Raw genomic sequence first — 71721 nt, forward strand, 5'->3', positions numbered from 1 at the left:
AATCATTCTTGCAGTGATAAGAAATACAGGGTTTACTTGAAAAGCAAATTTAAGTAGCCATATTTAAGTCCACACATGATAGATGAAGATAAGGTCCTAAGAGGTGAAGTTATTTGCCAAGGCAAAAGACGAAATAGAAGGTGTTTTATCTATTCTGAGATTGCAATGAAAAGAAGCAAACAATCCCAAACTACACAGCTATTTTAAAAACATACCCAAATCTTATGTTAATAAATAACGGGGGAAACAGAACTGTGAAACTGAGGCATTAGAAGCCTCACAACTGGAGGAGGCAATTAGATGTGTTATGTTTGTTCAGGACAACAGGGACCTTGGGCTACAGGATGTAATGAACGATGGAGGAATGGCAGTATGGAGGAGAGGAGTTTGACCTCAGAACTTCACTGGAACAAACAGTATCCAAGACTTTCTTGAGTTCCAACTGGCTGGTGCAACTCTCGTATTCTCACTATGCATCAGGGTACAATCTAAACAGAAGATGCATTGTAAGTTCAAGGCTGTGCAGTGAGGCATGCAGAGATGAGAAGCCAAAGGTCTTATTTACTGAAGGAAGCAACCTCCAGAGTGCATGTGTTCCCCAAAGTAGAAAGAAGGATATATTAGAATTCTATTGATTTCTAAAAATCAATTTTCATTGTAATATTAAAATTTTCATTTTAAGAACATTCACATTGCTGACCAGTTGTTGCCTCAATTCATTGCCAGCACTGCTTAATTTTGCAAAAATTGTAAGTCTTCTCATTAAACAATAACAACTCATTAGCCCCTTTCTTCTTGCATGTTCGCTATACAGTCTGCCTCCAGAAGTTTTAAGGTGGTCTTCCCACCTCAAAAGATCTGGGTTTGGGGTGGGTCTTCCCACCTCAAATATCTGGGTTTGGGGTGGTTCTTCCCACTTCAAATGAAGTACCCAGCTTCTTGGGTTTTAGTTAATTCCAGGTGTAGTCAAGTTGACAGCCAAGAATAGCATTCACAGATAAGCAGACAGATAGATAGCATATCCCAGTTATTGTGAATAAAATTGCTATGTACGTTTGTGTACAACTATTCTAGTCTTTACTTTCATTTCCTTTGGTTATAAACTAAATAGAATTGCTAGGTCATGTGGTAGTGACATACACACAAGCACACACACACACACACACACACACACACACACACACACACCCCTTTTGGTGACTCTTCATACTCTTCCCATAGTCTTGTGATATCCTACATTCTCATGAGCCCAATTTTTCCACATTCTCACCAACCCTGGTAATTTCTTTTCTTTTAAACAATAGTTTCCAGTGTGGGTTTCATGCAGTATCTTGTGGTAGCAAATCATTCTAAGACATCTATATTTATATTTTCTGGTAGACACATTCCAGTGCATTGCATTGGATGTTTTAAGTAAACAAATAAACATATGTGAGGTACTCTCTGGCTTCTCATAAGGGGAACTACCAGAGAGCATGGACGATGAATGTGAAGGGACTTGCCTTATTGAGCCATCTTGTGGTTCTGCATCCACAGACTTCCTCTTTCAGTCTGTCTGGAGGTGGAAAACACCAGTTAGATTGATTGTTAAAAAATTCTGAAAAGTCTTGGTAAATTTTTCAAACTCTGTGCCAGAAAGAGCTTGGCAAATCCAAAAGCTTCATGTAGATATTAACAATTAGTATGTCTTTTTCTGGTGTTATGTATGAAAAATTGTCTTGTTTACATTTTACATTTTGCTTTTAAAATTTATTTTGAGACGGGTCTCATTCTATAGCCCAGGCTGGCCTGGAACTCTGTCTCCTAACAGGTTAATCATATCTGGCAATCCTGCCACCTCCTCATCCATAGTGTGTCTGAGGAACCCTGTCCTACACAGCAAGAAGACTCCTGCAGTATTTGGTGCCCAGTGTATTTTCTCATTGAATGTGGAGTCCCATCGGGGCATTTCCCTATAACACTGTCTCTCAACAACTAAAACCTTCTCTACAGTTAAAGGATTAGTTCAATCCTAATTGGCACAATTGTCCCTGTGTATTTACATAACAAAAGAATCTGGGATCCTATGAAAACATAAAACATGTCCTTTGCTAATTTTTTTTTTTTTGTGTGTGTGTGTGTGTGTGTGTGTGTGTGTGTGAATTCTAGAGTAAGACCATTGACTTCTAAACAAACAAACAAAAACCAAAGCCCTCTGTCAAGCATTAATAGCCTCATGGTGAACATACTGACAAGAAGACCATCTACAGCAAAGTGATGTCATCCCTTTCCCAGTGTCCCACAGTGAAGACCACCTTTTGGATAATTTAATGTCCATTTTGGGTTTCTTACAAAAAAGGAACTAGAGTCTGCTGATAAGAATATCCTGTACCACATATAAAATATGTTATGAGGAAACATGCTTTTTAAAGATTATGAAATCTTTTCAAAAATGAAAGATTGCAAAATCATCTACTTCCTAGTTTTCACTATAAATTAAGGTACCTAAGGTTACAAACTCTATTAGGTATGTCGGAACCCATTGGAAATAAAAAGATGAAAGGAAACAATTACATATGAAAATAAATAAAATAATATGTATCTTTTAAAGGAAAAACATGTCAGGCATATGTTTGCATTAAGGAGAAAAAATAGTTTTTTTTCTTGAAAGAAATAAAATTGTAAAATTTCAGAACAAAAAAGAAAAGGAGTAAGTTGTAAACTAAACAGAGATAGAAAGTTGCAGTGTGAAACAATTTCATGTATGGTTAAATTGTGATGATTAGATGAATTTGTTTACAGAGTTTTCAGTAGACGAGGCTCATGCTGAACAGATCAGTGCTAGAATTTCATTTTCTTTCTATGTTCTCTGTTGTTGGTTGTTTTTCACTCTTTGGCTCTTTTGAGGGGCAGTCACCCAGCTCCCAAATAAACCACACAGGGGTTTATTTTTACTTATAAATAAATACCTGACCTTAGCTTGGCTTGTTTCTTGCCAGCTTTTCTTAAATTATCCCATCTTCTTTTTTGCCTCTGGCCTTTTATCTTTATCCTATATACCTTTCTTTACTTCTTACTCTGTTGCTTGCTGTGTGGCTGAGTGGTTGGCCCCTGGAGTCCTCCTCCTTCTCACACTCCTTGACCTTCTCTTTCCAGATTTCTCCTATTTATTCTCTCTGCCTGCCAACCCCACCTAGCCTTTCTCCTGCCTTGCTATTGACCATTCAGCTCTTTTAGGTATTTTAGACAAGCAAAGTAACACAGCTTCACAGAGTAAAACAAATGCAACATAAAAGAATTCAACACATCTTTGCATCATTAAATAAATGTTCCACAGCATAAACAAATGTAACACATCTTAAAATACTATTCTGCAACAGTTCTCCTGAATTGTTGGTCAAAGACATCACTCAGAAGGAGCTTTGCCTTATCTGTTAAATAGTTTGCCTAGAATCTTCGGATTCATTTGATCTTCTTTAAGGAGAAATCTTAAATTGGGTATGCTTATCTAATATGCTGAATTGCTGGGTGAGCCTTTTCAAACACAGAAAAGTTTCTCCTTAACTCTTACCGAGTCCTTCTCCACGCTGTGCTGTCCTGCTGCTTTCCTGAGAGCATCAAATGCAGCTAGGATGCAAATATCAAGAGAGTCATAAAAAACACTGGCACATGAGCAGTTCTAATGACCGCATTACCAGACTAGATAATTTTCAGACCTCTAATGGAAAACTCGTGGGCTCATAAAACTGCTCATCCAGGGTCAAGCATAACAGCACTGTGTGACTGAATGAATGAATCAGAATGGTACTTATTTTTTATGACTTTTATCATTGTTCTAGAATTTGGAAACTCCTGTTGACTATTCTTGCCACAGCCATAGGATATCTGCAAAAATCCAATAAGAAGGTAGTCTCTAAATGGCAAGATGGAATCAAGGAAGTCCTGGGCTTGGTTTCTTAGCACAAGAAGCTTGCTAAGGTTCCAGTGGGAGATTCCTTAGTACCAAGTATACATACACACACACATATATATATGTGTGTGTGTAATATATATTCATATATGTAATATACATACATATGTGTGCATATATATAAACCATATATATATAATGGATATTATCAAAACTTTGAGTAAAAATAATATTTAAAAATGTGCCTAGGTGCTATTATTGTTACTAGATCATCAGTTCAAATTTAAAGATTTTACAAAAATAATCAACCCTCCTGTGATCATGTTGAATAAAACCAGTGCTAACCATAAAGCTTATTTTTCTATAGAAAATTTTTAGTTTGCCCTTATACAATTTTACTCCCATATATTTCTTAAGACTTTGTCATCCATCTGTAAACTGGATTAAATCCTCTATTTTCTACCTTGTGGCTGATGTATACATGGCTTGCTTATATATGAAGGCTTTCAGCACTGATGGCTTTTAAATTAGGTCACCCAGAGAAGACCTCTGGCTGTAAAAATCACAGTGTCATCACCAAAGCATGCTGCCAAAGGACCTATGGGAAAGTCCCAAGGCAGGTGAAGGGGGTCAGTGGTGCACATCACAGATACAGGATATGACGGGGAGTCAGTCTCCATGATTAGCATTACAGAAAATTGAAGTGACTGTCCTTATTGTCCAAAGCCTGTGGGGATGTGGGAAAGGCTCCAACCAAGATTTGTAAGGGTAAATAGTGTGACTCTGGAAAAACCCAAAGTGGTCACCAAATCGTTAATAACCCTAAAAAACACATTCTCAATTTCAGGACACAGATTTTAGCAGATTAACACCAATTAAATTAAATATGATTTACCATGGAAAAATTGTCAAGCAGAGAAAGAAATCACAAAAAGGGGAGCCCATAGGAACACTGAATCTTAGTTTGAACCCTCATGAGACAACAATACCATAAAGTTGCACCACAGAAGATAACGGTTGATTATGTAACAATAACTGCTTAAATTTGTAAAATACAAGTCTTCAAAATGAAAACTCTGCAAGTGATGATGAAACTGACCAAAAGTATTGGACAGCTGTTACTCACAACCACAATTATGGATCAGGAATTCAGCTTATCACCTAAAGGTAGACTCAACACAGCTGAGGAATCTTTGATGGAGCTGGAGAAGCCACTCAGGTTGCAGCATAGAGAAACAAGATTGAAATTAAGAATAAAAATAAGACGGGTGATATTATGCAATAGAAAACAAGGACTAAGAAGATGGTATGAGACAGTCTCAAGCAAATATGTAGCAGTCAAGGACAGAGAAGAAGCAACATTTGAAAATATAGTGATTGGCATTTGGAGGTGCTGTTTAAAGACAGTGGTGTACAGATGTGAAAAGCACCATGCACCTAAAGAGAACAATAGAAAGAAATTTTAACCTTGACATACTGATTTTAAACCACAAGATTTAAGAAAAAAGAAGAGAGACCAAAGTAGCCACTCATCACCAGCAGAGCCCAGCCAAGAGGAGCTCCCACAACTTAGTGGACATAGTGTGGTGTGAGTCTGTGCTCTGCTTTGGAGGGGAAAGTGGCAGCTAGTAGCAGAGCATGCACAAGCCTGAACTTGCAAAGAATGCATGAGTGCAGAGATTGTCTGCTAAATGTTAAGGGATTTGGCCTAACTACACACACACACACACACACACACACACACACACACACACACACACACACACACTTCAGTAAGAAGTCATGAACAAGGAGGTAACAAATGAAGAACAGTAAACCTTAAGAAAGAACAAGAGAGCTGGGGGCTGGAGAGAAGACTCAGCTGTGAGGACCCAAGTTGAGTTCATAAGCACCCATGTTAGGTGGCTTAGAACTGCCTGTAACTCCAGCCATATGGCTTTGATTATTTCTTGTTATTGCATATTTTTGAAACATTTTATTTGTAGTTATAAGCCTTACACAAAATACCATATAGTCGATTTTTATGCCAATACCAAGCTGTTTTTATTACTGTAGCTCTATAGTAGAGCTTGATGTTAGGGATGGTGATGCCTCCAGAGGTGGCTTTTTTATAGTCTTATAGCTATAGTCTTATAGCTATCCTGGGTTTTCTGTTTTTCCAAATGAAGTTGAGTATTATCCTTTCTAGGTCTGTGAGGAATTGTGTTGGGATTTTGATGGAGATTGCATTGAATCTGTAGATTGCTTTTGGTGAGACTGCCATTTTTACTATGTTAATCCTACCTATCCCAGAGCCTGGGAAATCTTTCCATTTTCTGATAACTTCTTCAATTTCTTTCTTCAGGGACTTAAAGTTCTTGTCATACAGATCTTTCACTTGCTCAGTTAAAGTTACCCCAAGGTATTTTATATTATTTGTGGCTATTGTAAAGGATGATGTTTCTCACATGTGGACCAATGGAATCAAATTGAAGACCCTGACATTAACCCACACACCTATGAACACCTGATTTTTGACAAAGAAGCCAAAACTGTCCAATGGGAAAAAAAGCATCTTCAACAAATGATGCTGGCATAACTGGATATCAATATGTAGAAGATTGCAAATAGATCCATATCTATGGCCATGCACAAAACTCAAGTCCAAGTGGACTTAATATAAAACAAGTTACACTGAATCTGATAGAAGAGAAAGTAGGAAGTAGTCTCGAATGTATTGGCACAGGAGACCACTTCCTAAATATAACACCAGTAGCACAGACACTGAGAACAACAATTAATAAATGGAACCTCCTGAAACTGAGAAGCCTCTGTAAGGCAAAGGACACAGTAAATAAGACAAAATGACAGCCTACAGAATGGGAAAAGATTTTCACCAAACCCACATCTGACAGAGGGCTGATCTCCAAAATATATAAAGAACTCCAGAAACTAGACATCAAAAAAATAAACAATTCAATTAAAAAATGGGCTATAGAGCTAAACAGAGAATTCTCAAAGAAAGAATTTCAAATGGCTGAAAGACATTTAAGGAACTGCTCAGCATCCTTAGTCATCAGGGAGATGCAAATCAAAATGACACTGAGATACCATCTTACACCTGTCAGAATGGCTAAGATCAAAAGCACTGCAGACAGCTTATGTTGGAGAGGATGTGGAGCAAGGGGAACAATCCTCCACTGTTGGTGGAGTGTGAACTTGTACAGCCACTTTGGAAATCAGTGTGGTGGTTTCTCAGAAAATTGGGAATCAATCTTCCTCAAGACCCAGCTATACCACTCTTGGGCATATACCCAAGGAATGCACAATCATACCACAGAGACACATGCTCAACTATGTTCATAGCAGCATTATTTGTAATAGCCAGAACCTAGAAACAACCTAGATGCCCCTCAACTGAAGAATAGATTAAGAAAATGTGGTACATATACACAATGGAGTACTACTCATCAGAGAAAAACAATGACATCACGAAATTTGCAATTGGATGGAACTAGAAAATACCATCCTGAGTGAGGTAACCCAGACTCAGAAGGACAAACATGGTATGTACCCACTCATAAGTAGATACTAGAAGTAAAGCAAAGGATAACCAGACAACAACCCACAACTCCAGAGAAACTAGCTGACAAGGAAGATCTAAAGAGGGATGCATGGCTCACCAAACAAAGGAGAAATAGATGAGGTCTCCATGAGTGAACTGGGAGTGAGGGGTGGGCAATGGAGAGTAGGGGATGTGGGATGAGAACATAAGGAAATGGGATAGTTGAACTGGAACAAGGATGGAGTGGGAAAGCAATGAGAGAGATGCCATGATGGAGGGAGATATAATGGGGATAGAGAGAAACCCAGTGCTAGGGCAGTTGCCAGGAATCCCCAAGGATGATCTCAACTGGGACTACTAGAAATAGTGGAGGGCGTGCCTGAACTGAACTGGCTTGCCCCAGTGATCAGATTGGTGAATACCCTAACTGTTATCACAGAACTTTTCTCCAATGACTGATGGAGGCAGATGCAGAGATCCATAGCCAAACACCAACCAGGAAGAGCTGCAGGAGTCCAGTAGGAGAGAGAGAGAGAGGAGGGATTCTATGAGCAAGTGCATCAGGATCATGATGGGGAAACCTGCAGAGACAACCAAATCAAACTAGTAGGAACTCATGAAAGTTGGATCAATGGCTGTAGAGCCTGCATGGGACTGGGCTAGGCCCTCTACATGGAGAGATAATTGTGTAGCTTGATTTGCTTGGGGGGCCCCAGTGGTAGAATCAGAATTCATCCCTGGTGCATGAGTGGGCTTTGTGGAGCCCACTACCTATGATGGGACACCTCATGCAGCCTTGAGGCAGGGGGAAGGGCATGGACTTGCCTCTACTGGATGTGCCTCCCCAATAGAAGGCCTTGCCTTCTTGTGGGGGGAGTGGGGGGTAGGATGAGGGGAGGCTGGGGGGGCAGAAGGAGGGAACGGGGGATCGGTGATTGGTGTGTAAAATGAATGAAAAAATTTTCTTAATAAAAAAATAAATAAGAATAAATAAAATGTGCTGAGAAATCTGAAAAAAAAATACCATACAGTCATTAACTGTCTAGTTTAAGCTGATAACAGTTAAACTTCAAATGTGTTCTAAGATTCTACACTTTTGAACTTCTCTGTATGACACTGGGTGCTACTGATGTTACAATTTACGTATTTTTATATTGTGCTTCCATGAACATTTCTACAGTTATAGTTTCAATATTTTAGTCTTTTAAGTTTTACGCTAAAATTAAAGCTGACTTGCCTGTCACTATTCTGTTATGATAGTCATCTGTATTTTTCTGTGAATTGACCTTACCAGCAACTTTTATTCTCTCATACTCTTTCATGTTTAATTATTTTCATTTCACTTTGAAGGACTCTCTTTAGTATATCTTGTGTGACAAGTCCTCCCAGCTATTTTTTTTTTTTTTGGTTAGGGAAATCTTTATTTGTGCTTCCTTTTTAACTTTTAAGAATATTTAAAAGAATATATAAAACAATATTTAAAAGAATAAATAGTTTTTTGAAAATTCAATACACTTATACACTGCATTTTGTCCTTTGACAATGTCATAAATGTATATAATATTTTGATTGTTATCCAACTTTTTAACCTCAAGACTTCTTATTCTTTTAAAAACTTTTGAAGACTCTAAATTGCTTTAATTTCTTAGATTGTCTGTATTGATGTTTATCATAACTAAAATAAAGTCAGAAATAGTTAAGTGGTTACAAATAATAAAGAAACTTTATGTTTTTGCTATACACACTTTATGAAGTTACTGTTTCAAACAGCAACATTTATGGGAAAGAGTAGAGTTGGTTTTTAGCTTTCCCCCTTTTTTTCTGGATTAAAGATGGCTGTCTTCCAAACAGTCACTAGTCTACAGAAAGTTATTGCTGGTAAGGGCTTGATGCTGAGAGCCAATTATTGTGAAATAATTAAGCTATGTAGTATAGTGAAGAACCCAGAGCCTGGAGGCACATTGCTGAATGTAGTTTTGGTTTCACCATACACAAGCCTTATCACCATAATCAATAGTTCTAAATTCATTTTTTTTCTCTTAATTCCTTGCAGTTAGCATCAACACCTAGGTGCTGTAAGAGTAATTTCCTTTTATCTATATGAAAAATCACAATATGTTCCTAATATTTAAATGAAGAAAATGGATAATTAATCAAGATAGATGAGGAAAAGTCACAAAAATTTTGAGTAAGCCACTTCCCAAGGCACTTCTTACAATGATTCATTGAGGAAAACCCCTCAATTTTCATGTTCTCAAGGACTGTATTAGGTTTAGCAGTGCAAGGGCCAAGAACATAAGGTTCTGTCCATCATGGGACTCCACCATCATCTGAAGAGAGACCTGAATCAGCAGGGTCATCCCAGGAGTATTTGACAGTTCTCATTGGTCCAGGTGGGTAGGGCCAGCCCTCGCTGAGAACAAATGGAAAGGGAGCCAGCAGTGGCTGGGTGGCTGGGTGTGATGTGGATGTCATATATTTCTGGAGACATGAATATCTGTATCCCAAGAGAAAAGAAACCCCAAAAAGAAGACATTAAGAGGTAAGCAAAGATTTTTATTCTCTTTACGCATTTGGTCAATACTCTGATAACTGTAGAAATAGATTTTTGAGTTGAGGGAGGGAATTGTAATAGCTACATGAGAGTAACTAAAAACAGTGCCCCGAACTAACCGAGGTTTTTCATAGAACAGATCATCAATTTTGTCATTTTCACTTTTACTACCTTTGTGTCTGTTCTTTCCTAATCCTTGATCCATTAGGTGCTAAGAAAAGAAATATCCTCAGCTGTGCATCAAATGTTGTGAAGCATTGTTTAAAATCATGGTTATTCATTGTTTGTTGTATATTTTAACTGGCATTACTGACACAATCAGGCATTCCTTCCACGTCCAGTTGTGCTGATTAAACCTGTAAAAGAGGACATTTATATTCGTTCAATTGTCATTGTTTATCTTGTCCAGGGACTTGAAGGCCTTTTCCACTGGAGTTGGTGTCATGAAACTACTTTACCTTCTCATCTCTGCTGTCCTCTTTATCTCTCAAGTCATGGCAGGTAAGCCCTACTTAGCATCTTCTTCTCTGAGTTCCCATGAGTTCAACTTCCCTAAGGATGCTTCTAGGGAGCAATAACCAGTGTAAGGCAGAAAGGTGTTAAAGGGAAAATCTTACCAAATCATGTTTTCACACTAACCTTGAACTGTGAAGAAATGCTGAAACCTAGGAAGAAGAGAGGAGGGGACTTTTCTCAGCCATTCTACTGACTCTCTTATTGTCCCTCTACTGATGTGGCCTTGAACAAGCAATCTTTACCATTAGCCATGATCTGGAGACATCATGTTTAAGGTCTGGCTGTAAAGCCAGGAAGACAAATCTTAGAGCTTTTTAGAAAAAGACACCCACACCATTGGAGCCTCAGCATTTTGAAGGAAACTTAGACAATTGTGTTCCCTACCTTGAGAAAAGAGTACCAGGTGTGGGATGAAGGGGAGAGAGATTAACTTTCAACCTAGTGTCTGTACCTTACATCGTGGTGTGGGGCTGTGGGTCACAGAGGAGCTTAAAGGGCTTCAGAGAACTCTGATTCCTTGATTTGGGAGGTCATTGAGAATTTGTCTCCTACAGCAAGTTAGGTGTCATCCACACCCCTTAGTCTTCCTGCTCCCATATACTTTCATCTTATTATTAGCCCTTTATATAAGCACATAAAAACAAATATTTACTTCCTGTGTCTTCTTGTTAAAGAGTCATTGTGATTTATAGGGTACTAATTCAGAAGACCAACAGACAGTGAGCTCAGAGGTTGGGAACAGATTGGAGCAGTCCTCTCCTTGGTCCATGGTCCTTCTGTCCCTTTATATGGCAGTAGTTTATTAACAATGACCCACTGGGAATAAGTAATAATGTTGTGTCACTCAAAACAGTGATCCTGACTCAAATTCCTTGCTGAGCTAATTTTCATAAAGTAGATGGTAAACTATGAGGGGCTCTCCTGTGGAGGAACAAGGAGAGTGCTCAGCAGTTTCCATGAAGAGACACCTGTCTGCAGCATGTGGGTAGATGTGAGTTGTGCCCAGGAAGAGAAGGAGAACATTACAAAGTTTCTGAGTTACACTGGACTGATGATGACACAGGATCCCATGATAGACACATGTGAAGTGTCTCTGCTACATAGTTCTAGTCACTTCCCTTTCAGTGTATGGATAGAATGGTACCAAACTGGTCCATGGAAATAGGGCTGAGGCCAGGTTAGGATGACATGAGATGGGTAGATCTTGCATTCAGCCCTGGTGTTGGCTTTCACATAGGATGGTCATAGCCCAGAAAGCTACTCTGAGGAAGCTGGTGAGAGTCACCTCTGGGACATCGGCTGTGTGAGTTCTGGAGTTGGTAGCCTCTGCTGATGGTTCATAATAGACAAGCCAGACCACAGGGAACACTGTAGCTGCTGCACTCGGTATGAGCTTTTCTTTTCCTCCAGGTGAGAGGCAGGCAAGAAGCCAGATCCAACTTTGAGTAAGGTGCAAGCTATTTTTCTGGTTAGGAAATATCCACCTCAGATTGTATCTATCCTTCTGAGTTCTTTGCTCGAAAAATTAGTTTAGATCTGCAGTCTCATTTTCCTACGACACGTATTACCAAGCATGGTTTAATAAACCTGGAAATTGAGTATAGGTTTTGGAGTGTTGTTGATACCTCAAAAAGTTTGGGGCATATCATATATCTTCATACATTTTAATATCTGTGTCAATACAGTCCTTTTTGGAAATAAGCTATTGTATTATATTCTTAATGTTATCCTGTCCTGAGAAGAGGAAAGCATAAAGTTTTAATACATTGCTTCAAAATAGCATTTTGAGCAGTTCCATGGAAGAGCTCCAGTGGTAAATATACAAATTCCATGATATTCTGGCCTTATAGGGATATTTGAAGACTCTTACCCTTCAAATTATAACACAAATACTTGCATTTATAACCAGTTCCTAAAGGCTGTAAACTGGAAGGAGAGACTGAGTGGAAAAATTCAGTACAGAAGGAAGACACCTTCATCAACAGTGAGTCCATGGGTTTCTGATCCTACTGGATGGTATCAATTCCGGCACAGGGAGCTTGAGAATTTCTACCTAAAACAACTTATTTTCCTTCTACAGATTATGATCACCATTACTGTGACTCTCACATAAGTGTGTGCCTGAGGAGGAAAACAAATTGTACTCGAATGCCAGGGTTGTGCCCTGGCAGGAGCTTCTGCTGTGTGAGAACCATGACCTGAGGAATGTACATTTCCTGTCCTTCCTGAAATATATCAGAACACCAAGACCTCATGTGTCATTCTCTTCATTTATTTACTAATTTTTAAAGAACCATTGATCACTTTCTCTGTATCAGAATGGTGTTAGTGGTTTGGAGTTATAATCCAAGATCAACTTTAGTAAGAAACTTATAGGTGTAGAAACTGTATACATCGGTAGATCAAAGTTATCTACCTGGTAAGTCATGCCAGACCAGAGTCTTGAGTGTTAAGGACTATTCAGGCAAAGTTGAAGTGATCTAAATAATTTCTGTTGTGAAGGAAAAATATGTGTGGCTTTCATGCCATAATTATGATCCCCACCATAATTTGAGGAACTTTGGGTACTAAAACATGAGAGACAAAACTTGCAAAGGAATAGTTGACATTTGGAGAACTTCGGATGTTAAGCTAAATGCATTTATCTTTTTATACTATAAAGTAACACTGAAGAATTTTTAGTGATGTGGAGAAAGATTGGAAGACAGAGGGTAGAAGCATACAAGTTAGTTGGTATATTACACAACTTCAGTGGAACTATTTGGGGGTTCAGGGTGTGGATGAAGACAGCGCCAATGGCTTGTAGCTGGGCTTAGTAAAGAGCCAAACATGGTGGAACATGACAGTAATCCCAGTACTTGGGAGGTGGACACAGAGGATGAGGGGGTTTAAGATCATCCTCAAATGAATAGTTTGAAGTTAACCCAGGCCACATGAGACCGTTTTAGAAAAATAAAAGGAAAATAAAAGATACACAGGAAATGGCAGCAGGGGGGGTTGGTCCCTAGAGATGTGGAATCTTGGGGGAAGACTTTAACTTTTGACTTGTTGAATAATGGACACTTCCAGGGAATTGCAGATCTGGAGTTTTAGAGTGTGATTTAGGCAGGAGGTGGTTATTCAAGAGACACTGGGACTCATCTTGGGTAGCAGATGAATAGTACTAATCTGTGAGAACACAATGGTAGCAGAGAGTATTGGGTAGGAAGAGAGATTGTTGTCCTCTTGAACACCAACACTCAAGGTAGACCCAGGTTAGACATGGAAAAGGCACTGCAGTGCATTGGAGATGAGAGCACACATTCCAGGTGTGGAACAAACTAAAAGCACGATGAAAGTCATCTAGGGGATAGAGGTGCAGCCTGTGGGGGCTTTGCTTGTAGCCATCCTGATAAACTGCCCTAGTATATAGATTTTGACAGCATCACAAGATTGCCACCTATCCATGAGATTGAAAACATCTTGGTTATATATTCAATTCTCATGTCTCCTACTCTAGCCATGCCCAACTTGAATCTAGATCACTGAGTACTGCATTTGACCTCTGCTACTCCATCTTCTTTGTGGCATCAGTGGGCTTTTAGAGGGTGGAATGTTTTCTTACTGTCCCCAGATTGTGAAGAGTGGGCACTCCAGAGCTGTTCACAAGCACTGCTCATAATCGTTGATGAGTGCTTAATGCTCTGGCAAAGGGCAAGTTTCTGAATCTCCTTAGGTCATCAGGCAGAGCATAGCTCTGAGTTATAGAAAATAATTTTTACTAAGGGGGAGATGGCTCAGTGGAATAGATATTCCTGTTGTACAGTTGTGAAGCCTTGAGATTCAATCACTAGATCCATGTAAAAGCTAGATCTAGTGACCAGTTCTTGTAACCTCACCACTAGGCAAAGTCAGAGGGGCAGGTTCTCCAGGGCTCATCAGCCAGTCAATTTAGCTGAAATGGAAAGTGTTAGAGAAAGATGCCTCAATCAGCCTCTCCCCTCTCTCTCTCTCTCTCTCTCTCTCTCTCTCTCTCTCTCACACACACACACACACACACACACACACACACACACACACACACAGTGACAAAATAAATCAGGTCACTGTTTACTGACTGTGTCTTTAGATTTATTCTCTAATGTTTGGGGACACTTGACATATTCTGAAACCTCTGCCTACTTTAATGTATCAGTGACTTCCTGTTTAACTAGACATCTCTTCAGGGGAAGGGACAAGGTTAGTTTCTCAGAGGTAGCTCTGCAGTTTCCTAAAGATTTGTCAAGACGGTCACTGCTGACTCCATCTCAACTTTACAGTGTTCATTTAATCATTGTCTTAGTCACTGCTCCATTGCTGTGAAAACACCATGACCGAGGCAACTTATAGAAGAAAGAACTGGACTGGGGGCTTCTTTATGGTTTCGGAGGGTTTGTCCATGATCATCATGATGGGAGCTCAGCAGCAGGAAAGCAGGCATTGCTCTGGAGTGCAAGATTCACAAATTATGGGCTGGGTGGATGGCAGGATGAGACTGGGCCTTGTGGTCCTTTATAACCTCGAAGCCTTTCCCCGAGACACTCCTAACAAGGCCACACCCCTAATCCTTTCCAAACAGTTCCACTAACTGGGGACCAAGCATTCAAACTATGAGCCAACAGGGGCTGTCCCCTTTGAAATCACCACATTCAATTGTTACAACTTTGAGTCTCATTGACAAGTTTGCTCAGCCTCCTGTTTCAATTCCACAGATTTTTCTGGTTTAGGCTTTCCTCAAATTAAGTACTTACCTTCACTGAGATGAGAAAGGCAGGCAGGAAGTGGGAATTTCAATATCAACCTCCCTTGCTTTTAGCCCCAAACTTTCAGCAAAATTTCCTTGCTATGTTTGCAAATCTGGGTGAGTCTTTAATTTCTTGAATAAGAGGCTAAAAACCTGGAAACACTGGACCACAAACCCACTACCACCACATTCTCCCTTTCCAAGCACACTGGCATTACATCTAAAATTTACATCTTGGGAAGCATACATGTGCATTATGATGTCTTTATTACTCGGAAATCAGAGCAGGTGCCTACTCTCATGCTGAATCTCACATGTCAGTGAGCTGCCATTAAACCCTACAGCAGTGTTTGTATCGACTTTTGCATTCTGCAGGCAGGATGGAGCATCCGTGGGTTTTTTGATACTTGCACATGCCACCCATTTTCTCACACTGACGAAATTTCAAATTTCCTCTGCGCCCTGTAAGGAAAAGGGAGAGAAGTGGTGAAGAAACAACGCTTCGTCAAAACAAAGATGCTATCATTTATTGTGCCTAGCAAGGGTGTGCAAACCAGTCCACGAGACCCACACTAACTTTCTGATGGCTCGGGTGTCACCTGAGCTGGTAACCATTTTCTCACCGGCAGACTATTACAAAGAAAATTAGATGAGGGAGCTCATTTGATAATGTATGAAGTTCTTATTTCAGTGTTGTTGAACAAGACAGCTGGAAGACAGCCATGCTTACTCACTCACTCTCTGTGGTTGCTTTATGATAAAGCAGAGGTGACTTGAGGTTGCTGAGGCCATGTAGCCACCGGAGCCTCTTTATTGGTTCTGTTTTCCTGCTCTATCAGAAAGCCTTTGGTGCCTGTAACTTAAGTTTCGTTTTCATGTGAAGATGCTTGGATCAGAGAAAACACCTCCCATGACTGTGTCTCCAGAATCCGTGTGTAACTCGCTTCCTTGCACATGTCCTGTATAAAGCCTTCCTAAAGTGCCTTCCTCCTAGACAGTGCAAAACTTGACGAGTGTGCAACCAATATCAGGCTATACACAGCCAGTGAACGACAGAAGAGGTATGCTGCTGAGGTTGAGTGCTGTACCTCCTGTGTTTGGTGTGGTGTGTGTGATTTCACACATGACACGCCATGGCACATAACCAGTGTCAACGGTCCTGTGTCACAGTGAGTTAGGCTAGGAAGATCTGAAGCCACAGAGAGAGTTAGAGAGTAGAGAGAACCTGAATTGTGTCCAAAAGTCAAGAAAGCCAAAGGATGAAAGACAGCCATGAGTAAATGCTGAGTATTGTTTCTATCAAAGCTTGTGTTTTTGAGGTGCTATGCTCTGATGGGAAGCACAACAGCTGGGAATAAGAGACTTTGGCTCTAAATCTAGCTATATTGCTGTTATAGAAAGAAAACAAAAATAAACATGCAGATGCAGATATACGCTACTATCATAGTCACCTCCACAAGCACATCTATCATCAGTGAATGTACCCATCATCCATTTATCATCTACAGGCTATCAGTCATCTGTCCATATCCCCTTCCCCCTCTTTCTTCTATTAGAGTGTTCAAAAATTGGTCTGGCTCTCTGTTGTCTCGACACAAAAATATGATGCTTTTATCTTTTGCCTAAGTACATGTAGCTATGAGGCCAGCCAGTGTATTTTGAACAGAAAGGATGCTTTCTGGGGGCTCCAGTTCCTAACTACTAGTGTGAAACTCCTTGGATGCTCTTCCCTTTTGCAGTGGGCGGCAACACCCATGGTGGTGGCTGTTTTGTCAGCTTGGATTGCAGTGAGTAGAGCACCCTTGTGGCCTGAGTGGATTTGCACCTTAGCGAGGGGATGAATCCCTTTGCTCTTTTAAGGTGTCAAGCCTAGGGACATATGTTTCTGCATACAAGATCACCAGGTAAAAATGAGACCACTTCATTAAATCTGAATTTTTAGGTAGGTAAGAATTATGCTTTTAGAATAAACACACCTCAAACATTGCATGGGCCATATTCACACCAAAATCAATCTTTGTTATTTATAGCATAATAAATAAACGTATTATCTAAGGTTGTTTGGTATTTAATAGTATCATCTGCAGAATTGAACTATTTTTACTTGTGAATTTCACCATGTATAGTCTCTGACTTGAAGCAAGTTATGTCATTTCTACATCACAGCTATAAAATACCCACTCTACAACTATCACTGCAAAAAATAAAGTAACTGCCTTATGTTGGAAGCCTGTGTTGTGGCATGGTGGTGTACATCTTCAATCCTAGCACTCAGGAGGCAGAGGGATTTGAGTTTGAGGCCAGTGTGGTCCACACAGTGAGTTCCTGGTCAGCCAGAGCTCATAGTATCTTAAAAATCTGTCTAAAAATAGGAGGTATTTAGGGGTTAGAAAGGTGACTTGGCAGTTAAAAACACTAACCATTCTTTAGAACATACAAGTTTGATTTCCAGCATCCAGAGCAGGCTGCTTACAATCACCTGTAATTCTAGGTTAGGCAAATTTAATGCCTCCTCCATGGACATAATATTTAAAGGTAATAAAATGAAATCTAAAAATTTTCAGGAAAATGGATCAACTTAGAATATATAATGTTAATCGAGACACAATCTTAAAAAGAAAAAATACATATGATCTCTCTCTTATGCACAATCTGTGTGTGTGCACATGCATGTGTGTGTGTGTGTGTGTGTGTGTGTGTGTGTGTGTGTGTGTGTGTGTGTGAAGAAGTATACATGTGGGTGTGGTAGAACATGAATACACAAAAAGATGGAGTATAATGGGATGAGAAAGGACTGGATGCAAGTGTAGACAGAGACATGGAAGTGGATATAATTGTTTTTCTGGTTCTAATCCTGTCATGTGTTCTTTGGTTTCAGTAATGACTAAGTTCATGAAATATATTCAATACTGAAAGTGTAAGATTGAATCTGAAGCCCCACAGAGACATGGAAGTGGATATAATTGTTTTTCTGGTTCTAATCCTGTCATGTGTTCTTTGGTTTCAGTAATGACTAAGTTCATGAAATATATTCAATACTGAAAGTGTAAGATTGAATCTGAAGCCCCCCAGCTTCTGTTCTGAATGCCTAGTCTAACTGTAGCAAGCCCACTGAGTTGTCTAGATCTTGGGTCTCATTAATATTGATGTGTGATGTTTTCATTTATTTGCAAGGCTTTTTAAAATAATAAAGTTAAAAATTTCAAAACAAACGAATAATCAATATTAAAATTTTTAAAAAGTGATATTTGGGAAGAGAAAGTTGTCATGATCATTTGCCATTGTTACTATTTGTGCTGTTTTCATTCACATGGAAGTGATTTGTAACCTGAAAGGCACACTAAAACTGTTGTCTGTCACAATTATTAGTTATTACCAGTTGAAGACCTCAGGAAAGTCTTTTTAAAAAAAATTATTTAAGCTTCTCAGTGTTTGTAAAGCGAAACATTTCTACACACTATCTTGTTTCTTCCCTATCACTATAACAAAAGCGACTTAAGGGAGACAGCCTTTATTTTAGCTCACAGTGAAGTCATGTTGACAGGAACTTCATGGAGTTGTCCGTGTTGTATCAAAGTCACGAAGCAGAGGGGGTAAATGCCTGCATGTCAGTGCTCAGCTGACATCCTCCACTCAGATACAGTCCAGGATCCATTGCCCAGGAAGCACATGGGTCTTCCCATATCAATTAATCAAGACAAACCCTCCACAGACATATGGAGAGGCCCTTCTTCTACATGATGCTGATTCTGTCTAGTTGACAGCACCAATGACCAGATATATTATGCTTCTTATAGCTGTTGTCATATACAACTAGTATATATTTCATTTTATGATTGAGCTATGAATTTGTTTAGTTTATTCCAGGCTCCAAAGTTATCTACCATCTCACCCATCCACGTGAGTTCACAGCTTACCTGATCCTATCTGCGTAAAACATATAAGAAGGAGAAAGAGAAGAAACAGCAGCTTCATGGTGAGAAGCGAGTTCTTGGCATGGAAGGAGGCAGTGTCTGAGGGCAGCGACTCCTTCTTCAGTGCACATCAATGATCTGGGGGAGTTGGAATGATTCAGCTAGAAGAAATGCTTATATTCTTAGTGCAGATGTTCAAATACGACCAGAGTGTGATTGGGGATGTCTTACCCATGAGCTCATGATTACAAACCCAAGCTGCCTTCTGTCAAAAAGAGGAGCATTTAGCTGAGCAGGCCAGTTCACATTCATAATTCCAATACTTAGGAAGTAAAGGGCGGGAGGCTTGTGAGTTGAAGCCAGTCTGGGTTACACAGTAAGTTATAGGACAGCATGGGCTACATGGTGAAAACCCATCTCAAGAAAACCAAAAGAAACAAGCCAAAAAAAAAAAAAACCCTACATGAGATCTATAGTAAGTCAGGATTTTCCAATGGGTTTCATTTCTACTTGTGATTTGGAGGACTTATGTTTAGTTTTTGTTTTAGTTTGTTTTTTGAGACAGGATCTTTCCATGTAGCACACTGGCTGACCTCAGACTTGCTGTGTAGACCAGACTGGCCTTGAACTTGTAGTGATTCGCTTGCCTCTGTCTCTCAGGTGCTGGGAAAATAGGGATGCACTCCCATCCCTGACCCAAGAAGCCAAAAACTAGAAGAGATTTTGTAAACGGAAACTCCCTTCTTTGCTTATTCAGTTTCAATATTGTGTGCTAACCAACTGAGAAGGGCTGTTCCTGTGCAGGTTCAGCTCTTTCCATGGCCAGCTCTTGTAGAGCCCACAGCTGGTAAGGCATGCAGTGCCAGAAGATGCCTTAATACTGATGCTGCATCAAAGCCATCAACACATGGCTAAAAAAAATGTATGAGCAGATGGGAAGTAAAATTTAAGTGTTAAAGTCTTCACGTTTGTGTCCCCTGACAAGCTCTGTGTTGAAATGCCAATCCTAAGGAGTAGGATTTGTGAGAGTCAAACGGTTGGCATCAGGGCCCTCAGAGAGATTCATGTCCTTACACAGATCTCTGGACACCTTCAGGTTCTCAACGTCCATGGCTATGAGAAATGAAGTGTGTGTGTGTGTGTGTGTGTGTGTGTGTGTGTGTGTGTGTGTGTGTGTGTGTGTCTGCGTCTGTGTCTGTTGTAGTTTGCTGTAGCATCTTGAAGGAACAAAGATATTAAGAAGTAAATGAAATGACGGAGGGAAGAAGAGAGGGTAGAAACAAGGGAAGGACTTCAGAGACCCAAATCTCCCTACTCACTTGCTAGTGGTTGCTAAGTGATATCCCTCTTTAAGAATCAAGGGTAGATGCTGCTTGAGATATAGCCATCAAATCAATTGCTCCACCTCTGAAGGAGGCTGGATCTTCAGGGGATAGGGAAAAAGGAATCTTACCTACTAGTAAAAAGAGCTATGTGGTTAGATAGGCCTGGGTTCAAAGACTGCTTTGCCGCTCACTGAGTGATCTTTTGCAAATAATTCAACCTTTTAACACTTTGGTTCTTCCTCTGTTCTTGCCACACAGTTGAGTATCTGTGTGGGAAAATGGACTCTAGGAGCACTCAGCAACTCTTCTCGTTGGTGATGATTATATAGCCAACTTCCTTCCTTCTCTACATCCCAGGAATGGAGACTCAGGGCAAGTTGGTGGTGGACTTACACATCTTCATAAAGAGTGTTTAGCTTTGCCTGAGATCATGGCTAGGAATTTCAGAATATACTGCAAAGGGATTAAGCAACCTCTGAGCATATGTTTCCTCAGAGGAAAGCTAAGTGGTCTCAGGAAACGGGGGAGAAAGAAATTTAAACTAAATAAAGACAGTCTGTGTCTCTTCTAGTCCATAATGAAATGTCAGGTGGGAAACTGGATATGTGGCATAAAGATCTTAGAAATGAATTCAAATTGTAAACACAGTTCCCCACTGGATTTCACTTCTAAGTATTGTCATAACTTAACAGCTTTATCATTTAATAAAATGATATTGAATATCACCCATCACTCCAATAAGAGAATTTTCTTAAATAACTTTATATTCCAGAGTCTTAAATGTAACACTTAGCTCATACAGCATTCACCTAACATAGGTACTTTCTTCAAGCAAGACAATGCATACTGAGCCTAGATCAATTTCAAAAATTACACTTTGAACAGTTGTTTTCTTGCTAAAATAATTTTTGAAGAATGAAGGATATGGCTACAGGAAGACTGTGTGTGTGTTTGTATTTGCGTACATGTACAAATGTACATGCCTAAGAACTAGAGAGTATAAGATCAGAGAATGAGTAGGTCATGAAAGTTCTAATCATCCTTTCTATCAGAGGGAAAAGCCGTGGCAGGGTAGAGTGTGGTAGGTTGAGATGCTAAAGCAAGGTTACCAAATGAGTAATTGTCTAAAGAGAAGGACATTCTAGATTTCAATGTTTTATTACTGATAGTTGCTGTGGAACCAGAGAAAGGCTGAGAAATAGAAGATATTGCTGCCTCATCCCTAGGGAAACCTGTCATTTTGTAAGCATATTCCTGCGCTGCAGGGTCCTTCTCTCTCCTGCCCATCCCCAACTCCTGGAAATAACCCCAAACAGTGATGGACCACAATGGTTTTCTAGGACATGGTGATTATTGATAGTGCTGGCTTATCTTTCCAACTTATTTGCCCACTTCCCTTCTCAGCCTAAGAATAAAGGAAAGATGAGATGAGAGAATGTCAGTCGTGAGCCCCTGGGTTCCCCTTGGGAGTCATCTCTAGAGTTTAGAATTTATCTCCAAATTTACAGTAAAGTCAAGTAACTGCACTTTTAATTGTACACATTATTCATAGTGCATCCCACCAAAACAGTGCTGATGCAAGGATTACTTAATCTCAAAGGAGACCTTCAAAAAGTTTTTTCTGATGACTATTACTGACTGTAAAAATACATTTGTTTTTTTTTTTTCTCTTAGATCTCCTTCAGCACAGTGTTTTTAGAGTAAGACTGGAGTGTTGATAAATGACTCCCTCCACATACTGACTCTAGTGTCCCCTACTGGGTTTTGAGAGATCTGGAGAGAATTCCTTATCCTGCTCTTCAGTGTCTCTGTGGGAGAACATTTACTTCCTCCCTGACCTCCTCCTCCTCAGCCTTCCACATTCATAAGGGAACTAATTCTACTCATGAGGGATGCCCTCATGGTCTAATCAAGTCCCCAAAGTCTCACTTCCTAATACTGCTGCACTGGAGGTTATATTTCAATATACACATTTTGAGCAGACACACAAGCATTCAGATGATAGCAAATGAGGAAACAAAAGAAAGCATGTGGTGAAACTTTTCCACACTTCCCTCCCTCTTTTCACTTGTAGAAGTGAAAAGCAGTTATCTGCTCCTCACTCCTCTTTACCACAAGGCATCTCCTCAGAACTTACCTAGGCAGTTGGCTCCCTCTGCCCTCCACAGGCAACGCACTGCCTGTACTCTGAGGCAGGGCCACTTGGGAGTAGGTGCCCATTATGATATAATTAAGAGTCAGGGAAATCATATGCAGAGCGAGGGGCTTCATAAAACACACACTATGACCCTGTTGACTAGTCAGACCTGAGTGGGGAGAGAAGAGGGAAGGAAGTGGGGCTTGTGTGAACTGTTTCAAAGTTTCACTGAAAAAACTTAGCAAAGCAATGCATAATAGCTGAGGGGTAATGTAGTGTCACAGATGTTTTTCGATGGATACACTCAGCATGATATGCAAGGTAAAGCCTTGTGGCCAAAGAGCCAAGCTCTTCTCCTTGGTTTTCTTGAACTACAAGTCTCTAGGGTGTCGTCCAGCCCTGTCTTCTATTAGATTGGTGCTTCTTAAGAAGACTAAATGTCTGGACAGTTGTGGCACATGCCTTTAATCTCAGCCCTTGGGAGGTAGAAGCAGAGAGATGGAGGCCAGCCTGGTCTGTGTGAGTCCCAGGATGGCCAGGGCTATGCAGAGAAGCCTTGTCTCAGAAAGTAAAATAAAATGAAAAAAAAAATAAGACTAAACAATCCATAAACTATGGGAAAATAGAAAATACAAGGATAATCAATAGAAAATGGCTTCCATGAATTCATGAATTCCACAAACACCACATGCCTGATAGGCATCAGGAATGAAAAAGTGATCTAATAAAACATCAGGAAATGCCAGCCTTAATTTTAAAAAAAAAAAAAAAGTTTTTTTTTAAAGAAACATTTCTTTTACATCTAAGTTGGCCCTGTCCACTGCAATAAACATTGGTCACACAGGCTAATGTTTATTTACAGTTACAATTAGCCCAAAGGGCAAACCCCTGTTCAATGAACTGCAATGTACAACCTTGGAATTGGAGACTTTCACAAAAGACCAAATTACCCCCAAAACTAATTCTTTTAAAAATCTGTCATGGCCCTTAGGTTAGACTGAGCTTAACTAGGTATCTGGTGGAAAGGATGTTGATGACTGACAGACAGAAGCTGGACCTAGAGTCTTCTCAAGACTCACATTTGTGTTAATGACTGAGCTGAGAGGGTTTGAGAAAGTCAGGGGGTGGGGGTCATTGGGCAGCAGTCTTTTATTCCTCCTGGTTTCTCCAGATGGGCTCTCAAACATAGTGATTTCAAGGTGATCAGGACTTGCACACTGTGTTTAAAGGTTCACATTGCAGGGGATGTTATATTATGGCAACTAGAGAGCCACGTGGAAGATTCTCGTCCTTTATGACATCAGAGGCTCTTCAGCAACACAGAGACTACCTTCTCAGTACAGACAACTACAGTGGCCTATTAGGGAAGCGTCCTCAAGTCATCTCTTGATGGAATAGTGGGCTGTTTGGGGAACATTTGGAAATACTATATCTTTCATGCAGAAGAGAGTGGAAACACATGTGCCATGCAGAGACTCATTAAAAATGAAATGTAGCCAGGCATTGGTGGCACACGCCTTTAATCCCAGCACTCATTAGACAGAGCCAGGCAGATCTCTGTGAGTTCGAGGCCAGCCTGATCTACAGAGTGAGATCCAGGACAGGCACCATAACTACACAGAGAAACCTTGTCTTGTCTCGAAACCGCCCCCCCCCCCAAAAAAAGAAGGAAGAAAGAAAGAGAGAGAGAGAAAGAAAGAGAGAGAGAGAGAAAGAAAGAAAGAAAGAAAGAAAGAAAGAAAGAAAGAAAGAAAGAAAGAAAGAAAGAAAGAAAGAAAGAAAGAAAGAAAGAAAAGGAACCCCAAGCACTTAACTGGCCTCCCTCACCACAGGGATCAGGATCTAAAGCTGGGACTGATCCTACTGCATTCAATAGAGCAGAGTCACTCACAAATGATAGCTGTGCTGTGGGACAGTTGGCAGACATTCTCTCTTGTCCATCTGAGGACTCTGGCCTTAGACACAGAGAGATGTTTGCTTCTTCTTCTGTACAACAGGCAAATGCCAAAGTGACAGTTTCCTGTCCATCCTGATGAGGAGCTTCCTTATTCAGGGTCAATTCTGTGAGATTTAGCTTAGAATACTCATGCCTAAAAGGGGGTTAAATTGGACCGAGTCTTAACGTAATTCTTTGTCTATATCCATCTGGATCTAACACAGGCTAACCCATCTATTTGCCACATGAGTACACAAACTTTTAAGGATTTTGAAATAACCAGTGGCTGTTGGTACTCCTAACAATGATAATAGTGAAGATACATCTGTGGGTTTGGATCGTTTACTCTGTCTGGAACGAAGCAGTTTCCAGGTATTGTTTCAGTAAATTCTGTTCTTAATGTGAATCCGTGTTCTCCAGCCTCCTGGGATCAGTCTTCACTCCCCGCCACACAGCTAAAAATCCTAATGATGCGTGTGAGCAAATTTTTAGTGTTTCTGAAAAGTCTCCATGTGCATTTGCCTCCCTCCTCCAGTGTCTCCTCAGCACCTCAGACATCTACCCTTTTCCTTGAATAGCTTTCCCCTCTTCCCCAAATCCCGCTGTGGAAAAGTCTCTATTGCTCTGCCATATCCTACAGCAGCAGACCACTGTATGTGGCAGGATCCTGTGAACCTCTGGAGAGAGTGCGGGAGGCCCTCTGTTGGTCAAAGTATGGAAGAGAAGAAACTAGCTGAGGACAGGAGTGGTGTCCCTCACTGGGGACCCTGGGAGTCTCTCATTTTTTCATCTACAAAATACCCCTAAAGAGAATGTCTCTTTCTCGTGTCCTGTAGGAATAAGACTTTGCACACATATGGCAGGCACATAAGCTTTCCTGTGAGGATTATTTTGAATTGGAAACAACTGTGTTTGCCTAAAAGTGATTTTGGACTCTGAGCCACCAGGGCTAACTCTAGATGCATCCATCCCTGAAAAAGCACTGAGCAGAATCTGCTCAACAGATTTACTAAACGGATTCGCATGCTCTTTAAGTTTTGCCCCCATCTTGCTGACCCTAAAAGACTGAGCAGTGATTCCCTTTTCTGTTCTGCTACTGTGCCCTTTGCTGAGAGGTGGCTTAAGTCAGTGTTCTACTGGCTTCCTCTCAGGGGATGACTCCTGCACTCTTAAAACATTTTCCTGCCGGGCGGTGGTGGCATACACCTTTAATCCCAGCACTTGGGAGGCAGAGGCAGGAGCTACACAGAGAAACCCTGTCTCAAAAAACCAAACAAAAACAAAAACAAAAAACCACGTTTTCCTGCTGTTTTGTCCCTTGTCACTCTAATTCCCATGACCATGACCAAGGGAATCCAGGAAGACAGAAGAAAATGTCTTCCTCCCCCACATCCCTCATGGTTCCCAGTCCCTGGTGGTAGTTAACAAGTAAACTTTTGTGCAGGACAGACTTGTTTGAGGTCCTCACTCTCCTTTACCTCCACAGTATATAGCATTCCAAGAAAAGACAAAAGGGACCGACCAGCCATGTGAAAGTGAAAACTCATCTACTATCCAAGGATAGCAAACTGCATTGTTTCTTCTTGTGACCAATTATGGAGCCACTATTTTCTCATATTACATTTAAGGAAATGAATTTGATGATCTTAAGCTAAATTCACTGAACAGGTCAACCTCCTCCAAGGCAACTTCTCACAGGGCAGACACTCTCTTTCTTTTAGGAACACAGAGATTCCCTTCGTTTATGTCACTGAAACTCTGTGGTGTGCTTCTGTGTGTGCACCCCCTAGCTCTGCTTCTATCAGAAAACCAAACAGCCCTTTCATTTTTAGAAATGCAAAGCTATTTAACATTTTCTTGCTTTTTTACCAGTTTTCCCTATGCACTCAAGCATCTTGCCTTCAAAAACAAAATAGTCATTAAAGTCTTTTCTCAGGTAAAATTTGCTGCAAAAACCTCGCAAGTCATGCCATTCTCTAGAAGACAAGAATGACAGCTTCACTTTCTGCAGTAAACATCATCTCATTTCTGCAACCTAAGACAGTGGCTTTGGATATCAGTAAAATGGCAAGTTTATTATAGATAAAATATGAATTATCAAAAATAACTATTTGAAGACAGGCTTTGAATAGTCTAGTATCAAAGTGAGGTGTGTGGGTTTAGAAGTGCAATTACAAGGTCAGATATTATCCTTATATAAAAGTCAAATGCTTCCTTATTTTATTTGTGTGTTTACGGGTGTGGTGTGTATGCTTGTGTTTGTATGGATATGTGCATGTGTACATGCGTGTGAAGGCCAAAGGTCAAGTGTTTTCCTCAATCACTCTCTACCTTATTTTAAAAGTTATTATTATTTATTTTATGTGTATGGTGTTTTTCCTGTATGTATGTCTGTAAATAATTTGTGGGTATGGTGCCCACAAAGGCCAAAAGAAGGTGTTGGGTCCCCTGGAACTGGGGTTATAGAGGGTAACCATGTAGGTGCTGGGAATTCAGCCAGGTCCTCTAGAGCAGGAGATGCTCTTAACTGAGGAGCCATCTCTGCAGTGGATCCATCTTTTACTTTCTTTTTTCTTGAGACAGATCTTCAATTGAGCCTGGGGCTCAACCATTTGGTATGGCAGGCTGGCCAGTGAGCTCTGGGGATCCACATGTCTCCATCCCACCCCTCAGCACCAGAATTACGGATATGCTGCTGTCCCTGGCTTATTACATGGATGTTGGAGATCAAACTCAGGTCTGCAAGCTTGCACAACAGGCATTTTATTGCGTGTGCCTTGTCTTCAGACCCCTCCTTTTATTTTAAGGATACACTGCATTATGATATTTATCTTCAGTAAATAATCGCTTGTTACACTTCAATCATTTGGCCAATGCTTCCTGTATCAGTTGCATTGGTTCAGATGAAATAGTTGTACTCCGAGGTCTCATTTCTTCTTTCAGTCTGGAAGTATAGAGACTCTAAGGTATCGTTCTGGAGCTGAATTATATGCACAGAGAGGGACCAAATGCACATTAACTGAAGAGTGAAAGAAAAGGGATAGAGGGCTTTGCCCAAGCAGGACACAGAGCCCACTGTACTGTGAGAGCCCCAGTGGGAAGTGATAGGAATTCCAACCACGCCCCATGGTCATGCATGCCCGGTGGGACACTTAGTCATCTCTGTTTGGTCATTTCCGGGTCATACGTCCTGCGTGACCCATGCCCCATTGTTACGCGGTCACCTAGTATAGTGTGGCCAGACATGACCATGTGATCTCTGCACATGGGCCTGTGTGCGCAGGTGCATCCTGGCCTTTATAAGGCGGCACCATGTTCCTTGGGTCTCCTTGCACATGTCCTTCCACAAGCCTGATCACATCTATCCCTTTGCCTTGATAAAACTCTTGTTAGTGGATTCTGTCTATCATATGTCATGACTTTTCCTTTGGGGCAAGAGTGCCGCAAAAAAAAAAAAAAAAAAAAAAACGATCAGGAAGGTCTGGCCTAGGACAGAATCTGACCTCTTTCCTTACTAACTATAATCTCATTCTCATCTTCACCCTGCTCTTCCTTTCTGTTGCTTTCAGTGGGGTCTTGTTTTCCTCCGAAGTTCCTTGTATCTTATGTCTACATGTAAGAAAGCACCTTCCTGCCTCAACTTGCCCATTTGATTTAAAATAACATATGATGCAATCTTTCCCTTCAGTAGTCAGTACATAAATGAATAAGGCCAAACCCACATCCATGAGATCTCGCCGTCACAGAGTGTATTAAAGTCTTAACTACAACCATGCAAGGCACAATTAACTCAGAGGCACAAGCCAGAGGGAAGCTGGGGCTGCCTTCTTTGGCTTGTGCTGGGTTGGGATGGATGAAGCAAGAGGTTGGAGGACACACAGGGATGCAGAGGGCAGGGCAGGAAGAATGCTGGTTACAGGAAATCACCCAGCCTGTCAGGGATAGGGACAGATGTCCATCAACCCAGGAAGCATAAGAGAGCCCTGCTTTCTCACTGATTGATTTCCTCAAGTGTAGATGTAAGTCTTATTAAATAAGAAACACAGAGCCAAATACAGAGTTAAAAGCCCAAGAGGTCAGAGTATTAGCTAAGAGCTGATACTAAAAACCCTTTCTTACCCTTCACTGCCACTGTCATCCTTCCCCTCAGAAAGTGACCTACTTACTGTGTATCTGTCTTTTTATTGACTTTCTGTTCTGCCTTCTCATTGGTTGTAAACCACATGACCTCCTCATCACTGCCTGTCTGTACACACCTCCAGGTCTTCTATGGTTGGTATTGAGATTAAAGGCGTGTGTCTCCATGCTGGCTGTATCCTTAAACACACAGAGAACTGCCTGTCATGTGATCGGGATTAAAGGTGTGTGCCACCACCGCCTGGCTTCTACTATGACTGACTTGCTATTAGCTCTGACCCCCAGGCAACTTTATTTATTAACATACAAATAAAATCACATTTTAGTACAAATAAAATATCACCATATTTCCCCTTTTCTTTGCAGTTAGAGTTTTCCTGCCTGGCCCATAGTCAGGACAAATATCTCTCACCTGCCAGTCCCACAGCTGCTCGGACCCAACCAAGTAAACACACAGAGACTTATATTACTTATAAACTGTATGGCCATGTCAGGCTTCTAGCTAACTGTTCTTATATCTTAAATCAACCCATTTCTATTAATCTATAAGCTGCCACATGGCTCGTGGCTTACTGGTATCTTAACATCTTCTCATGGCGGCAGCTGGCAGTGTCTCTCTGCCTCAGCCTTCCACTTCCCAGAATTCTCTTCTCTCCTTGTCCCACCTATACTTCCTGCCTGGCTACTGGCCAATCAGTGTTTTATTTATTAACCAATCAGAGCAACACATTTAACATACAGAACATCCCACAGCACTCACGGGTTTTATAATTCAACCCGTGAGAAAACAAACAGCAACCTCACACAGCCATGAGGAAGCAAGATTTTATACTTAAGGAAAGGACTTGAATTTGAGTTTCAGTTTTGCACATCTTCATAGAGGAACAGATTCTGGTATTTCAGTGGTCTCACGGGTTCTTGGTCTTCTTACTCATTTTCTCTTGCAGCACCTGACTTTAGGAAGGCCACAAGTGCCGATCTGACGAAAACCTGCAGTGCATGGACCCCAGCATATGCCTCCGTTGGTCATGCAAGTTACAGGATTCTTGATTCTTTGAGTAAAAGCTGAAAGATGAGTAAGAAAACCCACACATTAGAGTTGAAAGCCTCCCGTCAGAAATACACACCCACGTGCTATTCTCTTGAATAACTTGCAGCAGGCTTTTCCCCCAAGGCTGGGATATCTGTTTCTTCAGGACAGGATCCAGTTCTTGATAGAGACTGGCACCACCGCCGTGAGGGGGGTGCTAGCTTTCCTAGGACCCAGACGTTGAAGGGTCTGCTGCATACCCGAATGACTAAGCTCCAGAGAAACTAATGCAGTTTCAGGTCTTGGCTCAGCCATCTCATTTTCTCTCTTACTTGTTTTAACCCCTTCTCTTGAGTTGTCTGTCCCTTTTATTCTGTTTGCCTAATGTCATGGATGAAATACAATATTGGAGCTGGAAATATGGCACAGGAGTTAAGAGTGCATACTGCTCCTGCAGAAGACCTGAGATCAGTTCCTAATGCCCTTATCAGGCAGCCCACAACGACCTATCACCCCATCTCTGAGAGATCCAATGCCCTTTTATGAATTCTGTGGCTAATGTACTCCTCGGCACATACCCATACACAGTTACACATAATTTAAAAGAAAATTAACCTTTCTACAGAATACAATTAAGACAGAGTTTGGGAAGCTGTTTTCCACAGTTTCTCCTGAGCTGTGAGTCTCATTACCCCTGTAGAGAGTGTGTGCTTAAGGATCTTTCATGGGATTCTGGAGGACCCAAAGTTCTCAAAGAGAGGCTGGGCTGGTTATTCTGTGAGATTCTCTAGAGTAAGCAGAGACTCTACTCCTTCAATGTAAAGATTTTTCAATAAATACTTTTTTCTTCAAATAAGAATCAGACCTTTTTCATGTTATTATTTTTTAAGTTATCCATGAGAGACTCATCCTGTAATCTTAAATTCAGCATGAGGAGCTGGAAACAGAAGTCATGTGCTACTGGTAAGCTTAAAGTCTACATTAGGCCCCTTCCAGGTCAGAAGAAAGTGTCCTTGGTTCACGTTAGCAGTGCTTAGAAGAAAGAAAAAGAGGAAGGTAATAAGGAAGGATGAGGAGAGAGAAGGAGAGAGGAGAGAGTTGAAAAGAATGGGAAAAAAGAGGGAGGGTATGAGAAAGGGAAGTTGAGAAAGAAGTAGAGGGATAAAGAGCAGAGACAGATGAGGTCAAAATAAGAGAAGACAGGACAGGGGAGGAGAAGGGAAAAGAGAGGGGGAAGGAAAGGGAGGGGAGGACACGCACACAGAGAGAGAGACAGACAGAGACAAACACACACACGACAGAGAGAGACAGACATATACACAGAGAGACAGAGAGACAGACTCTGTCTCTCACTTCCCTTTGGAGCCACCCCACTCCCCTGCCTCACCTGCAAGAGGTGACAGCAGCACCAGGAGATACGTGAAGAGGAGGTAATGGATCCTCATAACTGAAGCCTGGTGAGTTGCAGGGACACAGAGGGAGTCACACTCAATGCCTTATATAGGTCCAAGTGCTGGCCCCTGGGTAGACGTCTATGCTGGTGAGAACCCCAGTAATTACAGTTATGAAACAAAGAACACCTTACCTCCCTTGTTGAGGAGTGGCCCTTTGAGAGCACACTCATTGTCACTTATGCAAATGTGGGGAGCCCCAGACAATTTCTTCCTACCCTGGAAACCAAGAACAGCTTCCTGCCTTCTTTCTTTAGGTATGTGGGACCTAGGCTGCCATGGGTCACAGACTTACTGGTTACAACTTGACCTTACTTGCCTATTCCTCACAGCTTTTACTTGGTCACCTTGGAGTGTGGAATCAGGCTTAGACCCCAGTGGGAACTAATTTCTCATAGATCCATCAGGGCCTAGGCACACTCAGCTGCTGGATGCAAGGTCCCCAAGCTTTTCTGGGTCAGAATATGGGCCTAGTCTCAAAGATTTCTCCAAGATACTACAGAATAGTGAAAGTCGTCTACTATTAAAAAAACTGCCAGCAATTCACCATCCACCCAATGTGATGGGCATGGAGTCCAAAAGGTGTGCTATTTCCTCTCACCGAGAAAGCAATGAGTTGGTAACATTTTACCAGAACACGTCTCCCTTTGCCCACCTAGAACAAAGCCAGTGAGTGGCTGGTTCTGGCCACCAAGTGATGCACAACCCCATGGGATTTGACAGCTGTTGAGTCTGTAGTTTTCAGCTTTCTGGGAAGATGTGACTATCAGTGGTGAGGAGTTGAGTTGAGTTTTGGATTCTATTATGAGAATCTATGACAGTGGGACTCCAGTCCTTCCTACCATCTCCCTGTTGATCTTGGTGGGACCTGTTCTGAGGGAGGCCATGTGGCTCGGAGTTGAGTGAGATATCATATATCTTCCATAACCCAGTTGTTTATTTTTAACCTAGAAAACCATTGACAGTGATCAGGACGTAACCCATGCAAAGGACTGAGAGATGAGGATTTTCTAAGAGAAAAGAGCTTACAACAATCATGATTTCTTCCTCTCTACAAGAAGTTTAAAAAAATAAGCACATAGACAGACATCTATAATTTAAGGTCAGTTTTAACAAAGGCTGTTATGGAGTTCCAAGCAAAGAGATTTGAGGCTGGAGAATGAGGAGTTTAGACACACACCAGACTGCTTCACTCCCACCATGATTTGAAAACCCATGGTATTGAGCTGGGTAGGGATAGTTTTAAATTGGCACACAGTAGAGATTGTTAAAAATCATATACAGTAAGTATGCATTGTATGTGTACTTTTTCAATATATACAGACAGTGTGCAATGATCAAATCAGGATAATTAGCATATCCATCACTTCACATTGCATAGTCTTACTATACTGAGTAGCCTCAATCCCCTTTTGTAGCTATTTTGAAACATACAATAGCTCATTAGCTCCAGTGACATGACTATACAATAGATACAGTGGAAACCAGGACTTTGTTTTCCTATCTTTTCTACTGCCCTTATCCCTGCCTTTCGCTGTCATTATTAGCCTACTCTGTCATTAGAGGTGCTCTTAAAGGAAGCTGATGATTGATCTGTAATGATGATTTGGTCCAAAGAGGAAGTTTCTGATGGATCAGTGAACCGCAGGGCTGGGTTAGGATAGTGTTGCAAGTTATAAACAAATTCCTGTCTGGGGCTGGAGGATAGCCATATGAATCACACCCCTTGTCGGGACTTTGTTTCCCTGTGTGATGCAGGCAGACTTGTATTGAAAAGCTTGCTCATTCATCCCCAACACTGAGAATATTTATTCCAGGCCAAGGAATCACATACAAAAACTGAATGGGAGAAGATAATTGTCTGAAAGTGCGCCGCCTGAATTAATACTCCGTCCCTCTCTATTTGCCTTAGTTCTCTCACTTTTGACAGTAAAAATTAAACTTATCAGTTTTCTGTCAATGTGGCAAAATACTTCTGGCAAATCAACCTCGATGGAAGAAATGTTACTTTGGCTCAAGGCTCAAAGATTCAGTCCATAGTCAGTTGGCTCCACTGTCTTGTGGTCTTTCCTGAGCCAGGGCGTCAAGGCAAGGAGCATGTGGTGAGGTAAAGTCACTCACCTCCTGCCAACCAGAAAGCAGAAGGGAGGGGTTTGGAATGCCCAAAGCCATTGCTGTGGTATGTGTCCAAAGACCTAGCTCGCTTCTATTAGGCCCACTTGCTAAAGGACCCACCAACTCCCAGAGGAGCCTAAGCTAACCAAAACATTAACGCATGGCTTTTGGCAAGCATTTAGGATCTCAGTCAAGCCAGGTACGGCTGTGAATAGCCATAATCACACCCATATAATCCCATCCATTCAGGAGACTGAGGCAGGAGGGTCTGAAGTTCAAAGCCCATTAGAGCTACATAATGACTTGGAGGCTAGCCTGAACAAGTTATAGAAACCAAGTCTCAAACTGGAGTGGACAAAGAGGAGCTGTGGAAAAGGAGCTCAGGTTTAAAGAGCACTTGACTAGCACATGCTAGGCTCATGGGTCATCCCTAGTATCGTGGGGAAAAAAATTATTAAAAATCCTGAGTCACAAAGCTTCATTAAACTTGTTCTTAATTATCTCATATTTTTTTTTAGGAAAAAAAATCCCTCATACACTACAGTCCTTTTTATATACATGAAGAAGTACTCCTTAATATAATTTAGAATCTGGTCAATATTCATAAACCTCCCATTTTTACAAGTAGTATCTCAATAACTATTGATTTTTTTCTGGATCATTTTAAATCTAAAACATGCACTTTGAATAAAGTTAGTGTAACTATTTGTTTATAGACTTCTGTTTTGTTTAGCTTTTGAGCAAGCAATCTTAAGGAATTCTTATAATATAGGGGAGAGGCTTTATTGGGCTTAGAGGTTGAATGAAGTTAGTGGTTATGCTTAGCCATAACTCTAACTCGTCCTTTCTTGATGATTCATCTGCTTCCAATTACTATTAAAGCAATGTGCTGTCATTTAAAGATCCACCCATACAAATGTGAATTTCCCATAAAGTCCTGTTGCAATCCCAGGGAGCAGCCAGCAGCCAGCAGCGCTTTCCTGGATGAAGTCTGTCCTGTTTTGAACTCAGCGAATGAGTGAGGCCTTGATAAAAAGGAAGCAAAGATGATTTGAAACACACACACACACACACACACACACACATACACACACACACACACACACACACGAGAGAGAGAGAGAGAGAGAGAGAGAGAGAGAGAGAGAGAGAGAGAGAGAGAGAGAGAAAGAGAGAAAGAGAGAGAGAGAGAGAGATTAACTTTTCCCACCTCCTTTGAGGACAAACACCTCAAAGAGATGATGACATCAGCCTAGCTGTTGAGGACAGTGGCCTGAATGTCCCATCAAGAACTCTTGAGCCTGCAGTTTATACTTCTTGACATGGGCTAAGGTGACTTCTTGTGGCTGTGTCCATCCTACTAAGTCTGCTTGAAAGAGGCCCCCAGAAGGGAATTTCCCCCTCAAAGGATGACCATTCTGCCTCAGCCTAGAAGACCACACACCATCATAAACAAGCGCCCCTCACCACAATCTGGAGATGAGGTTGGTAGTTTTTAGAGTGAGTTCAGGTGTAAATCTAAACAAGTTTTAGTTATGAGCTTCATGCTATGGGTACAGTAGTAATTAACAAAGCTGGAAGCTTGGGGAGAGTAGACTCATGGCCCTTCTGTTTTAAGGAAAGATAAAGACTGTACTCCCACGTCTCTCACCTACACCTGGAGAAAGCAAATAGATTCTATGTCTCCATAGGGAGTAAGTTGCTCAGTCACCCAGGCAAAGGGAAAGCCTACTGATTGGTGCCGGAGATGGCATATGAAAAGTCTGACGTGTTGCCAATGGAATCTGTGCTGGAGGTACCCGAGAATGAGGACATCGATCCCTCTGGGCCTGCCCTGCCAGATACTCTACCAAGCCTGCCTTCTGTGAGCTAGGGAGAAAACAACCCTTGTGTCCCGAGGGCAGACTTTATGGCGTATGCATGTCCTGTTCCCACCCATCCAACTGTTAACTGGTTCTTGTAATCCTCCTACTCCGTTTGTTCTTTATGATTTTCTTTCTCTCTCTCCTGCAGTAGTTTCCACGAAATTAGAAATGATATTGAGATTGTGACAGTGGCAGGAGTTAAAGCTGTTCTGCAGGTCATGGGAAAAACCCAGAAGGCTGGTGGCAAAAAAAACTGTAGATGGAGTGACATATAGATAGGATAAAAGACAAGAGTTGTCCAGAACTAGTTAGAAAACAACTTGACAAATTTCGGAGTGATGAAGAAGGACTTAAACTGAGAGGAAGCTGGCAGTCTGGCACCTTAAACTGTTGCTTGTACTTTTGTGCTTTCTGAGAAACTGCCAGTAGATGACCTCTGAGGTGATAACCTCAGATGTTCTGATAATTATTAACCTGCAAAAGAATAAGCGGGTATGCTTTGGCTTTCTGCCTGGGAACCTCTACGTGCAATCAAGGGGCACGGGGTACACTTTGCTGATTTCCAAAAAGAACTTTTGAAACTATTGTGAAAAACCCAATCACCTGTTGAATTTTCTCATCCCCTATTTCCTTGTTTTATTACAATAAAAGGCTGGGGTTGAGTCGATCGGGAGGAGGCAGAGAAGATGCAGAAGAGTCTTTTCTTGTGCCTGCCAGACATCCCTGCCCTTTAAGACCCTTGAAACTGCTGAGGCTGGTCCCCAGCAGATGGGCTTTCAAAAAGCAAAGCTTTTTTCATGGGTGTGATTTTTGGAAAATACAACTTTGCAGCATGGTGGTTTCAGTCTTTCTTTCTTTCTTTCTTTCTTTCTTTCTTTCTTTCTTTCTTTCTTTCTTTCTTTCTTTTTTTAATGTAGCTGTGGCTGTGGCTGTGGAGCCCCCATGGGACTGGACTAGGCCCTCTGGATATGGAAGACGGTTGTTTGCTCGAACTGTTTGGGGGGACACCCAGGCAGGGGGATCGGGATCCGTCCCTGGTGCATGGGCAGGCTTTTGGGAATCCGGTGCCTGTGGTGTGACACCCTGTGTAGCCTTGGTGCAGTGAGAAGGGGCTTGGACCTGCCTGGGATCAGTGTGCAGGTCTCTGCTGACTCCCCATGGGAGACCTTGATTTGGGGGATGTTGGGATGTGGGGTGGCTAGCAAAAGAGATCTGAGGGATAGGAGGAGGAAGGAGGTGGGATCTGTGGGTGGTATGTAGAGTGAGTAGAAAATTTCTTAATAAAGAAAAATGAAAAAAAAAAAGAAAAGAAAAGTATGTCTTCACCCCTGTCTGTGTAAAAGGCGGGGACAGGTACAAAACATTTCAGAAATGTTCATTATTCATTAAAATTAAGTGTTTCACGGCAGATTCTAAGTAAAGGTTTTTTGACTGGGTGAATAACTGGATGCAGGGAGGTTACTCCTTCCACACCTTCCCCCACATTACTGAATAAGTGGGGCGGTAGAACAGGACTCCTCTGCCGGGTTTTGTTTTGTTTATAGATACCTGATTCTGTCTTCTAAGAACAACTCAAATAGAAATGTGGCATCATTTGGCAAGGCACTTGCCGCCAGTGCCTTCAAGTGCTATCCAGCCATCTTTAGGAAACATCCTCAAAGCATTTGGAATGAAAGCCGATGATCGGTTCTCTTGCAGATGTGGATTTTCTGAGTCAAATCAGTAATGGATACAAGTGTAGTTTCCCTAGATAATTGACCTATTTAATTAAAGAGTTAGCTGTTCTTTTAAAGGAAATGGATTTATCTTATGCATAATAGGTGTGTGTGTGTGTGTGTGTGTGTGTGTGTGTGTGTGTGTGTGCGTGCGCATGTGTGTGGCTTGTAAAATACAACTATATGCAGAAAAGTTAATAAGATAGAAACAGACAGCTATACTATCTGTGTAAAGAGGCCAAACGGAAATTATACTTAGCCTTGTGCATCAAAAAAAAAAGAAAGAAAATTTTTTCATTCATTTTACACACCAATCACCGATCCCCCTGTTCCCTCCTCCTGCTCCCCCCAGCCTCCCCTCCCAACCCATCCCCCACTCCCTCCCACAAGAAGGCAAGGCCTCCCATGTGTAGGCATATATAGTAGAGGCAAGTCCAAGTCCTTTACCCTGCCTCAAGGCTGCATGAGGTGTCCCATCATAGGTAGTGGACTCACAGCTCATGCACCAGACATGGATTCTGAACCTACCGCCAGGGGGCCTCCCAAGCAGATCAAGCTACACAATTGTCTCACCATGGAAAAGGCCTAGTCCAGTCCCATGTAGGCTCCACAGTCATTGATCCAACTTTCATGAGTTCCCACTAGTTTGATTTGGTTGTCTCTGCAGGTTTCCCCATCATGATGCTGATGCACTTGCTCATAGAATCCTTCTTCTCTCTCTTTGACTGGACTCCTGGAGCTCTGTCTAGTGATTGGCTGTGGGTCTCTGCATCTGTTTCCATCAGTCATTGGAGAAAAGTTCTGTGATGACAGGGTATTCACTGGTCTGATCTCTGGGGCAAGCCAGTTCAGTTCAGGCACCCTCTCCACTATTGCTAGTAGTCCAGGCTGGGGTCATCCTTTTAAAATGTAGTTTTTCATCTTTTGCTCCTGGATAGGGTTGAGGTGGGGTGGAATTCAGGGCTTGAATGTTGTGGGGTGTCACACATGGTGCTTGGTGTCATACTCTGTGACCATGATCTTAATCTTTTTCTTTTCTCTTAACTTGGCATTTTGTAAGTAAAGTGTAATGATACAATGGAGTCAGCACTTCAAAGACTGGACATTTCTGGAAACAGAGTACACAGACTCAGGCCCAAGGGCAAGGTTGACCTGGCCATCTTGAACAACTCAGGAACAGCCTGGGAATCTCAGGGTCCAGATGTAATGATGATGGCAGCTGTGACCCCAGTCCTGGAGACAAAGGATGGTCTTTATGTGAGCCAGCCTTGGAAAGTGCATTTATCCATCAGTGGAAATATCCTGTGTACAATATGTGCACAGATGTTAATTCTGACCTGATCTCTGGGCTGGAATGCCAAGGGTCCTAGCAATAGTCAAGGAATGATCTCAAACTAGATGTGATCATGTAAAAAAAAGGCAGAAAAACACCAGAGCTCTTAAAACTCTTATAGGAGCTTAGAAACTTCAAGGGCTTAGGACTACCTCAGAAATGGGGATTAAATGTATGAAGACTCACGTTCAATGGAGAAGAATGCCATTTTCACATGAAGTTTCAGATAAATCCATTGTTAAGGAGGGTCGCTCAGTCGGCAGTGGCACATGCCTTTAATCCCAGCACTCCCAGAGGCAGAGGCAGGCTGATCTCTGAGTTCGAAGCCAGCCTGGTCTACAGAAAGAGTTCCAGGACAGCCAGGGATATGCATAGATAAACTTGTCTTAAAAAAAAAAACAAAAAAGCTAAGAAAGATGATTTTAACTTTTACTTTTCCTTCATAGTGAAGATTCAGCAATTGAGTGCAGCAACAGAGTGTAGAATAAACTATAAGGTATAGAACTGGGTTCACCACCTTAAACTACACAAAACGTAAGCAGAAATGTTAAAAGCCCCATTATATGCATTTCCACTTAAATTCAGGAGCTGAAGAGATGGCTCAGTGATTAAGAGCACATATTGCTCTTGTAGAAGACCCAGGTTTGGTTCCCAGAACCAGTATGGTGGCTTGCAACCATCCATAACTCTAGTTCTAGGAAATTCTACCCACTCCTCTCACCTCCATGGGCACATGGCGCATGGACAGAAATGTAGGCAAAACACTTGCATATAAAATAAAAGTAAATAAATCTTAAAATGAAGTAGGTAAAATTAAATTAAAATCTACATGAAACAGACATTTAAATAATTAAACATTAGGATCTTTATAAGAATCACTATCTTCAAAATACCTGTGCCACTTTTGAACACCAAACTGATACATCTGCAACATAATCCCTACACCTAAGGCTCAGGAAACATCACTAAAGAAAGGGTAGGAAAGATTGAAAGAGCCAGAGGAGCAGGATATCAACTACAATATTTTATCTTCTGTATGTGAGAGGAAAGCTGCACCCAGGAAATCTTTTTTTTAATTAAGAAATTTTTTATTCATTTTACATACCAGTCCCAGATCCCCCTCTTCCCTCCTCCCATCCCTCCAGCCTTCCCCCCCAAACCACCCCCTATTTTTTTCCTACAACAAGGTAAGGCTTCCTGTGGGGAGTCAGCAGAGCCTGGTACATTCAGTAGAGGCAGGTCCAAGCCCCTCCCCACTGCCTCAGGCTGTGCCAGATGTCCCACCATAGGTAGTGGGCTCCAAAAAGAGCTTGTGCACAGGGATAGATTCTGATCCTACTGCCAGGGTTGCCCTTAAGCAGATCAAGCTACACAACTGTCTCGCTTATGCAGAGGGCCTAGTCCAGTCATGTGAAGGTTCCACAGGTTGATCTAAATTTCATGAGTTCCCACTAGTTTGGTTTGGTTGTCTCCATAGGTTTCCCCATCATGATCTTGATGCCCCTTGCTCATAGAATCCCTCTTCTCTTTCTTCGACTGGACTCCCAGAGCTCAGCCTGGTGTTTGGCTGTGGATCTCTGCACCTGCTTCCATCAGTTACTAGAGAAAGGCTCCGTGATGACAGGGCATTCACCAATCTGATGATTACTAGGGCAATTCAGGCACCCTCTCTCCACTATGCTAGTAGTCTAAGCTGGCACTCAGGAAATCTTAACAATATGATTCCCCAAACAAGATCTGCAGTGACATTACCAATCAACGTTTCAACATGGTTGGGGGAAATCTCACAAGGGCCCACCCTCGGGTGAAGAGGTACAGGCCATCAAGGGCTACTGAGAGAGGGAGAGCCAGTCTTCGCCAGGGATCAGTCCCCTTAGGTTATTCAGTTCCAAATGGTTTGCTCAGAACACGTAGACACATGAGCAACATTAAATGAACTCAGCAGGCTATATTTATATATACATATGTGTATAGTTATAGAATACTAAAATAATTAAAGAAGGGGTCATGAATTTGAGGACAGGACACAGGAAGAGTTGGAAAGGGAGAAGGAGAAATGGAAATGTTATAAATATAGTACTTACAAATTCTCAAAAAATTTAAATTAATCTTTTAAAAAAGAATCAACATCTCTAAATATAGAAATATCTTTATTTTATAATAACTTATCCCAATATTTCCATAGCCTAAAAAATACCCTTCACTCCTACACAGTGTAAATGATCTAAGAAATGAATTTGTAAAACTGTTGGCTGGAAAAATCGAATACCCAGTCAATATCTTTCACTAATAAATTATTGTTTTCCAAATTTATAACAACTAGAATAGTCTTTTAGTATTTACAAGTCTTACTATGAATCCCCTGTAGCTCTTATTCTTAATACATTTTACAAATTATAAAGTGTTATTTAAGAAGAAAGCTCTTCATCTCCTTGTTATCGACAGAGCTTCTTGTCCCTGGTCTTTGCACGGGTCCCTGCATTTTTGTTCAGCACTGAGCTTTGTAAATGTATAGTTGGCTCTGTTTTGATCACATGAGTCATCTCATTTAATCCCCATTCACAAACCTGCCAGAGAAGAATGACTCAATTTCACACATGAAAACCCCAGAACCTGGAAAAGTTAACAGACACCCAAGATCACTTAGCTAAATGACAGGGCTGTCACTGGAGAACAAAACCAACCTGCTTTCCAAGTCTTTGCCGCGAAGTCCCCACCCAATATCTTTACACCTACATTTTTCTACCACACAAAGCCAGAAGGGTACTCTACCAAACACCAGCCTTACTTGGCACTGCCATCAATCCCTCCAGTCTCTTGAGAGGATGGAGAGCAGGGCTGAACTTGCTGGGAATCAGATTGCAGGCTACTGCCACCTTGTGGGGAACCCTCACAGACCACGTCCCCTGAAAATGCACAGGCTTTATCACTTCCCTGCTTGCCAGAAGCATGTACAGACCTGAGACATCTCATAAACTATGCTGACTTCAAGCTTGACATGGAGCCAAGGATGACTTTCATCTTCAGAACCTCCTGCCCTCACCTCCCAAGTGCTAGGATTCCAAGCATGAGCCATCACACCTAGTTTCATGCAGTGCCGGGGATAGAACCCAGGCCTTCATGCACCCTAGATAATCACTCTACCAACTGAGTCACAGCTCCTTCCAAAATTCAGCATATTTTTATTCAGATACTTACTACTCATCTCTGGAAGTTTCATTCAATCCTTTATATGCTTCATCTCTTTCCTCATGAACAGTTTTACCCTGGGCCTTGGGGATGCTTGCAACTGACTCTTTTTATACCTCTGCTGGTTAACTCTACTATCCTCATCTTCACTGGGTTCATCTGACTGCATGGCCTTACTTCTAGTAGTGCACTGTATTCTTGTGCTTCTCTGCCTGTCTGGTCATCTCTATGGCATCTAGCACACTGGAACACTTGAGTGGTTGAGGATGGATTCTACCATCTCCTTTAAATGAAAGCTGGGCTTTATTCTGGCTCAGATTTAGGTTTTTCTCAGGTGGGTCTTTCAAAAACGTTTCTGAAACCTTGCCAGAGAGCTCACCAGTGTCATGGTGCTACTTTATGAAGGTGGACCTCACTCTCCACGTTGCTGGTGGAAATCCATTTTCCAGGCCCATGTACTCCTGATACGTCCACACAGTTCTTTTCTGATGTTTTCATATTCCTCTGGCTATGTGATGTTTTGTCCCAAGTGTCCTTTTGTTGCTAATCACCCCAGGACTGAAGTCCCCTCTATCTCTCTGGTGCAGTTCTTAAGCACTGTCTCCATCTGAGGCCCTACCCTCCTTTTCCCACATCCAAAGGGAATTGGGGGGTGTATTGTACTATTTGAATTGTCGCAGTGGCTTAAAGCTGCTGAGTCTTGTGGTCTTGTGACTCCACCTCCCTGTGCCTTGGCTTAGAAATTTGCCCGTTAGTAAGTGCTGTGTTCATGGACTTGCCTGCTTACCTACCTTCCTTTCTTCCTTCCTTCCTTTCTTCCTCCATCCCTTCCTCCTCCTCCTCCTCCTCCTCCTCATCCTTCCCCTCCTCCTCCTCCTTCTTCTTCTTCTTCTTCTCTCTCTCTCTCTCTCCCTCCCTCCCTCACTCTCCCCCCCACCCCTCATAGTCTGCACTGGTTGTTGTTTAGTGTCTGGAAACAACCTTTCCCATCATCCTTTGGATGGAAGAAGAGTTCCATAAATTGTGCAACAGGATGGCTCTTCTGCTCTAACTGGGAGCCTGGTTACCTTGTCTGTGTATCCCTCTAACTGGGTGTGCTGGAATCACTTTGTATCAACATCTAGAGAACACCAGACAAAATGAAGCACCTGTAAGCTATATGGATGTCCTTCAACTCAAACTACACTTGTTAACCAGTTCCATGGTCAGGGTACTAAGTGTCCAGGAATGGAGACAAAAGCCATGCTGCTAAAGAATCATGCAATCCAATGTGGATAGTGGCAATGCATGAATGTCCACAGATCAGAAACCAACAGAGTCATAGATAGAGGACTCGAGTCAGAACCTGTGGCACATCTAAGGAAAGCTGCTTCTATTTGGGAAGCTTTCTGTTTTGAAGAAGAAGAGACCAGGAGACAGCTCCTTGAGGGCCACTTTAGGGTCAAGAAGTGAGTGGGTGGAGTGTGTATCAGGCAGGAAGCAGCATAGTAAAGGCCCTAGTAGTGGGAAAGCAGAGAGAAAACCAGGTTCCCATTTCTCTGAGCAAAGTTTTCAGAAGGGTTTAAGGTTGACTTCTGGGGTGAACTAATGTTTTAGATTCAGGAAAATGCAATCCTGAGGAGAAGGCTGGAAAGATCAAAATATCTACAGTAAGACGCAAAGGGGTATTTCAAGAGACAACAGCTCCACTTCCAATGGAGTATAGAATGTACAAAATATAAAATGTATGTGTGTATGTACATTCCATACATACACATATTTATATACATGTTATATGCACAGAGACACACACAGACACATACACACATACACGTAGACACACAGACACACTCACAAACAGACAGACAGACAGACACACACACACACACACACACACACACACACACACACACACACACACACACTCACACACATACTCAAACCTTGGGCCCTTGGAAAATAAGCTTGGGGATCTTGTAGACCACTCCAGAGTTGCTGCTTCATTCAAATCAAACTGAGTCTGATGACTTCCTTAGTTGTGTATTTGTTTATGATGGCAATGACCAAAATGTTAAAAAGGATTAAACTACTAGTTTTTTTAAGAAAAAAAATATATATATTAACTTGATTTACTTTTATACAACCCCAAGAGGATTCCCCCCAATGATGACATCCTCAGCCTGAATCTGGATCTTCTATTTCTTCTTTCTGCAGCATTTTCGACCTTTCTGAGAACATTTACCTATTTGTTCTTCTGTTGTAAGGCAGCTGATCATAGCACACCGGCCGCCTCTTACTCTGCAGAATAACTTTCGGAGGGTTTTCTCGATGAATCCATCCCCTACAAGGGAAAAAAAATCAAAGAATATTTTAGAAAGAGTGTTAGAAAGACATTGGATTCAGCAAACTAGACATTGCTGAATTAGTTTCTTTTCACTTCTGTTTCTTTTCTCTTTTCTTATAAAATCAAAAGTAAAGTTAAAGGATGTCTAAGCAGAAAACAATGTCTCTATGGGCTGCATCTCAGCTGTGAGCACACAATAGCCTGGTCTCTAAGCTCTGCTCTAAGAACTAGGAATTGGGGACCACCATTGTCCTTAGTACCTTTCAAGCAGCCTAGTGTGTCTCTTTACCTCCAGCCACTAAGTCCATTTAGAATAGATATCTGTGGGTTTGGGTATCAGGCTAAACTGTTCATTTCCATCAGAATTAAAATTTCACATCCACTTTCTCATGTCTCATTAAGAGTGTTCCTGTGATGAGGTGGGTGGAGAGCTGGCATCTGTGGCACTGTTTAGTCTTTTAAGAGTGGAATAGGGCAGACTCGGAAGCCTGCCTTAATGCTTTTAATGATTGCTGTCGGGAGGAAACATTGGCAATGTTTGGTTTCCACTTAACTAATCCACCTGATCTCAGGCTCACCAGGAACAGAGAAGAACTGATTAAATTACACGGTCTCAACCCTTTCCACCCCTTATTTCCCAACCCATCTTACCTGGAGCAGGGACCAAGAGCAAGATGAGGAATGCAAATAGCAGATAATGGAGCCTCATAGCTGACTGCTTCCCAACAAGCCGAGACTGAGCCAAAAGATGTGGTTGTCCGCCTATATAACGAGGTAAGCTATGACTGTAATTCTTGTAATGTCATAGTGATGACAATATGACATATTTCCTGACGTACCTTTCCAGTGTCTCTCACCACAAAGAACACACCCACTCAGCCAAACCTGATGGGTGTAGTCAAGCTTGGTGGGACTCTTTTGAGGTCCTCCAGGCCCTGGGCACATTTCCAGATCAATTTCTGGCTGTGGGTACAGATAGAACTGGTATGGGCAAGATATTTCTTTTTTAGGGGTGGCCCCAGGACATGTAGCCTAGGGCTTGATTGCCTTTGAATGTAATCTGCTTTCTGTAGCTACCTAAAAGCCTAAAAGAGGCCTGAGAGTCTTCTGAGAACCAAGTAGGTTAAGCTTTGGACATATTCAGAACTAGAGTTTAGAACTAGAGAGACAGAACTAGAATTTAGGTAGTGAACATAAAAGGAAAATTGGGCTATGTTGAAAAGCCTTTACTATGGGTGTACTCTAGTTTAAACGAAACCTATCTCATACTTCATCATTGTCTGAAAACTATCTAAAATCATGAGTGAGGGTGTTTCATTTTATCAGAGAAAGTGCCATAGTGATACAAAATTCACCTTCTCTCTATACCAGAACAAAGACAACACTGAAGACTTCTAGGAATTCTTGACCCATGAACTTTTAAAGAAGGCTAAGGTTCAGTTAATTCCACTAGTTCAGTAGTTCAGTAGCTGAAGAATCAACAGATATCTTGACTAATGCACTCAAATGTTAGGAATCTAATTACTATGTTATGTTCATTAACAGTCTATTCGGTCAGGAGATCATGTCATCCCATAGAGCTCAGCTGTTGCAAGGTGTCAATGCAACTATAGAGGATCCAAGGTTCTGGGTGTGTTAGTTCTAGGATGGAACGGATTCAAAATTCTGGGATACCTAGAAGGAATAGTAAACAAACTCTGACAGGTTCAGACTAGTCCATGTGCTCCATGGTGGGGGCCGCAGGACAAAACCACAAAATAGGAAGAAGGAAAAGGCCTCATTTCTTCTCTCAAGGAGCTCAAGGTGGGCTGAGGCTTCTGAGCAGACTTTCAAGTCTAGCATGGGTGCTGACAAGTGAGAATGGCAATTATTCAAGTAGAGGACTATACAAATGGAAAAAATAGTGGCTCATACTGAAGAGTGGGTTCAGGTCTGTAGATTCAGGAATACTTTGGAGCTATAGACACTGACTTTTTAAAATCTAGTTTCCTCTTATATCTGGGAGTAGAGACAATGGGAAATATTTTGAAATGGAGGAAGCTGATGAGTGTGGAGCAGGCTGGGTGTTGGCTTGGCAGTCTTACTATATCTTAATATATTACAAAACATACTAGGACTGGTCTGCGTGTCAGAGGATGACCAGATCCCAAGCCTTGTGTCACTGGGCCATCCTATCACTGGAGATGACTCACTTTTCCACGTGGAGAACAGACTCCACAGGTGAAGCTTTGGCTATGACATGTGTCTTTGAAGGCTGAGAGGCCTTTCTATCGCACCATCCTTGTCTCAGAAGAGGTTCATTAGGAACAATGGTCACTTTTCCTTATTAATCACCTTGCAAATTTTATTTGCGCTGCTTTGTGTAGTCTTGTGGTCACATATCTCTCCATGGCATCTCAGCTGTGACTGCAACTTTAGAAGATTCTGCCTCCCCCCTCCCTCTTTTAAGGCAAATTCAGAAAGCTACCTCACAATAGCAGAAGAAAACTAGGGAAGGCATAGGCTTCACTTAACACTGTGTAACTGAGTTGTGTGACACCACCAAGCCACTGGATATGCAGTAATGTCCCATGCCATCTTCAGACCAAAGGCTTTTCAGAGTTTTTACATCTTGCATGTAGGAATGCACACTGAAGGCCCTATGGCTTAAAAACCACTGAATTTTAAACACTGGTACTATTCTCTATCCACCATACTCCATACACTATATCAGGAGGAGAGAGACAGAAGTGAGGGTAGAGTGTCCAAAGCAAGGATGAAAAATAGCACAAAGGATCCTTTGCTCATCCTGAGCCACAGGACTCAAGTTATGACAGATTCAATAGTGCAGGCAGCCACACAGACATGATTTGTCCCCAGAAGCAAGATCACAGAGGTGGGAAGCATGGAAGCAGTTGGGAAGACAATGAATGGTGACCATGATTTGGTTCAAGTTTGCATTTGATTTAGTTAAGGAAGCATGGTGTGGGGATACCGAAACTAAGATTCAAGCTATCTGAAATTATCATCCTCCCAATAATTCCTTACATGAAGACAGAGGAGAGGGACTGGAAAATTCCACACAACTTAGCTAATGAATCTTTACAAAAATCCTTATGTTTATATAATCTACCTGCAAATAATGCTATCTAATGACTGCTGGAGCTTGACCACTGTGGGGTGTTCTACTCAACCTAGAAGCATTCACTGGGTCTTCAACGTTCTGCCCTCTGGTTCTCATAGCAAAGACATGGTCTGATAGCCTAGGAACTTCTGTTTGGGAGAACAGCCCTACACAAGCAGTGTGCGCCCCCCTCGCTCTTGTTAAGGACGTGATCTAGGCCCATTCATGTGATGCAGTGATCCCACAGAGAGTCAATGAGGCTCCATCTTGGTAGAATACTACAGTTACCCTCCACTACCACTTCGGATCCTCTTTTTGTAAGAGCAAATGTGTTCATTCGAAGAGTTTGTGTTTTCAGGGCTTACCACCCTATATTGGCTAACCAATTGTGGGGCTCTTTTTTTTTTTCAAGGAAAGCTATTTTCTTGTACTCCCAGCATTCCTTAGTTGCCTGTAGTTCTTGGTCTAGGGTTGGAGCCCCATGAGACTTCCCCCTTCCGTTAGTATGTGTGTTGCTGTTGTCCTTCTTCAGATCTTGTTTGGCAGCCATGATTTTGAGACTTCATCAGTGCAGCTTCCTTGATATTTCTAGGGCAGGGATTGTGCTTCAGGTAAAGGCCTCCTTTCACATTTCTGTGCATCCACCCCATCTTACTCTGACAGCAGTAGACACATGTGCTGCTTGGCTTTGGGAAGAGAGGATACCATTTCACAAAGTGAACCCACATCCATATTGGTCACCAGCACCACAGAGCATTCCTATTGATCCCTTATCAGATCATAGGTCCAAGTCCCTCAAAATGCCCTCATGCTGTCTTTCAAGAAATCGTTATGCTTAGCTGATGCTGCCTGAACAAGCACTACAAGAACAAAGAAAACCAAAACTGCATGGAGGAATAGGGCCTCCAAGGACTACAGGGGGTAGAGTCTGAAGACTGTTGTCCAGAGGTCAAACCTTAAGGTAGTGAACACTATGTGCAGAGATGAAAGGAGAAACCAAATTACTGTAGAGAAGCCTGGGAGTGAGCATTCTAGCAAGCTCTGGGTGGGCAAGGGCAAACTATGGCTTATATGCACACTCAAGTTTGTTTCTATCAGGAAAAAGAAAATAGTGGTCCCTGAATTAATGCAGGTTTTTGTTAAATTAGATAACTTGATATCCGTGTGCAATAAGGAAACAGTTCATTCACAGGGCATGATTTCAAAAAAAAAAAGATGAAAAGGACATACACAAGGTTCTGAAAGTCAGTTCTTCCTGTTTATTCACCACCGGGTGGCCAAGACTTGTGATTTAAAAAAAAAGGTAGAGATCTGTCACATAGAAAAGAGATAGGGCACACATGATTCAAAATTCTGGGAGCCGATAAAGTGGCACCAAACCCCAGATCCACTCTGCAGCCAGCTGGTTATGCACTGTGTTTCTTGCAACAGTGGATGGAACCAGGCCCTGCTGATGGATTCTGAAATACAAACGCCTGGGTGGGTGTCAGAGGCCACTGATGCATGCACAAAGAACCTTTTCAGAGAAGCCCTGCCTAGACACTCAGGATTCCTCATTCTTGGTTTAAGCAGTTGGTCCTGAAGGCATCCACAGCCTGACAGCCTGTCCTGGCACAGTTTCCTACTATGGAATTTAGCTTAACGGGACCAGAACCCACCACTGTTGCCCAGGTTAGTCTCCATATTTTAGACTCTTGCTCAAAACCTTGTTTCCACCCATTCTTAATTCTTTTGCCTCAGAGAATAATCTCCTCTTGCAGTTGTGTTTCTGTACCCCTGGAGCCCAGTGCTGAACCATTGTTCCATTGCCACCTTGTTCAGCTCTCTCTCCTCTCTCTCAGCATCTATAGTAGCCTACACCATACACACACACACACACACACACACACACACACACACACACACACATTTTATATATATATATATATATATATATATATATATATATATATATATATATATATATATATACCTATCTTACCCTCACCTAATTGCCCATAAACCTACTATTTCCTGGCATCTGTCTCAATAACCTAACAAATTTTTCCTTTTTAATTTCAACAATGAAATTTGCATATTCAATCCATTGGCTTTTTGGCGGAATCATCTTACTTGATCTCTTTGCATCATGTGACCTATGGGGGCATATTCATGCCTGAGGCCACCCTTCTACTTCAACACCCAGAAACCATTGAACACACCCTCTCTCAGGACCTTAGGAACTGAGACTGTGCCAGAGTCAAACATAAATAGTATCCAGTCTTTGGGCTCTATGTCCATCACTATTTCCAAGTTAGATTGTGGGAAAACCACAGAGACTGATGTGGTAAGACAATCCACTTTCTATCCTTCAGTCCTGATTGCTGCTTTCAATTCCTCATGGGCTGTCTCCTCTTTCTATGCCCAATCTTGCTAAAAGTAAACATCTTCAAGAATTTGACAACCCTTTTCTTCCTCCTCCTCCTCCTGTTTTTATCATCATCGTTAATTTTTATCAAGCATGCACTGTGTACCATACACAATGCTAAGCAATATAAATGCACTTATTTGAGTCATTCAGTAGTTAATAAAGTTATATGTATTTTACAGATAAGTAAATGAAGACTTAGAGAAGGTGATAAAATACCTCATGCTCTTAATTAGAGATGTTTGAACTCTTTTCCCTCTTACCACCACACACAGTGTTGGGATGTGGTACAGACTGTTTTCCAACTTTTCTGACTGACTTCCACACTTACTGGATTATCATGAGCATGACATCTGGGGCCTCTGCTGCCTCCACTTGTAATAGATCCTTCAGTCTTTTTGTGAATAACACCTGCACATTCCAGTTTTCTTTGTTATGGAATCTGGGACTTCAAACCATTTTGATTCTTCTTATTTCCTAATTGTTCAAATGCATCACTTACCATATCTATACAACTATTTCTACATGGTGGTTTGCACAATGTTCAGAGCCTGGCCCAAATACCAAGTCTTAATGACCCTATCATCATGGTTAAAAGGGACCCCTCAATTCTCTGCACTGACGCAGAGCATAGTTTGCATGACAGTTGGATCTTTTGCCTATTCCACGGCAGCTATAACATGTTATTTGTAATAACGTCTGGTGATCTGTATATTTACTGTCTTTTTTTTTGTCCCCTTGGATTCATGAGAAAGTAAAGTCATGAGTCTTATATTTCCCTTACTTTTTGAAATATAGGAACTTTTTGAAACAAAGACACGTCAACTTAATTATTACTAAGAACATCTAATTCCAGCAGAGGGTGGGGGGTGTAAATGAAAAGACCTTCATCAGATAATGAAAACCACACAAAGTATTTGCAACAATACAACAACTAGAAACAAGCTTACAAGTAAATAGAGCGTAGAATGTGGGTTACACAGTTGTGGAAATGAAGACCAGGAGACTAAGCTCACTGAGAAGTTGTCGTATTTCAATGCCAGTGGAACACACAGGTGGACTTGAGGGTCACAGTCATTTAGAAGGAAGAGACAAAAGTTAATATCATGGTTAAGCTTGATTGAAGGAAGTTATGAAAGGAAGCAGGCTGTGAAGACTGCCTGGCTTCTCTTCAGGACACAGGGTGGAGGAATGTAGGAAGCACAGCTTAGAGCAAGCATTGGAGAAACCAGGATTGTCAATCATGCAGGCCTGTTTTCTTCCAAGGAAGTGACTGATGCCTGGTCACTCAGAAGGCTGGAGTGAATGTTGTCTGAAAACTTGGTGATCTTTTTGCTGTTCTATGGATCCAGCCTTCCAGAATCCGCCAAATTCCTGAGCATTGTTTAGGCCCTAATCCTGAGCTTTGTCTCTCAGTGAATAGAACCTATCCTTACAAAAAATGTCCCATGTACTTTGCATCCTCTACCAACAGCATCTATCCTTACACTTACTGCAAACTCTTCCTCTGAGGCCCTAGCCCTGAGCTCTGTTTTTTCAGCCAAAAGAACTCAGTCTTATTGTAAAGGTCACAGATGGCTTTGGTACTTTGCTGAGGAGTTTCTATATAGCTATGCCTAAAGCTTTGTTATGAGAACTGTCTCATGGAGATTTTCACCCAAAGTTTGGCTGTGTTCAATTGTGTAAGAGAATTAAACCCCAGAATCAGACTCTCTAGAAGTATTGATTCAGTCTGACTGGCCAAGTCTGGCTGTACCAAGTTTTCATTCTCACCTCTTCATGCTTTGCTTCCTTGCCAGCAGTGATACCTGCAGGGACCCCACAACAGATGAAGGTACCATTAAGGGAGGAGAAAATAGTGGTAACACTTGGCAGGGAGACATGATCTGGAGAGAGAGCCAGGACAAAGACACCCTACTTTTTTTGTTGTTTGATAATTTCCTACATGCATAGAATGTGTTTTAATCAAATCCATCCCCACCCCTCCTCCAATTTCCACACTATCCCTCACTACAATTCTCTCCTAATTCATATGGTCCTTTTTCAAAAATCACTGACTCCACTTAGTGTTGCCGGTATGTGTGTGTGTAAACGACCATCTACTGGAGCATGGGTAATGTCTCAGCGGCCCCAACCCTGAAGATGACTGACACTCCCTCCTCCAGTAGCCATCAACTGCCAATGGCATGTCAGCTCAAGGTGGAATTTAGTGACTGCCTCCCCCACGCATGCTGGGATTTTGTCTGGTTTGGTCTTGCACAGTCCTTGCATATGCAGTCATAGCCGCTCTAAACATGCTCAAACTAGTTTAAGAATTTGATGCTTAGCAGTGATGTAGTGCTTTTGTCACAGTCTCCAAAATGACATCTGACCCAGCGGGGGCTGACTCCCGACTCTTAAGGCTGAAATAAAGGGAGAGACAGTATAGCAAATTCTATATATGGTTGCCCCAAGGACATTCTTCTGTACATCTAGCAGCGAAAGGCTCATGCCCAGTGGGATGAATGCACAGTGATGCCTCTTTGTTTACACGGTTACTCGGTTACTCTCTCATCAAATCCTCCAGCTGCATTTCACAGCCCAGCCCCAGAGAGACCTCACCATGAAGCAATTCTTGCCAACAGCCTACACATCCTCCGAAAGAAGGTTTCTCAGGCAGGGGATTTAAAGGTACAAATGTTTCTTATAAAATGATCTTGAAGTCAACTTATTAATGGGATAGAAACTGGGATCAAGGAAATAATGTACCCAAAGGCAATAGGTGGGACTTCAGGGATTATTTTTATTTAACTTACTTATTTTTAATAGATTTTAATTGCAATAAAATTACATAACTTTCTCCTTGACTTTCTCCCCTCCAGCCTGCCTCAGCTATCTTTCCTTGAACCCTGTTTTCAGGTTGATAGCCTCTTTGACTTTGATTCTTGCTATTATTATATATTACACACACACATGTGTATTTGTATGCACATATGTGTGTGTGTGTGCGTGTGTGCGCACGCGCACATTTCTGAATCTGTTTTTGGTGGGGTGTGTATGTAGTTTCAAGGTTGAGCACTCTGCTTTATAATAACTAATAAGAGGGCTCATCCCTTAGAGAGATTAATTCTCATTCTCCCAGCAATCATTAGTTTTCTGTAGTTTTGTCTAGTGGAGGGACCTTAAGAAAATTTCGTCCTTCTATGTTAACATGTCCATTGATATTGCCATTACTCTGGTCTTGTTTATGCAACCATATCTAGGAGAGACTGTTTCACAGCAGACTTCCTGGTGTTCTGAGTCTTACAATCTTATGGACTTCTCTTCTGAGATGTTCCTTGATCATGGATTCAGGAGCTGTGTCATAGATGTATCCATTAGGACTGGACTCCATACAATCTCTGTATTATGTTCAGTTGTGGTTTTGAGTGATAGTCTCCATTTGTTGTAAAGAGAGGCTTCTTTGATGAGGGGTGGTAGCTGCACTTATCTGTGGGCATAAGATTTAGAATGTAGTAAGGAATTATGCTGGCTTAGTAAAGTGGCAGTGGTAGATTCTTGTCTAAGGTTCATGACCTCACTAGCTCCAGGAAGTTGGATAGATTTCCAGTACCAGGCATGATTCCTTCCTATTATTTGAGCCTTAAAGTCCAATTAGATAGCTCTTGATTGCTGCCTACATGTAAGCACACTTGCTCCACATTTATGCATATCTTGCCATGCTGGTCATTGTTATGGTTCATAGGTGTTGCAGTTGGGTAATTGCTTCCCTCCCTTGTCAGCTTGCATAGTATTTTGTGGAACCGTGGGAGATAGAGCATGAAAGAGGCTTACAGGTCAGATCCAGTTCAAATCATCCAAGTCCTCCTGTGTTGTAAGTGTGTGGTGTCTTCAGCAATAGGGGGCCATCCTCAACCCCTGAGAGGCAAGCAAGGCCTACAACTGTAATCTATATTTTTTGGGACTCACTCGGACTACCCTCACTAAGTCTATGGATCTTATGGGAAGCATTGTCAACCCAAAATTAAACATAATATAATTTTATGTAAATATAAAATGATTCCTTAAGGATTTATCAAATAATCCTGGTTTTGTTAGTCCCCCATGTCTCCTCCTAATGTATGGATCTCCCTCCCTCCTCTCAAAATCGGAGTCCCATTCATGTCATTCCACTTTCCATATCATCCATATCCTACTATTCTCCTCCCAACTCTCCTCTACCTATGGTTCCTTTGTACTTTTCTAGCTTCTATGATTACTTCATGTTATACATCCACTGTTCCGGCTAGTATTCTGTGAACTTGACACAAGCTAGAGTCATCAGAGAGGAAGAATCTTCCATTGAGAAAATGCCTATAGAAGTTCTAGCTGTAGGCAAGCCTATAGGGCATTTTCTTAGTTAGTGATTTATAAAGAAGTGCCCAGCCTATTGTAGGTAGGGGCCATCCTTGAGCTGGTGGTCCTGCGTTCTATAAGAAATCAGGCTAAACATGCCATGAGGAGCAAACCAGTAAGCAGTGCTCTTCCATGGCCTCTGCATCAGCTCCTGCCTCCAGGTTCCGGCCTTGTTTGAGTTCCTATCTTGACTTCCTTTGATGACAAACAGTGATATGGAAGTGTAAGCTGAATAAAACCTTTCCTCCACAACTTGCTTTGGTCATAGTATTTCATTGCAGTAATAGAAACCCCAACTAAGACATACCTGAGAATTTAGAACTAGAAACTATTGATGAAAGGAAACACATGTAGTACTTGTTTTTCTGGATCTGGGTTGCCTTACTTAATATAATTTTTTAGGTCCATCCATTTACCTGAAAATTCCCTAACTTCATTTTTCTTTTCAGATAAATAGTATTTCATTTTGCATATTTTTATTATCCATTCATCTGTTGAAAGATCTTTGGGTTATTTCCATTCCCTAGCTATTGTGAAGAGAGCAGCAACAAGTATGTCTAAACAAGTATTTGTGGAGTAAGAGGTCACATCATTTTAGCATATGTCAAGAAGTACTATACCTGGGTCATATGGTAGATATCTTTTCATTTTTTTTTGGGGGGGGGGAATTCTCCACACTGATTTCCAAAGTGGCAATACCAATTTACATTCCCACCAATAGTGAATGGGGGTTCACTTTTTCCCACATCCCCTCCAGCATTCATTGTTGGTTGTTTTGTTGACCTTGGCCATTATGATTGGGCTGAGATGAAGTCTCAAAGTTGTTTTAATTTGAGTTTCCCTAGTTACTAAGTATCTTAGCTACTCTTCTATTGCTGTGAAGAGACACCATGACCAAGGTAACTTGTAGAAAAAAGTGTATTGGGCTTACCGTTTCAGAGAGTGCATCCGTCCATGACCATCATGGTGGGGAACATGGCAGGCAGGCACAGCACTGGAACAGTAGCTGTGAGCTCACATGTGATCCACAAGCATGAGGCAGAAAAGGAGGGAGAGAGCTGTCTGCCATGGATGGGATTTTGAAATGCCAAAGCTTACCCCTGAGTAACACACCTCCTCCAACAAGGCCATGTCTTCTAATCCTTCCCAAACAATTCCACCAACTGGGGACCAAACATTCAAGCATATGAGCCTTTGGGGGGCATTCTCATTCAAACTATCACACTAAGGATGTTGGATACTTTTTGAAGTATTTCTTAGCAATTTTTATTTCTTCAACTGAGAACCCTCTTTTTAGATCCCAAGCTAAATTTTTAATTGGGTCATTTGTTTCCCTGACTCTTTGTTTCTTGAGTTCTTTGTGTACTCTGCGTATCAATCCTCTGTCAGCTGTATAGCCATCAAAGATTCTTTTCCACCCTGTGAGTTCCTTCTTTACTTTACTGTCTCCCTAGCTATCAGAAGCTTTTTAGTTTTATGAGGTCTGGGTTGCCAGTTGTTGGCCTTAATCCTTAGTTAATGGAATCCTATTCAGAAAGTCTTTTCCTACACCTCTATCTTGTAGGAAACTGCCTGTGTTTTCTTCTATCAATTTTAGTGTTTCAAGTTTCAAATTGAGGTCTTTGATGTAATTGGATCAAATTCGTGATAGATATGGGTCTAATTTCATTCTTCTGAACATAGACATCCAGTTTCCCCAGCACCATTAGTTGAATATGCTATCTTCTTTTCTAGCATATTTTTGCCTCTTTGTCAAATATCTCATGGCTGTAGTTATGAGTACTCATGTTTGGGTCTTCTATTTAATTCCATTAGTATACATGTTTGGTTTATGCCAGTACCATACTGCTTTTATTACTATAGCTCTATACTATATTTTGAAGTCTGGAATAGCAGTATCTCCAGTGTTCTTTTTTCTCAGGGTTGATTTGGTTATCCGGGGTCTTTTCTGGTTCCACATGAATTTTAGGGTGCCTTTTTTTTCTATTTCTGTGTTGTGAAGAATGTTGTAGGTATTTTGATTGGGATTGCATGGAATCCGTAAATTTCTTTTGGTAGTATGGTCATTTTCACAAAATAAATTCTACCAATCTATATAGGATATCTTTCCACTTTCTAGTGTCCATATCAATCTCTTTCTTCAGAGATTTGACATTTTCAATGTAGAGGTCTTTCACCTCCTTGGTTAGATTTATCCCAAGATATTTTATTGCCTTAATTGCTACTGCATAACTACCACAAACTAACCATTCTGTCTGCATGTATCCCTGCAGGCCAGAAGAGGGTGCCAGATCTCATTACAGATGGTTGTGAACCACCATATGGTTGCTGGGATTGAACTCAGGACCTCTGAAAGAGCAGTCAGTGCTCTTAACTGCTGAGCCATCTCTCCAGCCCCAACTGGAGCAGCCTTGATGCTGCTGTAAATGGGAGTGTGCCATGATCTCTTTCTCAGTGTGTTTGCTGGTGTTGTATAAAAAGGCTACTGATTTTTGTACCCTGCTATTTTGCTGAAATTGTTGACTGTTTCTAGTTTTCTGGTGTAATTTTTAGAATGTCTCACATGTAATATATACCATATCATCTGCAAGTAGAGATAACTTGGCTTCTTGGTTTCTTATTTGTGTCCCCAGGGGTTGTTTTTAAGAGGATGTCTGACATAATCATGGAATCAGAACTGGTTATTGAAATGAACTTATTGGCTAATGGTGCAATGGTCAAGAGTAAAGCATTAACTGTTTATGATGGCTGGTATCCATGGAGCTGTGATTATATACCTGGCCCTGTAGTTAGAACTAAGTGTTTAGTTTGAATTTTAATGCTCTTTTTTTTACCCAAATGGTGTGAAGTTAATATTATAATATGTATTGTAAGAAGAAGGGAACCATAATATTTGAACTCACGTTTGAAGCCTAAGTCATCTGACTCACATACTGTTATACTAAAATCTCTTTCTACTACTTGAGCTCAGTGTGATTATTTTTATGCCCATCTTTTTGCCAAAGGTTGGGCAGTTCATTTTCTCAATGTGAAGACCAGTCACTCTAAGTGGTGGAATATGAGTGAAACAGATTTAGGGAACTGAAGACATGCCTCACATATTCAATATAGACCACAGAACAATTCCGGTTTTGAGAATTTACAGCTAAGCACTTAATGAAAGTGCAGGCTATGGTATCTATGATGCTGGTGCTGAAGAGAAATCTAGTCACAGCAGCTCAGTCTCCTGTGTTCTTCAGAGTTTTGTGATGTCATCCATCAGGAACCAGTGAGTCTCCTCTATAAATTCTAGATAGTAAGGACTTTTACTATCACACAATTTCTATTGCAACTCCTCAACTTTGTAGCTATAGTGCAAAATGTATCAGGAAGAATAAGCAAATTCCTATGGCTTTGTCCAATAAAACACCATCTGTGTGAACAGGCGGCATCTGGTGTTAGCTGGTGGGCTTGCTGACCTCTGGCATCCATTCAGGAGAAAAGGAGACTGGTGTGCAGTCTCTGCAATGGCACCAGTAGCCTCGCCACCTGATGTCCATGCTGTGTGCTCTGCTCCTTTGGACCAGGGGCTGGTCTTACTGCTACCAGCTATCTTCTGACCAAGCTATCTTCTCAACCTTCTGCATACACATGAGGGCCTGAGTTCAATCCCCAGCGCCCCCATGAAAGCCAGGGACAGTGGTACACACCTGTTATGTAATCTCAATGCTAGTTGTCTTCTATATGTCAAATTACAAGTTGCTCATACCATCAGACATACCAACAACCTAAACCATGTTTTAGCTTTTCTCTAACATATACTGGTGTCTGCCCTTTAAAAAGAAGGCAGTCAGAGTGGGAATGGATAGAATGGCGTCCCTCTCGAGCCCTGCCCCTTTCTCACACTAGCAGTGTCATGAGGGTACTATGGAGTTTTCCTTAACATGAAGAGACAGTCTTTATCCAAAAGGAAATGCCATTTTCTTTACACTTATTTTTACTTTTATGTATTATCTCTCTATATATTTTATTTCAATTTCATTAAATAAGTAACGTGGCAGATAATTTTCATACCCTACATTTTATTTACTGTTTTTCTAAATGCCTGAACTTCCTCTGTTCACCTTCCTTAGGAAGATGCAACCGTTTCACTGGATCCTAACTGGAAGAGTCCCGTGTCACCACCACAAATACAAGGAAAGAATAACAGTGTGTCTTAAGTGTCCCAGCAGATATAAGGTGGGATGGGGGAGATACCAAATGCATTTGTACAGCTTTGGGAAGCGAGGAACTTCTCAGCAATGAGGGAACTATTTCCTTCATCACTGTCATTACAACTATGCCATCCTGAAAGGTGAACACCCATCCTGAAGAGTGGTACGAATACTCTGCCCAGCAAGTTTGTGATTTAAAGAGATGAGCTTCTCTGCACTCATGCTAATAAGCACCGAAATGAAGCCTGGGGTGTTGGATCAATGCCATTCTAGACAGAATGCCATTGAAATCTCAGCCACATCACTCACACTCCTCCTCCTCAACCTGAGCATCACTACACACCCACAACTCTCCTGCAGCTCCTCATGGTGAGTGATTCAGGCTGGTCATTCAAAAGGGTCCCCAGACAGGCATTCTTGAATTGAGTCAGGAATGAAGTTTCCAAGAGTAAGTGGGAGAACAGAGTAGGGCAGTAACTTTGGGGAAAGAGACTGAGCCTGGAACACATAAGATAATACCACTTGGAAAAACAGCTTTCTAGGGGGCTGAGGCAGGTGTATTTTCTTTTAGAATCCAAAAACATCATAAATTTGCTTGACTTTAGTATTTTACCTTCTCTAAGGAAACACTGAAGACATTTGTGTTTGCATCTGACATGTCTAGGGCAGACATGTTAGGAAGTTTGAGGTCATGAGGTGATGAGGCATGATTATCATTGTTCTCTGTGAGGTGCTGGGGAAGAAACAGTGTCTACTGCATGTACGTGACAGCAACGGAGTGGCTGTGCTGAGGGAGGCTCGTGGGCTGTTCGAGAGGAACCAGGATTCCATAGTGTAGGTGATGGCTGTCACCTGGAGGTAAAAAATAATTTCTTTTTTTAGAACTTTGATAATAATAGTCAAGGAGCTACACCAGTTGCATAGGTCAGATTCCTATGAAGGGACCTAGCCACGATGGTTTTCAAAGCTCTGAGGTTGGGACTGAGAGCATTCACAGCATTGGAGGAAGTGGATTCCTCAAGGGTGAGGAGGACATACATCTGGCAGAGAGACAAGCTTTGCCTAGTAACTGGCAGGAAGAACCTGTGTCCCTCCAGCCTCCTCCCCCATGACAGCACAATGAGGGCTGCAGTGAAGTGAGACACTTTCTGTTCCCATGTTTATGCTCACCTGTGGTGCACACCCCGCCCAGGATCGCGCATCACAGTGCGGCCAACTAAGCGAGTCATCACGACTCTCTGCTGCCAACTGGTTTGGCGAATGTGGGTTCCAGGAAGCCCTGGGTTGCCTCGTCAGTGCCTTCCATCCACTGGGAAAGGCCCAGATCCCTGTTTTGTCTCACAGTGCATATCTGCACCTGGATTGCTGACATCCACCGTGCTTTCCTGGAAGGGGCGGGGCCACATGAGTTCTGTGAAAGGAGTGGGCTCGAGAGCCATGCCCTCTACAGAGGAAGAAATGATTCCTTTGAGGACTTGAGCTTCCGAAATTTTCCGATTTTTCCTGCTTCTGCATAGTTGTCAGGGACCAAACATGAACCATGGAAAAGTACTAGCTAGGCCAGAGAACAAGCCACAGGCCCTAAACCAGATGCCCCCGAAGATAAAGAACATTCCTCGGTCAGGTAGGTCAGGTAGCATAGCAACACAACAATGGGCCCTGACCAGTGACCTTATCACCTAGCACAACATCCTGCAGCCCCACGACCTGCGTGTCTCCCCTCAGCTGCACGTTGTACACCCCTTCCCTCCTTCCTGCCCCTCCCCCTCCCATGCTATATAAGCCTTGCTGAGGAGAATAAAATTTGCAGCTTGATCAGAACACTGTCTTGGTGTCTTCCTTTCGTGTCTCCCTGTCCCTTTCATTCTCTCCCACAGGTGGGTCGCCCCCCCGTTGACACCCCGCTGGCCGGGACACATAGTAACCTACACTCCAGACTACCTCCAAGAGCCTGAGAGCTTCCTCCTTGGCTGTCACTCCCTTCCCTTTGCTGCCCTGCCGCCTAGTCTGACAGCGATGCTTTCTTCCTTAGCTTTCCTCATCCTACTGCTGGGAATGAGCCAACAAGAGCACAGGAAGGACAATGGGGCCCCCATGGACCCTCCCCATATTCTGGAGGGTCTTGTCTAAGTTGCCATTCTGGATGCCAGTCTGGCTTGTGGTTCTTTTGGTTGTTTGGTTTGTTGATTTTTGGTTTGTTGTTGTTTTAACTCTCACCCATTCTTCTTTCCTTCCTCCCCTTCCCTTTCCTCCTTTCCTCTCCCTTTCTTTTTCCTTCCTTCCTTCCTTCCTTCCTTCCTTCCTTCCTTCCTTCCTTCCTCCCTTCCATCTCCCCTTCTCTCTTTCCCTTTCTTTCTTCTGTCAGAAAATATAAAATAGATGCACAGCTTAGGATGTAAGACAGAACGGCACAACTCTGGGTGTCCTGGGTGAGTGGCAGCTGGGCCAGGTGACATATGACTGCCTGAGGTATGTGCCAGCTGCTGGGGAAGGAGGTTAAGGAGGGTGCCTGGCCAGTGTATTATAACGTTTAGAAATGCACTGGGCATGGGGAACAGAGGTACAAAATAGGGAAATAAATGGTATGGGAGTTGAAAAATCCAACAAACTTCGAGCTGATTACAGCCTACCATGGGAATAGCTGCAATTGAGTTTAGCAGAGTTTGACATGAGGAGTCCCAGAGGCCGTGTTGGGGAACTTAGGTATAACTGTCAAGATGGTTACTTAGGGAATTCCAAGACATGAGAGAGACAAAGAGACTGTGTTCTTCTTGGCCTGGGTTCCTATTGGCTCAGCACATGTAACAGGCTTATGCCAGAGGGTCTGTACTAAAGCAAAGTTCCTTTGCGTTTTCAAATAGTCTTACAAACAACTGACTCAAGCCCTCTTTGAAAGCTCACATGTCAGGGTAAAAAGGTTGTGTGTGTGAGCATGGAGAGTTTGGGTTAGAAATCATTTGCCAACTGCTCCTACTGCCAGTCTGTAATAGGAGATAATTTCCCACCTTCCTGGGCCACCTTGACAGCTATCGGTCACTCTCTTTTCTTCCAAGATAGAGCAGGAGTTCCTTGGCTTTTACTCTGATGTAGCCAGAAGTAACTTCCCAGGCTCATTTCAAGCCTTGCAAATCTAGAAACACCCAAGTTTTGGCAGAAATTCCAAAGTCATTTCACATTCACGCACCAAAGCGGGATGACAGGGTGCTTTCCTCCCTTCCTGCTACTTCATTGGTTGCACAGCCTTGAATGCTTTCCTACATCATTCCCATTTCCCTGACTCTAGAGTATGTATTATGACTCACCTGTCCCTCAGAAGCAGGCACACATATGAAACATAATTCGCAGTTCATGGTCTCCTCCTAATGTTGTGCCTATAATGATTCTCATGATCACCATCTATTAACCTAGAAAGCTCTGGAGAGCAGGAGTAACATTGTGCATGGACACCACAATCCCTATGTTTTATGAGATGAGAAGAACATGTCATAAAGAACAGTGGTTTGGACTAGGAAACATTGACTTCCTTAAAGTCATAGGTGAAAGTCTTTATTTGTTTTGTGGTGTGTGTGTGTGTGTGTGTGTGTGTGTGTGTGTGTGTGTGTGTGTGAGAGAGAGAGAGAGAGAGAGAGAGAGAGAGAGAGAGAGAGAGAGAGAGAGATAATCTCTCAATATCAGTGAGATTTAAACTGGGATTCTGCTCTTAAACATACAGAAACCATAGGTAATCTGCCGATTTATCTATATCTCCTGAGCACCAGCAAGCCCAGCTATGAATCAAAAACCTCAATTATGGCCTTTTTATTTTCTTCAAAGAGCTGAATATTTTGAACTTTATTGTCACAGGTGACTTACAACTACCTGGCTCTGCCACTGAAGGTGAAGAAAATAGATAATACAGAGATAAACTGGTGTGTTGAATTCCAATCATTAAAAACATGAGGTGTTAAACTGATTTCAACATGTACTTTAATATAATCATACTAAAAGTCTCTGCTGACTCCTTGACAGCTTGGAGTCAAGCTTCCTTGTAGAGAGGTTCTGTGACTCTGGGTGAGTGACCTCATAAGCCTGAAACTTAGGTGTCTCATCTGCATTGTGGACATGGTCATGCCCCTCTGTAGATGAGCTGAGACAGATTTGTGGGAAGCGCTTAACACAGAAGGTGGAGAAGGAAGAGCACTAGATAAGTCACAGGTAACTAGCACTTCCCGTCCCCAGAGCTGAAAAGTGCTCAAGGCTCAGTGCCCAGTGTGATGCTGTTGGGAGACAGTGGACCCTTGGGTAGATTTTTCCCTAGTGAGAGGTTCTTAGTATGGGGGTCATGTCTCTGAGGAGACTGTGGTGGTTCTCATGGATTCTCTTCTCTCCTCCTCCTCCTCCTCCTCCTCCTCCTCCTCCTCCTCCTCTTCCTCCTCTTCTTCCTCTTCCTCCTCTTCTTCCTCCTCTTCTTCCTCTTCCTCTTCTTCTTCCTCCTCCTCTTAATCCTCTTCCTTTCAATCTTCTCCCTCCCCCTCTTCCTCCTCTTCCTCTTAATCTTCTTCTTCCTGCTGCTTTTCCCTCCTCTTCCCTCTCCTGCTCTTCCTCCTCCTCTTCTTCCTCTTCCTCCTCATCTTCTTCTTCCTGCTGCTTTTCCCTCCTCTTCCCTCTCCTGCTCTTCCTCCTCTTCTTCCTCTTCCTCCTCATCTTCTTCTTCCTGCTCCTTTTCCCTCCTCTTCCCTCTTCTGCTCTTCCTCCTCCTCTTCTTCCTCGTCCTCACCCACTTCCTCTTCCCCCCCCCTTTTTCTCCATTTTTCCTTCCTCAAAATATCAAAGCCTCAGATCCTACCTAGATGAGGACCTCCCAATGCGTGAGCCCAAATGACTCGTTTCTCTTTAAGAGCTGATTCTCTTGGATGTACTCCCTACGTACTTTCCTAGAGGTTAAAACTAGGGGGAAAGACAAGAGAAAGTAAGAACTGGTGACAAGGAAAGATGGGGTTGTCAAAAGGACACATGGGACATGAAAGAGAAGACACTAAGAGGGAGGTCACAGGGGGTCGTCAGGTTAACAGGGATTGGGAGAGGAGAGGGGAAGAGAATCACTAAAATACACATGGTCTGAAAATGTCATAATAATACCTTGCATGCTAATTAAAAAACAAATGTGGAAAAGTTAATTATCTCCAGTTTTGTCATAGTGACAGAAAACAAACATGGGATGTAGCTGGGTGTGTCTTGGAATGCTGCTTGGTCCTTGGGACATTCCTACCAGAATTCATCCGCGTCTGGACACTGGGAAGACCTGAGCTTTGCATTGTCCTGAGCCAGGCTACACTGACGCTCTTTGTCCCCTAAGATGCCTCCTTGTGGCTCATACAGAAACTACCAACCCCTGGCTGCCCTGCCAGTGGGAAGAGCGCTCTCTGTGACTTCTCAGACCCAGCTGACGGTTCACGTTTCCTGGCAGGTGAGACACATGACAGCCTCCAGTGGAGTCACTTGTGGAGCAACCGATAGTCTAGTGTGAACTAACACACACTGGGCATCTCACAGGAGGAGTCTTGGGGACCTGGCATGTTCACCTGGCATCCAGCACCCTGATGACTCAGGAATTTAGAGATCCATTCATTGTCTGGGACCGTGACAAAGATCTGCTTCTCCCTGGAGTGAGGGAAGTAGTAGCAGAGGACTGTGGGTGATCTCCTAACTTCCAGAGACTGAATCCCTTTGAGAGAGAAGTGTGTGGTCCTACTGAACCAGATCTACACAGAGGGTGGCTTTTGCAGGCATATTATGTGGGGGGACTCTGAAGATAGTTACAAAAAAAAAAAGGAGGGGGTTCTTGATGCTTGGAGCTGCTGTGACATTGTTGATAGTGTCTATCTTCTGGTTTCCAGAGGGAGTGTTTTGAGTGTTCCTTGTCTTTAAAATGTATATTTTATCTGTCTATCAACTTTTGGCCCCAAGAGAGTTGTGTTAGATGACTGTGTCTCAGTATTAGGAGGTAGGGTTTGGCTCAAAGATGTCTGGTGGGGCTAATATAATAATCTCTCCCAGCATAGCATTGGTAATAGGTGCAATCAAATGGTTGGAAGTCACCTCTGGGGACAGGTAATGGGACCACCCCTTCTGTCTTTATGCTCATCTAAGGCAATGGTTGTCAACCTGTGGGTTGTGACCCCCCCAAAAAAAAACCCTCAGAAAACACAGGCATTTATATTACATTAATAACAGTAGCAAAATTACAGTTATGAAGTAGCAATGAAAGTAACTTTATGGTTGGAGGTCACCACAACACAAGGAATTATATTAAAGGGTCACAGCGTTAGGAAGGTTGAAAACCATTGATCTAAGGGTTCAAAGAGCTCAGAGGGGGAAAGGAGTCTTGAGTGGTCAGCTGACTCCAAGGTCACAGATATCAAGCTTGCATGAGGGACTAGTTCATCCATCGTGGCTTAAAAATCCATCGAGGCTGCATTGGTGCAGGGACTGATCCTGTGTAAATGTGAATGTATACACACAAGTGTATTTTGAACACTGAATTACTGTAAGCATATGATACTCAAATATTTCCACATTTAAAGCAATCTCAAGCACTTACTATGTCTTATTAGAAATAAGGTAAGATAAGAGAGGACAGGTTTACTCAGTGACCTCCTAGGTCTCTTTCTTGTCTGCAACTCTGGCAGAGAGACAGAGGACAGTATAGTGTGACACTGTCAGAAGCAGGCTTTCCAGGAACAGGCTCAGGGTTCAAGTGTGCCCTGTAGGTCCTGCCATGCCTTTTGTGTGTGTGTGTGTGTGTGTGTGTGTGTGTGTGTGTGTGTGTGTGTGTGTGTCACACTGCCCCCCACGGGCATAAGCAGTCAAAGCCATTCTTGGTGAATCCTAGGCCCGGAATTGAATTTGTTCCTGAGTCCCACTGAGAATCGAGAAAAAAAGAACCCCAGAGTTGGAAGAGATGAGAAGAACACAGCAAACCCTGGAGGGACTGAGACAGAAGACTCAGAAGTTTGGGCTTCAGGATGTGACGAGAATGCCCCTGCTACACACAAACCAGCCCTTGGGTGAGAAAGACTAGGAGGAGAGCAATGCAGGAAACCTGTGTTGAGGTTTGGATTAGCTAATTCATGAATTCACGTTTATTTTTCTTGTATGGTCAGTAAAAGTATAAATGTTAGAGTTTATCACCTCCACACCCTTTATGACATCGGTTCTCCACCTTCCTAATAATGTGGCAACCCTTTAATACAGTTCCAATCATGTTGTGGTGACCCCCAACCCTAAAATTATCTCATTGCTACTTTATAACTGTGATTTTACTGCTGTTATAAATTGTAGTGTGAATATCTGATGTATGAGTGCTGGGGGTTGTTCTCTATGCTGTGAATGTGTTGCTCTGATTGGCTAATAAATAAAGTGCTCTCTGACACTGCTGGTTGCACCGAGCAGACCCCCAACCAGGGACACCTCAGCTGCTTCTGGGGTCCATAGAGGGGCCCTGCCAGGCTCCTCAAGAGAGGAGCACTGAGAACATCCCTAACACTGATCAGCTGCCCTGACCACTGCCTCAAGGGTCACAGCGCAAGCACATGGTAGGTCAATCTCCCAGCTGAAAATGTGTTTCAGCTTGAGGGCAGCTACAGTGAAAACCGTGACTGATCTCTACTTGCCTGCACAACTACGAAGTTCCCAGGCTCTGGTATAATCCCTCCAAGGAGGCAATGGTGCCGCACAGCTCTGCTGCTGGACAGGGCCGGTAAGAGCACACAACCCCTGCACAGAGCCAGCCCTGAGCCCTTGCGCTCTGGCTGCCGCGGACCTGCCTCCGGACTGCTGAGCACTAAGGGAAGGGGTCGGTCACAGCCATTGAACATCAGTCACGGGAAGTAGATGGGCTTTTAATTTATTATCTGCAGCTTTGGCTGGACTCTACTCTCAAACAGGAGATTCACGGGGATGCTTTAATAAATATGCTGATGGATCAGTGTGAACTGAATTATTTTCCTCTTCCCAGGGCAGGGCAGAGATGAAGACACAACAGTTAGTACCAAGAAATCCAGGATGGAACTGCAATTAACTCCTGATCTTGCGGCAATCCTGGAGGCTTTTCCTTAACCATAGGGCCAACTTCGGCGGGGGAAATAAATAAAGTAAAAATTAAAACAAAAACGAAAACCTTCAGGCATTGGCAGTGGCGGGTCGCCCTCTGATGGTCAGTATTGGTATTGTCGCCGGGCCCTCCCGGCCCAGACTTCCTGTCCCTCGAAAAACAATCGGCATTAATACTATACCGGGAAGGTTTGGGACCAAAAATACTTTGATTTAATAATATGAGAAAACGTATTGTACGGATCTGAGGAATGAATTCTGTTCTTGGCTCTCATTAGGAGTTCTAAACCGATCCCTTTAGACTCGGGGGCACCTTTCACAGGGTAAAGGAAGTATCCATTCGGCTCTAAGCTGCCACTGAAAACTTCCTGGGGAAGCCTCCTGCCGTCCCATTCTTCCCTACCGACTGCCACTTCCGGAGTTGTCTGTCTGAGCCTCAGTTTCTAGCAGGTAGGAGAGGCCGCAGGTGCGCCTCTCTTCTTCCGTGTCTGAGGTGCACAAACATTCCTTCAGAGAAGTTTGCATCATAGCCAACAAGGATATTCCTACAATGTCAGTCCAGTTTCCAGGCCCAGAATTTTACACAGGGTCTTGGAGTGGGGCCTCGTTAGTAGAATGCTTGCCTAGCATGAGTAAGGACTGAGCACAATGCCCACTACAGAATAACCTCAGTGTGGTGATATACACTCGTACGTAACTCCAGCACTCAGTTGGTAGACACAGGAGGAGCAAAAGTTCAAGGTCAGCCTGAACTACGTGAAAAGGTGTTCTCAAAAATAAAATAAACAACAGTCAAACACACCTAAAAGCATACAGTGAGCAATAAATATAGCCTACAATGTGAACATAGACTAGGGATTTATGAAACCTCCCTGGCCTGGTCCTCAGCTGTTCTTGCTCCAGGTTTGAGTTTGTCCGCTGAGAGTGTGGTTTAAAGGGGAAGGGGTGGGTTCTCTCATCCCTTGGCTTGTGGAGAATCCCACCCAGGACCACTAAACAAGTGTCATTCTGCTCTCAAAAGCTAGTAATGTCCTGTGCTGGGGCCTCGGATGTCTAGTCCGGGTTCTTCACCTAAGCATGAGAAGCATAAGGCCAGGAACATGTGCTACCAGCCTACTGTGTCACGCTCCGGGGGAGGGTGGAAACAGGTTCCTGATACCCCGCCCTAGTCTCAGCATTGGTTGCCACTTGAGGCCATTTATTGTTGAGACAGATCTGTTGTGCTTGGAGAGGTGACTCTCCTGCTCCTCCGCAGGAGTTTCACTGCCTCAGAGCAGAGGCCAAACCTGCGGCCAGCACCCTCCCCAGACAGGCATTCATACAGCCATGGAGAATGCTTTGAGGAGATGCTGGTATCCGAGGGAAGCTCCCTTCTGTGCAGTCCCAAGGATTATATTTAGAAAAATAAATAAATAAATGCGTACACTGAGAAAAGGCTGGAGAAAGGCCAGAGCCGGGATAGCAAATGTTCGATGTAACATGGGACGAGAATTGAGGCAGGAATCCTGAAGTAGGGTTCAACTGGTTCATAAGAAAACTAGATTCAAGCCGTAAACAGAAACAGGGACACAAGGGATTTTATCTGTTAATCTAAAGAGGGCTCAGCATGTGGGCCCCAATACAGAAGCACATTTCCCTCAAGAAGCCTCTGCATTCCTCACCTGTAATTTATTCACTGCTCTTAGGCAGCTGCCCCATAGCTAAACAGCACACAGAGATCAGCAAACTGCTCAGTGTTAGGAAAGTTCATTCCCTACGCCCTGCGGAGCTTCAAATGTTCAGAAACATGTTCTTTAAAAATAGCAGAGTGGGCTCAGAGGGGTGGTTCAGCTCATAAAACCACTGATCCTGCAAGTCTGGCCGCGTGAGTTCCACCCCCAGAACCCACAGAGGAAGGAGAGAACTCATTCCCAAAAGTGATCCTCTTACCTCCAGATGAGCACATGGCATGAGAAGGTGTGCCTGTGTGTATACACACATACACACACACACACACACAAACAAACACTCCCCCACAAAAACACACTGTACACACACAAACACCCCCCACAAAAACACACTGTACACACAAACATACCATACACGTAGACACACACACAATACACACACAAAGACAGCATACACATACAAACACATATATAACCCCCACACACAAACACACCATAGACACACACACATATACAAACACTACCCACATAAAAATGCATTGTGCACACACAAACACACCGTGCACATACACACATACAAACACACTGTAGACACACACAAACACACCACACACACATTGTGTACACACAAACATACCAACACACACACATACAAGACAAATACCCCGCCCAACGAACACATACACCATATACACAATAATACAAATAAACATTTAAAGACAAAAGTAACAGAATGAACACTCTTACAGGCACATCAAGAATCCTGTTTATGAATTTCTGATGGGGGGTGGAATTTGATTGGCCTTGAGAATTTTTTTTTTTTTCATTTTCCTTAACTCCCAGGAATGGCCATGCTTAAACCTTGTTACATTCCCCATAAAGGTGGCAAGGTCACGGTATTCAATTGAGAAAACTAAAGAGTAAATGTTGAAAGGCAACAAAATTACAACGTGAGGAGGCTCTGGAACTGCAGCAGGAGCCCTAGTGGCCTGGGCAAGAAGGAGGCAGCTAGCACTGGCCTTGCTTGATATTACAGGCGCCACGGAGGACATCAGGCGGGTTAATCAGCCACTCCTGTCCCCTTGGAAACAGTGTTTGGGTCTGAGCCTGTTTCTGCTCTACGCTATCCCTGAGTATGCAGGAGACACCACCTGTAACAAAGAAAAGACGAAGGAGAGGAATGAACTGAACGCTTGGAACTCCTCCAAGTCCTTTAAAAACAAATGGTGAATTAACACTTTTTCAATAAAATCCTTTCATCAAACCTTCGCCTTGGGACTAGATTCATTTCAACAAGTGTTTATTGAGCATGCGCCATCAGATGCACAGCCTCAAAGCCTTTTGCGGTGTTTCCGGGTCTTCACCTTCCAGGAGCTTGCTCCCCCAGATCCTAGCTCTTCCATGCTGTTATCTATCTCCGTTGTTAAGGGAAATGGGGATGCAGCATCGGTTCCAGGGGTCAGAGCAGATGTCCCCCTTTTTCTCACCAAAACGGCACCTAAAAAGTCTGCAGTGGCCTTTCTGCATGAGGCAGATAGTGTTTCTGATTCCAGGTGGTATGTCCCCTGTGGATCCAGTAACAGGGAGTTAGATGGCAGCCCCAGTCCACAGCCCAGTGCTAAGAGTTCACGCTATTCTTACAAAACGAAGTCCCAGTTTCAGTGACTTTTGACTCCCTAGCTTGTAAGAACAATCATTTCTATCTCATGGTGTTCCCAGGATGGCATGACAGGCTGTATGGGAAATCACTTGGCCCATTACAGTTCCTGAGAAACTTCTGTTACATCAGCGTTCTTCAGCAGCCTGGAGGCAGAGGTACATTGGCATGGCTGGCATTTTAGAAAACAGAACAGAGTAACAGGAAGCAGACTCAGGCTGTAGAAAAAAATGAGAAGTATGTCTGCCTTTCAGCTTATGGCTGGACTGTCACTCATATTACTACAATATAAAGAAGTGAAATAAAAATATGACCTGTGTGTGGCCTTCTAGGTAAAAGATAACCAACTAGAGTCCCTGTAAAGAACGCATTGTGGGAAAGAGATGATTTTAAAAAAGAGACCTTTTAAAGAATGCTACACATCTGGAGTTTAAAAGCAACAGTAACGCAACATAGGTCTTATGTGTTTTTAGAAAAATAGTCCCCTGCAGTAGCCAAACTTCAACCGGGATGACATTGTGACCATCAAGTCTACCCCAGTTTGGAAAGGACATGGAGATGTGGGTGTAGTCCACCTTGACTAACAACACAAGAGCCACCAATCGAAAGGCTTTGGGATCTGGACTCCAGGTTTTTCTTCAAGTAACTCATTTTCTCTCATTTGAAAATGGATACATTCATTTAAATGGATACATCTATTTTCTCATGGATAGAGTAGGTTATATACAAAAGCTAGGGGAATGCTGTAGATGAGAATACCTTCCCTGTTCACTGTGTGGCAGGAATCTAACACTTTCTCTGGATCCCTGTCCACAGGCTCTGGACTGCCTTAGAAAATCTCTAGTTCCCTTCTAGCTCTGATACATGTATGACTGTACTTCTGTTCGAACAGACTATCTCAGATTACAGTTAGACCTTTCTATTTTCTGGGAAAAAGAAATAGGCTTCTGTGTCTTGTGCTGTAAACCTTACAATTCTCAAAGCAAACAAAAAAAAAATAAAATAAAACCTCCAAAACCATTATGAAAGTGGTCCAGCCCTGAACCCCAGGGTGGTCCACCATCTGTGTCCACTGTCTATACTCAGACACACCTCCATGCTATCCACAAGCATAAATGGGAGTCCTGCCTTCTTCAGGGGTACCCAGAAGACATTTACCTGAGTTTTCTCGGACCACCCAGAGGAAAACAGCAAAGAGTAACAAGATCTTCATGTTTTATGGCTCCCTTGGTCCACTCTGCTCGTCCGAGAAGGAAAGCAGGTGTGACTAGTGATTGAGCAAAGCCAGGTGGTGACGGAGAAAAATGGGACCTTTATAGTCTTGGAGAAGGCTCCTTGGGAATGAGTTAATTTATCTGGTCTACTGAGTTACACTGTGGGCAGAAGATCCTGGGTAACCTTTCCTTTTTTGCCTAAAAATAGATAGGCATTGTGACATTCCCTAGAGGCAGAGATTGGCCAGTTTAGCATGGGAAACTTGAAGAAGAAAGATAGTCGTAATTGAGGACTGGCTAGGACTTGCTTCGCACCAAGCACTGTGACAGGATGGTAGGTGACAGTGACTTAATTGTGTAAAGATGTGTCCTGGGCCTTCAGAGGATTCAGTTGAGGGCAGGATGCACCTCAGTTGAGAACATCACAAAGAGTCTGACCAGAGCCACTCCCAGATATCTGCTCAACAGAAACAAAGCTCTATGTGTACCCAAGAGGGTATAAAAGAACATTCAGTGTAGTATGACCCATCACAATCCATAGAAGAAATTTAAGTGGCAGATTACAACGTGATGAAACAAGTAGTCATTTCCCACCCAGAAATGAACATAGAAGAGCACAATGACAACGCAACAATGTAGGGATGCAAACTTTAAAAAGCCAGATATAACACACCAAATTCACCAATTTGCAAAAATCAAACTATCAGAAGCTAGAATACTGTCCACATTGGGAGAGAAAGGCATATTTCATATATGTCAAGGTTCTCCCCACTTAAAGTGGTCTGGTGGAGAGGTCAGGGGGCCCTCTGGAATGATGTAGAGCTATACTGACATGTAACTGGAGGGAGAATTATAGGGCCTTGTAGGCACAGAATAGAGACCCCAGCTGGAATTTGGAGACAGAAAGCAAATCTTTAAAGAGTGTGTCCCTAAAGTAGAATCCAGGGCAGACTCTTCATGAAGGTTTATTGAGCAAATGACCTTGAAACACAGTCAATGCAGCTACTCCTCTTGTCCCTATTTTAATCTCTGGTCAATTGGATTTACTTCTCTTAAAATTCTAATTAAAAACTGAAAAGCCTTTGTGCTTGAGTGCACAACAGCTGTGGTTACCCCTACAAGACTGGCCTGGCCAACATCCTGCCATGGAGTAGCGGAGGGACTCAAACCCTAACCCCTATCTGAGGATTTATATGCAATTAATGGTTGCTGGGAGAGGGGGAGACACTGGTTCAGCAGTGTAGACACAGCTAAGGTCTCCCTGCTCCTATAAAGACCCC

The 71721-nt window shown here is 42.4% G+C and overlaps 4 protein-coding genes across 4 annotated transcripts; all 4 read right to left on the reverse strand.

The window, feature by feature from the left end:
* Positions 1–15596: 15596 nt before the first annotated feature.
* LOC128119349 (beta-defensin 33-like) lies at positions 15597–19240 on the reverse strand. Its single transcript, XM_052752759.1, has 2 exons — positions 19183–19240; positions 15597–15727 (listed from the first exon to the last, which is right to left on the reverse strand). Exons 1-2 carry the CDS (start codon positions 19238–19240, stop codon positions 15597–15599), a joined length of 189 nt encoding a protein of 62 aa, XP_052608719.1.
* Positions 19241–29645: 10405 nt separating this feature from the next.
* Positions 29646–31189, reverse strand: LOC128118840 (beta-defensin 4). The gene is made up of 2 exons (XM_052751605.1): positions 31132–31189; positions 29646–29779 (listed from the first exon to the last, which is right to left on the reverse strand). The coding sequence occupies exons 1-2, from the start codon at positions 31187–31189 to the stop codon at positions 29646–29648; spliced, it is 192 nt and encodes a 63-aa protein (XP_052607565.1).
* A 12397-nt stretch (positions 31190–43586) lies between these two features.
* On the reverse strand, positions 43587–44444 carry LOC128118851 (beta-defensin 14-like). The gene is made up of 2 exons (XM_052751615.1): positions 44387–44444; positions 43587–43732 (listed from the first exon to the last, which is right to left on the reverse strand). The coding sequence occupies exons 1-2, from the start codon at positions 44442–44444 to the stop codon at positions 43587–43589; spliced, it is 204 nt and encodes a 67-aa protein (XP_052607575.1).
* A 24533-nt stretch (positions 44445–68977) lies between these two features.
* LOC128119454 (sperm-associated antigen 11A-like) lies at positions 68978–70440 on the reverse strand. Its single transcript, XM_052752841.1, has 2 exons — positions 70386–70440; positions 68978–69135 (listed from the first exon to the last, which is right to left on the reverse strand). Exons 1-2 carry the CDS (start codon positions 70438–70440, stop codon positions 68978–68980), a joined length of 213 nt encoding a protein of 70 aa, XP_052608801.1.
* Positions 70441–71721: the final 1281 nt, after the last annotated feature.

Source organism: Peromyscus californicus, unplaced genomic scaffold, assembly GCF_007827085.1.
Source record: "Peromyscus californicus insignis strain IS unplaced genomic scaffold, ASM782708v3 Scaffold_23__1_contigs__length_62951481, whole genome shotgun sequence".
Classification (NCBI taxonomy): Eukaryota; Metazoa; Chordata; class Mammalia; order Rodentia; family Cricetidae; genus Peromyscus; species Peromyscus californicus.

What these genes read in the sequence shown, in the direction of transcription:
- LOC128119349 (XM_052752759.1), bottom strand. Translation starts at nt 19,240, where the DNA reads ATGAAGCTGCTGTTTCTTCTCTTTCTCCTTCTTATATGTTTTACGCAG. An exon ending in TTTTACGCAGATAGGATCAG is followed by an intron (nt 15,728 to 19,182) that starts GTAAGCTGTGAA and finishes TTTTCCTTACAG; the next exon opens with GGCGCAGAGGAAATTTGAAA.
- LOC128118840 (XM_052751605.1), bottom strand. Translation starts at nt 31,189, where the DNA reads ATGAGGATCCATTACCTCCTCTTCACGTATCTCCTGGTGCTGCTGTCA. An exon ending in GCTGCTGTCACCTCTTGCAG is followed by an intron (nt 29,780 to 31,131) that starts GTGAGGCAGGGG and finishes CTCATCTTTCAG; the next exon opens with CTTTTACTCAAAGAATCAAG.
- LOC128118851 (XM_052751615.1), bottom strand. Translation starts at nt 44,444, where the DNA reads ATGAGGCTCCATTATCTGCTATTTGCATTCCTCATCTTGCTCTTGGTC. An exon ending in GCTCTTGGTCCCTGCTCCAG is followed by an intron (nt 43,733 to 44,386) that starts GTAAGATGGGTT and finishes TTTCCCTTGTAG; the next exon opens with GGGATGGATTCATCGAGAAA.
- LOC128119454 (XM_052752841.1), bottom strand. Translation starts at nt 70,440, where the DNA reads ATGAAGATCTTGTTACTCTTTGCTGTTTTCCTCTGGGTGGTCCGAGAA. An exon ending in GGTGGTCCGAGAAAACTCAG is followed by an intron (nt 69,136 to 70,385) that starts GTAAATGTCTTC and finishes CTGGATCCACAG; the next exon opens with GGGACATACCACCTGGAATC.